General features: G+C 42.8%; 1 protein-coding gene across 1 annotated transcript; it reads right to left on the reverse strand.

Moving 5' to 3' along the window:
• Window positions 1-26640: 26640 nt before the first annotated feature.
• On the reverse strand, window positions 26641-53433 carry LOC145400235 (uncharacterized). The gene is made up of 20 exons (XM_080272749.1): window positions 53251-53433; window positions 52816-53021; window positions 51418-51476; window positions 50636-50712; window positions 49921-50273; window positions 49108-49226; window positions 46959-47085; window positions 46061-46158; window positions 40561-40730; window positions 39835-39956; window positions 38149-38397; window positions 37416-37559; window positions 36178-36292; window positions 35876-36030; window positions 35421-35491; window positions 34961-35109; window positions 33785-33874; window positions 33044-33210; window positions 32603-32843; window positions 26641-26838 (listed from the first exon to the last, which is right to left on the reverse strand). Exons 1-20 carry the CDS (start codon window positions 53431-53433, stop codon window positions 26641-26643), a joined length of 3093 nt encoding a protein of 1030 aa, XP_080128875.1.
• Window positions 53434-72089: the final 18656 nt, after the last annotated feature.

Raw genomic sequence — 72089 nt, forward strand, 5'->3', positions numbered from 1 at the left:
CATGGCATGAAATACGTGGCCATGGCGAGGTGATGCATCTGCGGTGTGAGGGAGGGAGATGTGAGGGAAAGGAGGTGTGAGAGAGGGAGGTATGAGGGAAGGAGGTATGAGGGAAGGAGGTGTGAGAGAGGGAGGTGTGAGGAAGGGAGATGTGAGGAGGGGAGATGTGAGGGAGAGAGGTGTGAGGAGAGGGAGATGTCTGGGAGAGGGACGGGAAGGTGTAAAGTCAGGATACATAAAACCGGATTCATGGTCTTAAATGCTCGTCCATCCCTGGGTTCGGACACGGGCGGTCGTTCTGGCAGTTTTATCGGTCGCAAGCACATTCCCGCGACCCTTTGCTGACTGGCCGCCTCTGACGCATCCCAGACACACACGGAAACTTCGCATAAAACACCCTTTCCTTACTATACTGTCTTTAACCAGGCCTAAAATTGCCATCTATCTTGAATGTCGGATTGTCAAGAGATTAGCGCTACGATATTAGTCACGAAGTAGTGCTATGGACACAATGGAGAGCCGTAGCATTGTCTAATTTTGCTTTCCTTCTTCCTCTGTCTCCTCTTTCTCTCCCTGCTCTTTCATTGTTCCCCCCTTCACCTCCTGCCTTTCACTCCTACTCTCATTTCTCTTTTTTCCACTCCCCTCCTCTCCCCTCCCCTCATTCTCCCCTCTTTCACTATCGACTTCTTCCTCTACCTCCTATTGCACTCCCTCCTCTTTCATTCTTCCCCTTTCACCGCTCCCTCTTCACTCCTACCATCATTTCTCCATATTCCACTCATCTCCCACCCTCTCCCACTCCCGCAACCCTCCTCCCCTCCCCTCATTCTCTCCTTCCTCCACCTCCTCCTGCTCTCCCTCCTCTTTCATTCCTCCTCCCTCACCCCCTCCCCTCCCCTCATCCCTCCCTGCCCCTCCTTATCATGATCCCCTCCCTCCCTTCCCCTCCCTATCATGATCCCCTCCCTTCCACCACCGACAACAGCGACAAATTGATCACGGATTGACTAACACGTTATAATATCGGACGCACCTCGCCAAAGTAGACCACTTCCTACTGAATCTTCCTTCCTTCCTTTCTTCCTTATTTACTTACAGACTTACTCTCTCACTTATTTGCTTACTTCCTCCTTCTCTATCATTGTTCTTTTTCTCGTGATAGACTAATTCTTGCTCTTCTTCTCCTCGTCATCATCATAATTTTTTCTCTGTCCCTTTCTGTAGCTTCTTCTGCTTCACCTTACCTTCCTTCCTTTCTTTCTTCCTTTCTACTCCTTCTCGTTTGTTCTTTGTTTACTGACCTTAAACTTATTCTCCATCTTCTTATTCTCCCTATTTCTTTTTCTCTTTCTCTTTCTGATACATCTTCGTTTATTTCTCTTATTGTTATTATTATTATTCTCCTCCTCCTCTTCCCTTTTCTCTTTCCATATACTACTATTTCTACACGTTTTCTTATTCTCAATCTTCTCCTTTTTCTCTTTCTGTTACTTCTTCCTCGTTTATTCGCTATAGACTTACTCTTATCCTCTCTCTCTCTCTCTCTCTCTCTCCCCTAGTTCCTCGTATCGCCGTATCGGAACTAAGAATCACTATTATGAATCACTTTTAATTGCATAGGGCTTCACCTAATTACCAACAATTAAGTGGCACAGTATATATTGAAAAAATGTGTAACTTAAAAAAAGACACTCACCAGCCAGCCTATTAATTAATTACCGACCTGAACATAACAATCTCTTTATCTCATTTAGCTAATCATTTCCACGTCAGAAGCATTTTTTTTTTTTTTCAGGTAGCGCCAGACCATTGTCTTTTTCCTTCCTGCAAAAAATAACTCTTACATACGATAAGGAAGTCATTGACAATACAGTACAACGTCTCTACATTCTTTCCATAGCTGTTTCTCGTGACTAGCATCATATTTTAATGTTATTCAATTGTTGCACGTCAGCATTCAAGACAGGCAGATAGCAATTTTATGCCTAGCCAAGGGGAACAGATAATAAATCCTCACAGCACAAAACATCCCACTGAATAACACGACAAACCGTAAGAAACATTAAAGCAAAATACAGTTAAGGAAGACTGGAACCTCCTAATCCAAATCACATCTCACTGATTAAGATGATGCGTCGACAGTAACAATAAAACAAAGAGCGATAATAAAAAAAAGACATGTATATACAGAACACTAGGTCTTCACTACACGTCCCACTGAATAAGACGAGGATCTGACAGCAGCAATAAAATAAATGGGAATCTCTCATGCCATAAACCATAGCCATAAAAAAAAAACTCTCTCCTTCCCTTCTCCATTAGATAAGGATCTCTGTAATCTCTTCCATTAACCACCTCACTACAAGCCCGGTGCTAGAGAGGGATGCCTTCAAGTGGTTGCACCTATATGACAGGGCGGTGGAGCTGCCCGGTTATACAAACGTCCCTCAATCCCCTCATCAGCCTATCCTCTGAATGGCTGACGATGGACTGCATAAAAAGGACAGCTTTGGCCTGCAGTCTACTGGGTTCGCATTTCAGTAGAGCCTGGGGATACAGCAGCAACAACAACAACAACAATATACAACAACAACTACTACTATTACTACCAGTAGCGGTAGTTGTAGTAGCAGCAGTATGAGGACGATTCTTCTACTCTTCGGCCGTATTCTATAACTCAGTCCGCGAAACTGTAAGTAGGTCCCCAGTTTTTCTGATGGTCATTTATGAAACACCTGATATTGTTAGGTGTGAATAGCCTGCATCCTATATTACACAGTGCTGTCAGCAAAGGTACAGAAAGGTCAGATCTACTATTATCACATGCTTTAGAAATTATCGAAAAAAAATGGGCTCGTCCACACCTATGGGCTTTCAGTTTTGATCAAACGGTTCTTTATTCTTAATGGTGCCGGAGAGGGGCGCCTTCAAGTGGTGGCCCTAAAATGACTGGATGGCTCCGCTGCCTAGTTATACAAAAGTCCCTTATTTCCCTCCCTATCCCCTAAGAGGAGAATGGTGGACTACAGAAAGGTAATCAGCCAGCAGTACTTTTGGCAGTTTATTTTCCTTAGCACAGTGGCAGAATATGACAACGCTACGGCTTTAAGTCCATTTTTTTGTGACTACCACAATATGTTAATGTTAACATCTTGCTACGGTTCGGCATTCAAAATAGAGAGATGACGATTTTATGACAAGTTAAAGCAGACAGAGTATAATAAAATAAGCTATAAACCATAGCAATAACAAAATTATAGCCCTACCACCAGCATCACCACCACCACCAACAACAACAACACTACCAACAACAACAGAACTACGAACAACAATAACATCAATAATGTTAATGATATGGGCACTTAGTCACACCAATAAATAGAACCCAACCACCACCAAAACAAAAACAACAAAACCAAGGTCTTGAATCAATCAGTGTACGCGGGAACTGCATCAATGTGTGCGTGGAGCAATACAATGTGGTGTTGTGATGGCTGCTAGATTAGGTTAGGTTGGATCAGGTTAGGCTGGGTTAGGTTGGATTACATTACGTTATATTATGCTAGGCTAGGTTATGTTAGCTGGGGCTGGACTGAGTTGGACTAGGCTGGATTGGAATGAGCACAGTTAGGTCAGCTTAGGTTAAATAAGGTTAGGTTAAGTTAAGCTGGGGTGCGTTGCGTCGGGTTTGGCTGGGTTGGGTTAGATTCCAGTGAGCTGAGTTGGGTTAGACTAAGCTGGGTAGGTGGTTTAATTTCCCAAAGCCACTCTCAGAAGATACTGATAAATTATAACACCCAGTGGGTGATATTCGTCCATATAAATTACTTTCCTTTTATATCATTTCCTTCACAAATTGGCTAGAGGTGCCTTATAAACTTGGGGTGGGGGTCTGGGAAGTAAGAGCCCCACATTAGGTGTCATTTAGGATAGAAAAGAATGTCAAAATCAAGGAAATTACACACACACACACACACACACACACACACACACACACACACACACACACGCACACACACACAAATCGAGAAAAACAAATTTGATTTTAAAAACTAGTGAAAGTGGACTTAGAAAATTTTACCTCTGGGTTAGGATCGCCCTACACCAAAATCACCCCGAACCAATCAATGTGTGTGTGTGTGTGTGTGTGTGTGTGTGTGTGTGTGTGTGTGTGTGTGTGTGTGTGTGTGTGTGTGTGTGTGTGTGTGTGTGCATGCGTGAGTGCGCGCGCGCGTGGTGAGTGAGTGAGTGAGTGCGTGCGTGCGTGCGTGCCCTCCCCGTTAACAAGCTCTTTACGGCCCGCGTTTACAGCTTCGCCACCACCGACGCCTCCCTCGGGATTGGCACCTCACGGCGATGGGAGGCAGATTGCGGGGATGGCGGGAGATGGAGTTAATGTGGAAAAACACGAGAAATAATAATGTCTAAAGGCAATAGGGTTTGGAAATAAAGACAGGAAACACAAACATGGGAACACGCGCGCACACACACACACACACACACACACACACACACACACACACACACACACACACACACACACACACACATTAAAAAAAAAGAACCGAAAATACATAATCAGATCACCATTATCACCGTCCTAGACCAGTCCCTCCCCCCCCCTAAAAAAAAAAAAAAAAAAAGGCCGAAGGAAGAGAATCAAGGAACGGGACTTTCATTTCGGGACAAGAATCAGAGGAGAAATACAACCTTAACATTCCAATACTCGTACCAAGGAGCTCTCCACTGCCGCTACGTTAGTCTCTTCACCCTCATAACGCGTTTCTTAATTCCCAAAGACTTTTACTCAGGCTAGGAGAGAAATTTCGAACTGAGATACCCTATACAGCCTTCCCTTATTCCTTTACCACTCGGGTGCTCTTTTTACCTGCATGAAATCGTCTGGTTGTAAGAAAATATATAAAAAAATGCGTCTGGCTGCAAAAAATCGTCTGGGCGCAAGGAATTGCCTAACTATAGGAAAAAATTAAAAAAAAATATATATATCGTTTGGCTGCAAGAACAAAGTCGTTTAGTTGCATGAAAAAATATGAATAAATCGTTTGGTCGCATGAAAATATTGTCTGGAAAGGGTTTTGTGTGTGTGTGTGTGTGTGTGTGTGTGTGTGTGTGTGTGTGTGTGTGTGTGTGTGTGTGTGTGTGTGTGTGTGTGTGTGTGTGTGTGTGTGTGTGTGTGTGTGTGTGTGTGTGTGTGTGTGTGTGTGTGTGTGTGTGCGCTGCCTCTCTGGGATCCCACTCACGCGTCTGGAATGCGTTCAATAAAACACAGGTGTATTGATTACTGGACGCTGATACCCTACGATGCGTCACGACCATAACTATTTACAATTACGCTTTTTACGCAAACCAGTAGAGTGTTCATACGCTCATGCTGAAAGAAATCGGGTTATTTGGTAGGGAAGGCAAGGGCTATGCAACATTTTTTTAAATACAAAAATATATACATGGGTAGGCAGGCAGACAGAGATGAGAGGCTGACATATGTAGACAGATAGACACATAGATATAGATAGATAGACAGACAGACAAATATATAGATAAAGAAACAAGTACACATACAGATAGATGGATAGATAGACAGTCATATCACTCAGACGCACGTGGTTCAAATATAGGCTACGACGCATCAACATAAAATATTTAAAAAAAACCGTGTGGTCATGTCTTCAAGGGAGATGCAGATGCACAAAAACAATCGGAAAGTTTTCGAGCGGTTTTTTTTTTCGTGTGTCCTTCCTGCTTTTGGTTATCAGCAGTACGACAGTTTCTCCTCAAATTAATATATAATCGTTTTCAAAATGACGTCCATGGTTATACAATATTGCCTGGAAAATGTTGGAAAATACAGGCTAAATATTATGGTAAAGTAGATCACAGGTCAAGATAAAACCGTCACTTTATCTGATAACTGATGGGACGCCTTCACGAGGTGGCATCTGTGTACCTCGGTGGCTCCACTACCGTACCCATTTGTACAAACGTCCCTCAGTCCCCTCTCTAGCTCCCAAAAGGAAGAGGATGGACTGAAGGAGCGGAACAACTTCAGCCGGTAGTCCACTGGGTTCACATTTCAGATGATCCTGGGGCTTCGACTAATATCGGCCTACCCTTTTAACTCAAACTTGGCCTAAAACTGTCACCTCTTTGCACTGAACACTAAGTTGTGACAATATATTAACACCAGATTATGATGCTCGTCCTGAATCAGAGCTATGTTAATGAAGAAGGGTCACAGAATTGTCTTTTCCTGCCACTGAGCTACGTCAAATAAACTGCAATAGGACAAAAATTTGGGCCAAGCTAAGGATAAAGAACTACAACTGTTACTACCTGATAACTAACTTAATAGTATTCATATCCTTTACGGTTATTGACTGTCCCTCTTTCGCTTCACCTCCAGGAAGTGAGTCAGGGGCGGGAGGAATGTTGATGAGGCAGGGAGGAATGACGAGGAAGGGGGAGGAATGACGAGGAAGGGGAAGGAAGGGGAGGGGGAGAAGTGGAAGGGAAAGGAGGAAAGGGAGGGAGATAAGAAAGAAAAAGAGGGAGGGGGAAAGGAGTAATGGGGGGAGGGAGGGGAAGAGAAAGTCAGGGGTGGGAGGAACGTTGATAAGGCAGGGAGGAATGAGGGGGGAAAGGGACGGGAAAGGAGAGGGAGGAGGGAGGGAGAAAGAAAAGTGGCAAGGAGAAGGAGGAAGGGGAGGGATATGGGATGAAGGAGAGGGAGGCGGAAGGGGGAAGATGGAGAGGGAGGGGGAGGAAGTGGAAAGGGAGGGAGGTGGCGACGTAGAGGGGGCAGAGGGAGCGAGGAGGGGCAGAAGAGAGAGGGAGGAAGGTGGAAGTTAGAAAAAGATGGGGGAAGGGAAGAAGGAGGGGGTACAAGGAGAAGGGGGATAGTGAGAATCCGTCAATGCATTGTGCCCGACAGGTATGAGTGCCAAAAGAAAAAAATGCCATTAACTTCGATTTCAAACGCAGTCAAAGGTGACATATTTGGTTTCCCCCCCCCCTCTCTCTCTCTCTCTTTTCTTTACTACTTTTCGTTTTCCTCTTTTACACCTACGCCCACGAAAGCGCGGCGGGGTGTACCGTATCGTTGTGTGTGTGTGTGTGTGTGTGTGTGTGTGTGTGTGTGTGTGTGTGTGTGTGTTTAGACTATACGAACAAAATTCTCAAATAGTTTTATCAGATTTGGATCAACCTTTGTACAAAGGCTGAGGGTCTTCCCAGGAGTTGACCTAGTGTTACTGAGAACAATATTATCAAAGGTCAAGCTCACACGGCCAGGTCAAATGAAACAATTTCATCCGATTCATCCAAATTCGATGGAAAGTTGAAGATGATGGATAGATTCAGTTTTGCGAACAATCAGTAAAAATTCACGGTCATCGGTCAAGGTTAAAGGTTTGACCCTATAACGCAAATAATTCTGATTCTATTTTGACCAAACTATGTGGAAGGTGAGGGTTAGTTAAGGATGAAGAGCTTCGACTTTGAGAACAAGTTAAAGGTGACGGCCACCGGGCAAACTCAGATTAGAACACTTTTGATCCAATTTGAACCTAGCTTCGTGAAAGGCTTGCGAGTCAGACAAAGACGGAGTAATTCGATTATGAAGACAATTGGCCTTGTCACTGGCACATGGAAAAGCCAAATATTCGGCCCTTAGGCCACTTGCTGGACGCGGGTGTTGCACTCTGCCTGCACCTTTATTTTCCTCCTTTATAAAGAAAGGTAATACCAAGTCGGCACTGAACTTAGCACAATAATCCATAAATGGCACCCGCCAACTCTTTGATTCATAAAAACAGTCATTGGCTGCATAACCTGCCGCGCCCCCTCCCCCCGCCACTCGCTCTTATTTTTCCTTCTTTCTATGTCCTTAAACGCAGGCAATATCGAACTGTCATTGAGTTTTATAGTCTGATCCATAAAACATATCTGGCACGTTCTCTGGCTTCCATTTCTGCCTTCCTTTACCCCACATCACTTGCTGGAAATAAGCGGGTTTGCAAAACGAGGAAGGAATGTTGCGTCACTGTTTTATATGACTAGTGGGTGCTGGGGAGGGACGCCTTCACGTGGTGGCAATGATGTAGCTGGGAACTCTGCTATCTAGTTATACAAACGTCCATCCGCTCCCTCCCTATTCCCCGAAAGGGAGATGAAGGACTGCCTGAGAACTATAGTCAGTGATGTATGAGTTCACGTTTCAAAAGAACCTGCAACTACTACTACGGTACTACTAATACAACTACCACAAATGACTGGTATGATAGGTGAGATGCAAGGCTAGTTCAGTTCTGTGTTTGTTCTTTCCTGTTCCTGCTGTTAGATCCCCCCCAGTTACGTTTGGGACACTGATGCTGCTCTTGTTGTTGTTGTTGCTGCTGCTGATAATGATAATGATGATGATGATGATGATGATGATGATAACGACGACAACTTGGGAAAAGTACACAAGAGAAGACGACCTCGATAAAGCTGATGATGACGACGACAACAACGACGACACGATTGTTGAAAAGTGCATGAGGGAAGTGTGTGAAAAACTAATGAGTGAAAATAAGCGGTGACAAAGAAGCCTGGAGCCATGTTCGTTGCAGTCACCCTGGAAGAATAATTACAGGGTAAGAGGCGTCTCGCAGTAGTATGGCAGCAGGTACCTAATGGTCGACCTTTTTTACCTGAAGGAAATGGACAACTTCCATTATCTGCATTCTAAATGGTGATTGCATGAAATTCGTTGAACCTTATTCATGAGGCAGGAAATATTCTTGTTTACTAGTCAAATTGACCCTCCAGTCAACCGTACACTTGGCCCTCAACTAAGCAGAAAAGGGGAATTAAAAAGTCTTCGTCAACTTACAAAAATGGCAAAATCATTGCAGTTCAATGTTTCACTATCCCTACTGGATTTTTATCATGCAGTCAATTCAAAACTAGGAGAGGTTAAGTGAATTATGGGATATCGAAGTCAAATCCTCAAATTGTTCCCTGCAATAACAGGGACTGAACCCGCGACAGCCCAGCACCCAGCCCACAGCTCTATCCATTTCGCCACCACCTCCCCTAACGATCCTGTCTTCGTGTCTCTCTTTTCCTTTTCCCGCCTTGTCCTATCTTGCCTGTGATCCTCCTCCTCCTCCTCCTCCTCCTCTCCTTTTCTTATTCCTGTCTATTCTCCGTCTTTCTCTCATTTTCCTTTTTCTACTCTCCTCATTAACTTCCCCATATCTTCGACCCCCCTCTCCCCTTATTCCCCCTCCTACTGCCCTTTTTTCCTCTTCCTCCTGTTCTTCATGCTTGCCATCTTCTTTCTCTTCTCCTCTCCTTCCTGCTGCCAATTCTCCTCCTCTTCCTCTCTCCTGATGCCATCTCCCACGCCTTTCCTTCTTGCATCTTACTGTACTCTTCCTCCCTCTCTTCTCCTTTCTTTCTCTTCATCCTCCTTTCCTTTTTTTGCCTCATCTTTTCCCCTTCGCCTCCGTACCCTGCCTCCTCTGACTCAGGGTACCTACACTGGGCCCATCACTCAGCGCCGTCTGGTCGTCTGACGGCCATGTAAGGAAGCAGACTCTTGTGTCAGCCGCCAGAAAACTTTGTCCCAAGTCTGCAAGCAGCATAATTAATGAAGACGAAAAGTGCGCTGGGAGTCCCCACACCTTTTAAACTGAAAAGCGCTTGATGACATATTAACTACACTACCCAAATACAGCTTGTTCGTAATAAAACTCCAAAACCTGAGAAACGTATTCAGCGAAGCTTTGCATTGTTTAAGTCACTAATCGGGTTCAACAGCTGACACTGGCGTATGGTTCAGCCTGATGCCCTCTGAAGAGGTGCTTTGGCCACTGCCGTCTCCTCCAAAAGATGAAAGTCTATCAACTCTTTGGTCCCACCCTGCCAATGTTCAATCACGGTCGTATTCCAAGTGGTTTGGTAGATTCGTAACACCTCTTCCCCGGTAATTTCTTAAACGCATTACAAATCAGCATCTCACGTATATTGAGCAAAAAAAAATCGCCAATGAGAAGGTGCCTCTGGCTGGGCAAACGCTCTCGCGAGTGCAGTGGAACAGACTCCATCGCGAGCCCAGTGATTTTCAACTGTTGTCAATGGGTACAATGATGAATGAAGATAAGCAATGATTTGGGAATTGAAAATGCCTGGATGTACGACGTTTTCTAATCACTAAGCATAATCCCTTCAGTACCACAACCCGCTATATTTCACTCGTATCACCGCCAGACAATTGTATTCAGCTAAGGGGAGGCTTCTCGTGATGAAATGCTTCCAAGCAACAGGAGGAGGATTTCAGCTTGACCCAGTAAGAGGACAATTTTCTTTAATTAGTCTTGCGATCGGTGGATGATCATATTTAGATTAGGAGAGGCCCTGGTCGGGAAAGGGTTAAGATTGCGAGGGCGAAGACGAGCGCTCGTAAACGGGTGATGGAAGGAAAATGTTAATTGTGAGGGGCCATTCACAGAGGGTCGTCAAAGTAAAAATGAGTTAGGTTTTATTTAGTCCCTTCCCCCCTTCTCTCTCTCTCTCTCTCTCTCTCTCTCTCTCTCTCTCTCTCTCTCTCTCAGCATTTCTTTCAGTTCCCAGAGAAATGGTGAAGCACATAAGAAGTTGCCTTAGTCCTGGCTTGATTCCAACACTCCATACTTTCTGAGACCACCGGGAAAGCAGGAAACAGGGATAAGGAAGAAACAGGGAGGAAACAGGAGAAAAATATGAGAAGGAGAGGAGCCTAGGAGAAGAAACAGACAAGAGAGGAATCCGGGACATGAGAAAAAACACAGAAGAAACGGAGAGGAAACGGGAGATGAAACGGAGAGGTGAGATGCCCCAAAGAAACCTACAGGGGAGGAAATCAAGACAGGAGAAGAAGCTGACAGGAAACAGAAGAAACAGACAGGAGGGGAGGCCAAACCAAGAGAAGGAACTGGCAGGAAAAAACCGAGAACGAAACAAAGAGGAGAGGAAACAGACACGGTAGAGGAGAAGAACTGACAGTGGAGGAAACGAAGAGAGACAGAGAGAACCCAGGAAAGGAATGAAACTGACAGAAGAAATCGGGCATTATATAAAAAGGAGACACACTACGACAGGACAGCAAAAAACAATAAAAAAGTAACAGAAACTGATGATGATGTGCAGTGCAAGAGGCAAAATGATATATAAAAATCATATTAGAAATACTTGATAATGGTCATATAACTGAAGGCTATGAACAAAACAGATACACAGGAAATAGATTAAAAGATAACTGTGGGAAGAAACGAGAATAAGAAGACGTGCAAAAGACAACAAAATGGGAACTGCTCGATGGAGGATAGATTACTGAAGAGCAAGAAGCAGACAGGGAAATGCTAGATGATGTGCAGAGAATAGAGGACGAATGACAAAAAAAAAAAAAAAATGGCAAAGAAAGGAATACAGTATAGAGAAGAAGGCAATGGACAGCACAAAGACAGGCTAGACACAGAGAAAGGGTGTAGAAAGGATAGAGAAAGCAACAACATGTGCAAAAATATACGAGGAAATGTATGGGTAAGAAGAGATGATAAAGAGACGATACAAGATAAGCAACAATGTAAGCTGGTTAAGAAGATCAAGGAGAGCTTCAGGAGTAATGATGAAGGTGGGAAGAGAGAGAGACTAAAATGAAAGAAAGCACCTAGGCTAACCGAGACGGACTGCAGGAAGGAAGGCAATTAGAGAGAATGAAAGGAGGACAGTAAAGAAGAGAGGAATAAAAAGAGAAAGTAGGATTCAAAATTGATGGCAGAAATGATGAAAGGACGCAGGAGTGAAGACAGTCCAGCTGGGAGTGGATTGTTAAGCTTTTTCAACTACAATACGGTATTTTTGGAAGAAACATACTTATATTTGGGGGGAGGTACAACAAATATGGCCCGGCTTGGATCACATTAGGTATGAATAGGAAACATACAATCTCCTGCAAAAGTTCTATTCCTCCCTCTGGCCTACAGTTACCCATAACATAATATCAGGCTGCGTAAAATTGCAGGAAGTCACTATAATCTCCTTGGTTAGTTTAACAGTTACATTAAATACCAGTACTTGTTACTTTTGACTACCAACACTATTATAATGTTGTGAGCTCCTGATGCAAGGGTAACGAAACTTTTGCAGGTAACTGTACATACGATTAGGACAAATATAGATGGGAGGGAGGGAGGGAGGGAGAGGGGAATGGTAGCCTCAGGATTAGGTGTAAGGGGAAAAGACTGGGAGGGGAGGGGGGAGAAGAGGGAATCATATTTTTGCCTCAGGGTGATATCAAAGACATCCCAATGGAAATTAAGATCGACAGTCAAGGCCTATGACAGGGAATTAAGTCAGTACGGGGACATTGGTGCAGGAAGTCACAATGAGGGAGAAATATTGATTGGGAAGAGACGTGTCTGTAGTTATGGTACGTTATTTTCGATGCTAAACTGAGAATATGGGTTTAATCGTTGCCGTAGAAATATCTAATTAATTGGACCAGTACAGTATTTACATAACTGGACCATCGTTAGGTATTGTCAAATTTTGGAACGTGAAGTACGAAAATGTGATAGCTATAACCGCTATTTTTAGTTAATATATTCAGAAGTTAGAATGCAGTCCTTCAAGCTTACATGATTTGACAAAACTGAACGATGTCCCAGCAACTCATCTCCCCAACTAAGTACGCACCAAAAGTTGTTGTCGTCGTCATGACCTTATCTCCCACTAATACCGTATATATGAGGTGGGAGGGGTCCAATAACAGGAACACGAAAACATAAAACACCTGTGCCCTCCCTGTGCTCATGAACACATATAACAGCAAGATAAAGCACAAATACAGGCGTCACATCTCATTTATGCCGTGCGAGGCTTCCATGTTGCCGCCCAGTGCATGTTTGTGTGAGAGGCCAGGCGGGTGTGGCTGCGAGGTGATAATGGAGAGAGAGGAGAGAGCACGGGAGGAAAAAGGGTGACTAGGAGAGAGAGAAGAATAAGGGAGAAGGTGAAAGTAAGGAAGGTAGAGGGAGAGGACGGTAGGGGAGAAGGGAGAACAGGGAAGTTGTAAATGGAGAAGGCGCTGTATGAGAAGTGGGATGGGCAGAATGTGACGGGGTGTGGATTCAGGGAAGAAATGGAAGGCGAGGAGACAGTAAGGGAGGGGGAAGGCAGAAGGAAAGGGAGCGGAGATGAAGAGTTGGGGGTACTTAGATGGAAAGGGAAGGCATGAACTGGACGAAAGTGACAGAGCTGAAGCAGGATGACAAGAGAAAAAATGTCAGGAAATGTTGTTCGAAGTTCGGTGGAAGGGACAACTTGAGAAATGAGTGAAGTGATGCCAGGGAGAGGAACTGGGAAGGGCAGTGTGGAGGAAAAAAATACAGGAGCGTGGAATCAGAGAAGACAGACAAGTAGGTGTGGGGTAATCTGAAGCAAGGTTTGAAAACAAACAAGGAAGTGCTGTTTGAGGTTCGATGAGATGGGGCAGTGTGGGAAAGGATGCAGTGGGATTAAGCAGAGGAAGGAGTGAATGGAGAGAGACAGATGAGCTGAGGTGAGGTTAAGAAGGGATGGGGTGGGGAGGGGCGGGGTGACTAAGTTCAGTGAGATGAAAGAGAATGAGTTCAAGCAGAGGAGAGTGGATAACAGTGTGAGTTCAAGCAGACACTGCGATTAAACAGAGATATGAAGGATGGGGAAAAATGGACAGGGTGTGACATTATGAAAGTGAGGGTGAGGGAAAGGAAAAGAGAGAGGGATAGGGAGAGGGTGAGGGTGAGGGATGAAGGATAAGGGTGAGGGATGAAGGATGAGGGTGTGGGAAAGAGTGAGGGTGAGGTGTGAGTGGGGCGTGGTGAGTGTTAGGGCGGGGGACATGAGAGCTAACAAGACGACACTGACCCTGTAATGGTGTTGTTGCAGGCGAGACCAGGGCGTGGCCGCACCTTTATCCACTCCAGCACACACATACAACACGCACATCACGTCGGTACACACACACACACACACACACACACCAGCAAAATAGCAAAATGCCCTACAGTCATAAACCAACGGACATGATTTTTTTTTTCCGCGTTACTTCACATACGAGTATATTATATAGGGTGCCTCTCTCACCCATCACACCCCCTTCCCTCACACACACTATACCTGCACTACATTCCTCTGGCAGCTACGAGTACATTATTCCGGGTGAGTATTACGTATGTGTGTGTGCATGAGAGTATATGTACACTGACAATAATACCTTGATGTTGTCACTGTGGCCACAAGCTTATCTGAAAAGTGAACCTAATGGAAGGCAGCCTTAAAATGAAGTGGCTGAGGGACGTGTGTATAGCCAGGCAGTGGAGCCGCCAGGTTTTACGGTGGCTCCCCATGAGGACGTCCCTCTACAGCACCTACCACTTCTTACACCACAGACTCCAAAGACAAAATTTTGTATTTCGTATGCCAGATGATGTTACTGATATCAGGACAACCTACAGTAGTGAGAGAGGTAAATAAGGAGATATCTACCCGGTACCCAGTTCGAGAAGACTTTCCACAGATGAATAATATCGTTAGTACTGCAAATGGCAAAGATAAAATGGAGGGCACGTCACTAGAGTCGAGACGCTAACCCTTTAACTGCCGTGGGCTTGACTGTGCTGAATAAAATCGTCTTGTGTCAACTGGAATAAAATACACATCTTTCATTTCCTATCCAGAACATCTTTCCGATCGATTTTAACTTTTTTTTTCTTGCCATCGCGTGTTTTCCTTGAGCTAAATAAAACATCATGAAGTCAATAGCAAAAAAGTGTAAGGTTCGTATATCACAAAGAGTCATGTCTCCAAAAGGTTTCTCCCACAGCACAAATTCTTCCGGTGGCAGCAAGAAAAATATAATAAAAGGGAAGAAAGAGAAAGAGAAAGACGGCATAATAATGAAGGCACTAATTTACCTAAGTCCCCTCCCCATCAACTTCTCTTTACTGTCTTATTCTCACAATCACTTTGTCTCCCCATCAGCATCTTATCTTCCTCGTCCTGCAGTCTCATCTTACTTGGCTATATCAGTCTTGCTCATTATATCTCTCCATCACCACCTCGTTTTCATCATCTTACAGTCTTGTCTTACACTTCTCTTACTCATTTTATTTCGCCATCTTCATCCTACCCTCCTAATCTTACAAATTTATCTTACACAATTAATTTTGCTCATTCTATCTCTCTATCATCATCGAATCTTTACCATATTAGTCCTATCTTCTTAAATCAATCTCCCATCATCTTATCTTCCTAATCTTAGGCTCACCTCAAACATATCAGCCTTGTTCATCATATCTCCCATTCACCTCAGTATCTCCCATCATCATATTACATTCTTAAACTTAGTCTTATCTCACACATCAATTTTATCTCCCCTTCACCTCGCATCTTCTCCTCTAATCCCTCCATTTATCAACGTCTACTCAAATTACGGTACTTTGTCCACCCCAAACGTTTCTGTCATCCTCTTAATCCCATCACCCAGAGAGAAACATACTTTTTCTTACGTGCTTGCTACCTCCAAACAATTTTATTAAGCTCCCACAACACTTTACTTTCCCGATGATGTCTACTAATTATGCTAACAAACTTTCATGGGGTGTGGATGCAGTCAGTGGACACTGACTGCATCCACAACCACACCCAACTCCCCTTACCTAACACACACACACACACACACACACACGGATGGACAAATTGATACACACACACACACACACACACACACACACACACACACACACACACACACACATGGATGGACAGATGGACACACGCACGCTTGCACACGCACATGCAAGCACACATGCATAATATTTTGCTCTGGCGCGGCTCAAATATACATTTTTCTGAGACTAGCATTATTATTATTATTATTATTATTATTTTTAGCGGGGGAAGGGAGAGGGAGACAACTTAGTTTAAGTGGCATAAGTCGAAATATTTACCTACTTATTTTTATAATCCTGTAGGGAATCATCCTTTTCCCATAATATTAGCCTATAAATGGCAAAAGACGATACAGTTACATTTCTTTGTGTGACATCCATGGGTTCGTAATTTTTTTGTCGCCTTGTCCTAACACAAAGCAGAAGTAAACTGTCCAGGCTAATTTAGTGCTAAGTATATAAGTACTGCAGCCACGTATGCAAATGAGATAGTCTTCATGTCCGAGCAGTTACGTGGTGGACCCAGTTGTGTACCATGGTCTCCACAAATGGGGGGAGGGGGCGAAGGTGGAACCAAGACCTCTTTTTTTTTGGGGGGAGGGGGGTTCCACTGCTGCACAGTAGGTACATATTAAATATTACTAAATTTCAGATATAGGGGACCAGTGGGGGCCAGGTGTCTAACTGTGGGGCCGGTACCCCCAAGCCCCCATAGGTGGGCTGAGATACGGGGCCTGAATTCGATTTCCCTCTCTGACTCTGATTAACACATCAATTTTTTGCATCATTTACCACTTATTACACAACAACCTGGCACTGAATAACTATATCACAACCTTCCACTGGTACAGCCAATCTCAATCAAATCCAGTGGTTCTACAAAGCCCCAAAACTGATCAACCAAACCTACTCTTGTACAACATCAGCAATACTGGACGTTTTTCAACCTCTCAGGAACCAGTCCAAACTGTGGCTGTTGTTGATGTTGCTGTGCTGCCCAAGTCTGTCTGATCAAGCAGACCCATCAACCGCTGGAAAACAACCGTCCCTCCAGGGCTCTCCTGTACAGTGAACCAATGTTTCCATACGCCTGACAACGCCTCGGCACAGCATGGAGCAGGGATGTGTGTTTAGGTTCGTTTCCTGGGTGCATCCACATTTGTGACTTTGTACCTAGTTAACAAAGGCACCATAGCAGACTCCACGTCACCCTGTTATATGGCTTTATGGTCCCCAAACAGCACTGTAAATGGTTTCCTGAGTTAAAAGAAACCATTTGGCTTATCACTCTGCGCAGTGCTACCTAAATTGGAAAGAAGAGTAATAAATAGTGACGGAAACGATGGCGGAAGTAGGAAGAGAGAAGGACTGACACACAAAAAGAATGATTGACGTGATAAAGGAAGTAGGCAGCGCTACATCAAGTGAGTGGATGATGGGCGCCCCCACCTACCACCACCTAGCCCAAGTAATCAAGATAAAAGCTTTCCGAATACAACTTAGCCGAATCAAGCCAACAATAAAAACTCCTGAGCCGAACTACCGTGAGCGATGATGTCAATGATACCAGTTCGGATCTGACAACTTCGGACCCGGCTCAGACGCTCTCCGGACACGAATTTTACGAAATGAAGTCGAGCTGGGCTTTTTTTTTTTCCCTCACGCTGGATCAGGGTAACTTAGATTAAGTTAATATTATCCTCGGAAATATTATGTTAACTAGTATTATTTTTAACAGAACTCTGACGATGTCCTCACTCCACATGGTGATAAAACACACACACACACACACACACACACACACACACACACACGGTACAGCTAACTTTGTATTTATCCTGATCTCTTTTCTTTAGTTATCAATACTTAGTAATTCACATATTTTCTTATTCACATTCCTCTCCTGATATTTTCTGCTGTCTTTGCTACTATTATTTTGCTCTCTGCTAATACTTTTATCGCAATCATTACTCCTCACTGTTTAATATTTTGCTGCTGTCATTCCCTTATGGTACACCAGTTCATTGTTTGTATTCCTTTCGCCTACGTTACTTTCCTTTACTAACATTACTTTATGCTGTGTTTCTCTATTCGTTTTTTTCTAATTCAGTATTTCTTTATCAACATTTCCCTTTATTACATTTTTATTTGCACTTTCTTATTTACCTTATTCATTTATTTATTGATCAATTATTTACGGAATTTACTTATAAATCGAAATTACCTATTTCCCCGTTGTCGCCTCCTTGTTTACGTAGGCAAAGGAAAATATAACTCTCTCTCTCTCTCTCTCAGTACCGTGGCTGGCTCTCCAACTCTCTCCCCAACTCACCTTTAGTTACACAGCCTTATAGATCTTACTTCACACTCGTCCCCATCCTTCTCTCAGATTTGCTTCATCTCCTTCTTCTCTCCTGGTCTATCTTTTTTTCCCCTCTCTCTCCTCGCCCATTATTTGAGCTTTCTCCTCCTTTTTCTCGTCCTCCTCCTCTACCTCCTGATTTCTTCCTCCTCCTCCTCCTTCTTCATTTCCTTCATCGTTCTCTCTTTACCCACCATTCTCTCTCTCTCTCTCTCTCTCTCTCTCTCTCTCTCTCTCTCTCCAGCCTCCCAAATTCTTGATAAGAGGATTTAAAGGACCTCGCTTTTTCTTTTCTACGTGTCTCTCAGCTGTCATATTTCTGTGCCACATCTTGGAGGGCTCTCTCTCTCTCTCTCTCTCTCTCTCTCTCTCCCTCTCTCTATCTATCTATTATCTAGCCTTGCACTCTCCCTCTTTTCTCCCTCTTCCTTGTTCATCTTCCCTCCCTCTGCTTCTACTTCTTCGTTTCCCCTTCCTACCCTCTCTTCGTTTACTCTTCCGTCTCTCCTCTTTTCCTTCTCTTCAGTTTCTTCCCGTTCGCCATTTTTCTTGCTCTCTTTCACTCCTTGACTCTCTTTCCTCTCTCATTCGTCCTCTTCCCCCTCTCTCCTCTCTTCTTCTTTCTCCTTATTAAGCTTTCCTTTCCCCGTCGCCCTTCTTTCCTCTCTTCCGTCTCCCCGTGTATCTCTTCTTGAACCTCTTTCCTTTTTCTCCTTGCTCCTCTCTTCACTCTCATTCTCTCTCCTCTCGTTCCTCTTTCTCTCCCCTTTTCCTCCTCTTCTCTTCCTTTCCCTTCTTCTCGGTAACCTTGACTCTCCTTTTCTCTTTTCTCGTTCCTCTTTCTCTCCTCGTTCCTCTTGCTCTTCTCTCTCGTCTTTTCTTCTTCTCTCTTTTTCCTCTTTTTTTTCTTCTCTTCCCTTCACCTCTTCCCGTCAACCTTCCTTTCATCTTACACTTTTACCTCATCAGCTCTCTGCCCCCCCTCCCCCCTTCTCCCAGCCTCACCTGTTGCTGGGGATGGGGTTGGAGGGAGGGGGCTAGGAGCTGGGAGGTGGAGGAGGAGGGGACATGAAGGACTGGGGGAGAGGGGAAGGGATGGGAAGGGATGGAATGGGATAGTCAGGAAGGAAGAGGACGGGGAAAGAAGAGAAAGAGAAGGAGAAGGAAGGGAGAGGAAGGACGGAGAAACAGATGGACCAGGGAAGGGAGGGGACGGGAGGGGTATAGAGGGGCATGGATGGGTGGGGAAGGGAAGGGAGGGAGAAGAATGAAAGGGTGGGAAGGAAAAAGGGGGTGGTGAAGGGAGGAGAGAGGCCGTCAGAGAGAAAGACCGGGGCAAGGTAAGTCTCCTGGGAACTGTTGTTGTGATCTTGAAGATATGGGTCAAGGACAGGTACCGAAAAAATAAAACAAAATAAAAAATAGAAATGACTCCCGCTGTGCTTAAGTCCTTCAATACTATGCCGTCCTTCTCAGCTTAATGTCTACCTTCTTCAGACGATTTTATTCAACTTTGGAAAGGCTTTACGAACCGCAGGGTTGGATATCACTTTAATCACCCCATGCCTTACTGAACATGCTACCCAAGTTGAATTAAAACCGTGCGGTGGTAGAGGCAATAAAATGAAAAAATAGGAAAAAGTTTTAAAGAATTCTACTGTAAGTTAAAAGTCCCTTACCTATGGCATAATATTTTTTGTTACGTTAGTCATTTAAGTAACGTGAATTTGCCATTAACTACGATATACTGTATACCAAAGTTCCTCATAATATGGACGGGATTTACAATAGGGACGGATTATTATTATTATTATTATTATTATTATCGATACTACCACTACCACTAATGCTAATACTAATACTATTGCTGTTGCTACTACTACTACTACTATTACCGTACTACTATCTTTTCACTGCATCGAGTTATTATAATGATAAGAAAGACTGAGACGGGTCGGAGTGATGAAGCGAGAGAAATTAATGAAAGCGATCCAAACGAGAAAAGTTGCTAAAACGTTCTCTCCACATTTACCGAAGGAATCTCTCTCTCTCTCTCTCTCTCTCTCTCTCTCTCTCTCTCCCCTTGGCACAAGTGTGGGTTGCTACAGGTGGTTCTTTTATTGGCTTATGTATGTCCTAACGACTCTCCACCATTCTCTCTCTCTCTCTCTCTCTCTCTCTCTTTCTCTCTCTCTATCACACACACACACACACACACACACACACACACACACACACACACACACACAAACACAGAGTTGAACTAAATGTGGAGGATGAGGCAGTATGAGTCAGGATTAGGCAGACAGTGGTGGTTCTGGTCATACTAAGAGCCCTGGCCACACCGTACATTTACCTCATATGACACGGATGAGAGAGAGAGAGAGAGAGAGAGAGCAGAGATGTCTCTCCTACTTCTCTTGTAATGCCTGGATTAGTCTTGTCTTCTCATATGTCGCAGAGAGAGAGAGAGAGAGAGAGAGAGCAGAGAAAAGAGATGGAGGGGAGGAAAGAAAGAGCAGAGGAAAGAAGATGGGAACGGAAAGGTGCATGCAGGCTGAAAGTTGACGGAGAAGACAGCGTGAGAGAGGAGGAAAGGGAGGAAATGAAGAGATGTGGGCGAAAAACGATAAAGAAGCTACAGCGGAGGGAACAGGAAACGAAGGAAAAGTAAAGAGAGAAAGAAGGAAAGAAGAACGATGGTAGGAAATGGAAGGGATGTGAGGCGAATGAAGAAGAGACAAGGGAAAAGAATTCAGGAGAGAAAAGGATAAAGCCAGTTTAGATGAGCTGTAGTAAAGGAAACTGGAGACGAAGGAGAGATCAAAGAAAAAAAGATGGAAGGAAGAGATATGAGAGAAGTAGAATGCTGAGGTGGATGAGGACGAGGTGGAGTGCAAAAGTGGAGGTAGATAGCAAAGTGGATGAACACAAGATGTGGATGAACACTTCGCCGGGGAACGAAGTTAATTGTCAGCAGGACGTCAGCAGGACATCATCACTGCTGTTCTCACCAAACGATTTCATTCTTGATTAGCTAAGGCCTCACGTAATAAAGAGGTTAAAAGTAATTTACGCTAACTATTTCATCACCATAGGTGCTTTTACATCATATTTGTTCCACCGTCAGGGCTTGCTGGAAATCTCTCTCTCTCTCTCTCTCTCTCTCTCTCTCTCTCTCTCACACACACACACACACACACACACACACACGAACACACATAGTGATGTTCTCTTTCCCTTTTGCATTTCTCTATTTTTTTTTTTTTTTCACCTTTGCTCTTTTCAATTGTTCTCCCTTTTACAATCTCCCTCCGTTTTGTTCTCTCTCTTTTTTCACTCTCTTTGACTCACTTCTCGCTCCTTCTTTCTCTCTTTTTTTGACACTCGGTTTTATATGCATTTCTTCATTTAGTCATTCCTCTTCCTTTTTTCTATTTTTTCTTTCCATATTTTTTTCTTTTCCTTTCCTCTCTATTTGTATTGTCTTCATTTTTCTTCTTTCTCTCCTAATGCTACCCTCATCTTTTCCTTCTCCCTTTTCTTTCGCTCTTTTTAAGTTCTCTCCCCTTTTTCCTTCCCTCATCTTACTCTTTTCGCTCTTTCTTATCTTCGTTTCCTCTTGAGTAGGCTATGCTCTAAGTTGTTTTCCTTGTATTCTCTCTCTCTCTCTCTCTCTCCCCCTTCTTTGACAGAGGCACATTACTTCCTTTAATAATATGGTATTACATGACCGAATAAAATCATCGGTCACCTCTTGTAATCGAATCTACGCAAGGTCATCACCCCGACTGGCGCGTTCTAACCACTAGACCATCACGAGCCTACTAAGTTAAGCAATTTTCAATCTACATTATAAAAAAAAAATATCCACCAAACCTTATAACTGAAATAGTGTTTGGCTTTATGAAACTGGAGAAGTATTTAGCTTATGATCCATTGGTAATCCTATTAAGCCAGTCTAATATCCATCACCATTATCATATTTCCCAAATGAATGGCCAACAAATGATGTTAATTTGTGAGATAAAGATAATGAGGTTTCTTTTTCCTGCGTGGACAATAAATGAATTAACTATATACATCACACATGAAGACTGGCTGCGACACTACACGCAAAATGAAGAACAAACATACAACTCGTGCAAACTGTAATCCTTTGTGTATCTGTCGGACCCTCACTCAAGACCCATTTGTATAGGTGACCAATTTTCTCTACCCTGATGAGTAATCACAATATTATTAAAGATCAGATACTAAAAACATTGTAGAAATCCACTAATTAAGAGAAAACTTATGTAAACTGTAATCCTTTGTGTTTCTGCTGGACCCTCACTTAAAGCCGCTCGTGCAGGTGACCAATTTCCCCTGCTCTGATGAGGACTCCCTTTCACGCCACTGCTAGTCCCCTGTAATGGGTCCGAGGATGAATGGGGCGTCATTAAGCCTTATTGGATGGGGAGGTTTAATGGCGGAGTCTCCTGAAGATGTAAATGTACTTCTCGCCTTGTTCCAAACCTCCGGCAGTCCTCTCGCCTTATGGAGAGATGGGACGGTACTTCGTGGTGTTAAGAATGTCTTCATGTGGTGGTACTGATATAAGCGGGCGGTTTAACTGTCTGGCCATACAAGTGTCCCTCTACTGCTTCCCTATCCCTCGTAGGAAAGGCGGCTGACTACGGGAGAAAAACAATTTAAGGCTGCAGTCCACCGGTTACACGTTCCAGACGAACTTGGGACAACAGCAACAACAACTACAATAAGAACAACAGAGGTACCTCATCCTCTAGCTTGTTCTTGACACCCTGAGACGATTTTATAAGGATCTGAAGTAGCCGTAGTGGTGAAGGGGTTAATAAAGAGGTACAGGCACAGTTAATCCTCCACCTTGAAAATCCACCCTAAATATAATGAAACTGCAAACAAAGAAAATAAAATCACTACTAAAATGACGAAATACACCAACTCAGTGAAGCCGCTACCGCGTCTGGCACACATTACAATCGACAGATTTACAATGGCTTTCTTTTAATACTCAATAGCTGCATCACTGACCTGTAAAATAATCTATACCGGTAATCACAACAATATTAATGTTTCTTTTCAATATGTAAATCGCAAACATGTATGATAAATAACAGCAGGAGAACTATTATTAAATTGGCCTGCGAAATGCGCTTCACGGCCATTTACTCATTCATGTCGTTATCACATTAACTTTTAAACACACACACACACACACACACACACACACACACACACACACACACACACACGATCAGCAGTAGATTCATCTCGCACGTAGGGTATATGCACCTTAAAAGAACTATATTTACTCCCACAAGATTAAACGTGAACTCCATGGCTTCTACACACACACACACACACACAGAAAGAGAGAGAGAGGTGGACACTGGAGAACGAGGCATGGTCGCAAATTTAATCCTCGCTGTTGCATGAGATTTTCCAAGGATCTGAGATTTTAAAGTTACCTCTAGTCTTCAATAAAATCCACTAACACATAAAAAAAACAAAAAAAAAAACGCCCCAGTCAACACCATCACACAACCCTTGAATTATCTCTAAAATTATTCAATATAGACGGTTCGACCCCCAAGTGTAAAGGTGTACTGAGCCATCCTTCGTTGCGTAGGGGGTGGGTGGGGGATGCTGGGACTAAGAGAGTGGTATTCCTATATGATAAGGAAAAGCGGGAGGACTTAGAGAAACAAGTTCACTCACATGCACACACGGACGCACATACATACATACATTCGGACTCACAAGGGCACGTTAATCCTCTCTCTCTCTCTCTCTCTCTCTCTCTCTCTCTCTCTCTCTCTCTCTCTCACACACACACACACACACAGACACACACACACGTTCACGCACCTCCACGTGTGTGCTTCCTCAAGCGGGACTGAGAATGTCAAGGTTGATGCGCATCTTGCCTGATCAATATTGTCTCTTTCTCTTTGCATTATTTTTCTAACCTCGTATGCCCCATGACATTATACATATTTGAAACTGTGAACAAATTCCTCGCTACACACACACACACACACACACACACACACACACACACACACACACACACACAAATACCTTCTTCCTCATCCTTTCACCCTTACATTCCCTTCTACTTCTCCAGTCACCACTGCTCTTCCTCTCCGACAACCTATACACACTCACACACTCTCTCACACTCTTCCCGACACTCCTACACACACACACACACACACACACACACACACACACACACACACACACACACACCACACAATATTTACTCCACTCCCACTTTTGCACTCCTTTCACACACTCGCCCTTTCAGCCTAGATATTAGCTACGGTATATTGTAGGCAGTAATTTCGTATTCTTTCTCTACGATGCTGATACGAACAGTGCCATCATTCAATTTGCAATCCCATTTCCTTGGACTCTATCTCAGCGGAATAAAGTCGTCTGGCTTTACTTTATTTGGAACAGAAATAGGCCTATAGAGTTCTTCCCATAGTCTCGTCGATTAAGGAAGGTCCCTAACACCTCTTCCTTAGCGATTTATTTTGCTTATATCTCCTAATCATCCTTTTCTGTGTCATTTAATTCATTCTAATATCACCATACTCACCGTACATAATATACCGTACAAACTGATGTTAACCAGTCGCAACCATTACTAAATCGCTAAGGAAGAGGTGCTAGGGAGCTTCCTTAACCGACGAGAATAGGGACCTTAATGCTCTCAAGCTCCTATGACTCATTCTCGTCTGACTAAAATTTCTGGCCTGCAGATGAAGCACAACAACAACAATAACCGCTACTAACAATAATAATAATAGCAACAACAACAACAATACTACTACTACTAATAATAATAATTAATAATAATAATAATAATAATAATAATAACAACAACAGCACAAATACTAGCAAAAGAATATTATACCTTGCTTTCAGACAGTTCTTTTTAATTTTCGATATGGTAATTAAACGTACAGTAGCTGTTCAGTATATCCCAAGGACTAAAAACCGTCTGTTGTCCACAAAGCAACAACAGGATCACCGCGGTGAGAGGGTTAAGGGAAACTGGAATTAAAACCTGATATTAAATTTTCTCCTTTCAAGCTGTTCATAATGTTTTCAATACACCGTCTTCGCGGGGTAATGCCACGTCTCAAAGTTTTCTCCCTCCCTAATATTTCATCTCCCTGACGCAATAAATGCCATCTCTGACCCAAGACGTGATATACCGAACCGCATCTCTCTCTCTCTCTCTCTCTCTCTCTCTCTCTCTCTCCTCTTCATCTTCAACTTCCTCTTTTCTACCTCTCCCCTCTGTATGGTTTCGCTCTAACCCGTCCCTTACCTCTACCGCATCTTCATCCCCTTCTTTACCTTCTCTCCTAAACACCTTTCTCTTACTTCTCCATTACCTCCCATCTTTATCCGCCTTCTCTCTTACTTCCCTTGTTCTTCTTCCTCCCTCCCTTCGTACAATCCCCTAAAACCTGAAAGAATTACACGATCGTAACTTCAATTCCACCACGTAATGGTTAGTGGATGCGTAATAGTCTGTGAATCTGAATTTGGTGCTTTGACTTAATCACTACTCCTACTCAAAGCCCTACCTGTACATCATAAAAGCACCTCACCAGACCCTAACACCAGATTTACATGTGATAAATCTAAGTTATCGATCAGATTTAGCCTACATGTGAGACCTTTTACTTTTCAATCAGATCTAACTACATGTGTTATCCTTAACTTATCTGATCTACATGTGATATTCCTAACATTTCCATAATATCTACATGTGATATTCCTAACATTTCCATAATATCTACATGTGATATTCCTAACTTAAGAATCAGATCTACTTGTGATATCCCTAACTTATCAATCAGATGGTAGGTATTAGTGCTAATGTGCCTGATGAGTCTTCCAGATGAGGGTACTATTCTTCTAACCAGATTAAATCCTTCCAATAGTTAAGTTAATCCATATAACCCTCACATTAACACTAATTTTACCAACTGCCAACTAACAGCATAACGGTATAACTCTTCTATGTATAATAATTTCTGTAGAGCATACCGGTATAACTCTTCTATGTATAATAATTTCTGTAGAGCATACCGGTATAACTCTTCTATGTATAATAATTTCTGTAGAGCATACCGGTATAACTCTTCCAGTAAAAACTTCAGGAAGTCACCACGGCAGAGCGTATAACTCTTACATTAATATTACCTCTCCTCTATTGTCAAGTCATAGCGCATTACTCTTCCAATAATAACACTTTATTTCTCCAATTTATTATAACTTTCACATTAATTTTAACTCCTACCAATTGTTAACTCTGGGCCCATCAGCATCAACAAGCACCACGCTCTGCCTGATTCGCAATTACTGACTACTGCACTGACAGTCTCCTGGGGACTCGTCTTTCCCCTCCTCGGCGCCCTCCCATTCCGTTCACTGCTCCAACTAAAGTGCATTAGGCGAGATTGCATGCAGTCACGAGGGTGTTGGTGAGCTGCTGGTCTTGGTGAGGGTGTTGGCGTTGGTGAGGATGTTGGTGAAGTGTTGATGGTAGTGAGGGTGTTGGTGAGGTGCTGGTGTTAGTGAGGGTGGCGGTGAAGGATGCTGGTGCTGGTGAGAGTGTAGGTGAGGGGTGTTGGTGATGTCAAATGGTGAGGGTGGTGTGGATGGGTACTGGTGAGGTTGGGTGCAGTCACGAGGGTGTTGGTGAGGAATTAGTGTTGATGTAGGTCGTTTGTTGGGGGTGTTGGTGGCTATGTTGTTGAGGATGATGGTGGGTGTTCGTGGTAGTATTGGTGGGGGTGTTGGTGGGTGTTGGTGGTGGTGCTGGTGGGGATGATGGTGGGTGTTGGTGAGGCTGGGTGTTGGTGACTATGGATGCACTCACGAAGGGTGGGTTTGATGTTGGTGAAGGTAGGCTGGTTGTTGTGGATGCTAAGGCTGGGTGCTGGTGAGGGTGGTGCTGATGGTGTATGTGCTGGTGGTGATGGTGGTGCTGGTGGTGAGGGTGTTGCTGGTGAGGTGTTATGGATAAATGTCGGAGAGAATGGACGTGTTGTGGGTAAGTGTTGGTGTTGGTGAGGGCTTTGGTGTTGGTAAGAGTTGTCCTGTTGATGAGGGTTGTGGTGTGGGTGAGGGTGGTGATGTTGATGAGGGGCGGAATTAAGGTTAGTGATAGGTATTAGCTTGGCTGATGAGGGTGCTGGTGTTAGTAAGGCTGATGTGGGAGGGTGGAGTAAGGTGCTAGTTAAGGTGGATGCTGATGGTGTGGGTGTTGGTGAGGGTGGATGTTGGTGAGGATAGATGGCAATGGTTAGGTAAAGGCCTGTATTGTGCAACTGCAACGAAGTATAAGGAAAAGATGAGTACCGGTAGCCCCAGAAATTTGCGTGATCAATACAGATGCAGCTTCCCCTTTGTGATAATAGGTCGTATAACATTAACATACCCAACTTAACGGTACTCAACGTAAAGTAATTTGTATATGCAAAGCCTGCTAAATCAGCCACTCACACCTCATAACCCTCTCTGTCTACCCACTCACCACATAACCCTCTCTGTCTATCCACTCACACCACATAATCCATTGTCTAGCCTACCCACTCACACCAAGTAACTCACTGCATCTACTCACTGACACCACATAACTCACTCCATCTACCCACTCACACCACATACCCACTCAGTCTACCCACATAACACTCTCCGTCTACCCACTCACACCACATAACCTACTCCGTCTACTCACTCACACCTTATAACCCTCTCCGTCTAATCACTCACAGAACATAAACCTCCCTGCCTACCTATTCACACCATATAACCCTCCCTGCATACCCACTCACACCATAACCCTCCCTGTCTACCTATACTCACACCACACAACCGCATAAAGATGTCCCTGTCCAGCACCTCAACCCAGCATGCAACATAACATTACAAAAGAGGCTTGAAACTCCCCTAATCCCACAATGACAGGGTCCATGGTCTCCCATTCTACACAGATTTCCAAACATTTGTATAATGAGTCCACGCAGCGCTGTGGCCGCCTGCCCGCTAATGGGTGGCCATGATGAGAGCATCCGTTGGAAATACTGCGCGTTTGACCTTATGAACTAAATAACTCGACATGGAGACAACACATCTTTCCTTTGATCCTTTCTGTGTTTTTGTTGTAGCTCTATGCCTAGCTGAACGTGAAACCAGTGGGCAGCAGACTGACATTGCTTGTTTTGTTGTCCGCCGATCTCCTTTCCGGCAATAGGGAGGGCAATATGTTACGCATGTACAGTATAACCGGACAGTGGACTTGCCCGTATACTTAATGCTAATGTAGGGCCTTTCCCATGCTAAGGCTTTCACAAACCCTATATTTAATTATTCAAAACAAAGTAGCCCTGTACCTGCAAAAAACTAGAAAAATGTAAATAATTTATGTAAATAATATTTTAACATGCTAAAAATACAACGTAAGTATAGGCCAAACTATTGTCTTGAGAGCAGCAGATCTCGGGCACTGCAAACTATATTTTTCTTTTCCTCTTTTTCTAATTCCATTTTTAAATATTTACCAGCAGCATTCTATTCATAATCTTTGGTAATCCTTAAGGAGGCATAGGACCACCTTTTGCAGTCTCCATTTTTCCCTTGCCATAGTTCTTCATGAAACCCTCAAGTATTCTCCAATTGCGTTTTCAAGTTTCAGTACTTTTTTTTATCTGTTTTTTATTTTTCTAGTCAGTTAACAGCGCTTTAAAAAGCGGCGTTTGTTCCCGGACACTATCTTGCGGTGCACGAAGACAGACGGACGCCATCTTGGAACGCCATTTATGAGAGATCCGGTACTATCCTTATCAGTATTTACTTATCCAAACCTAACTCAAATTTCTTAAAAACCCAACTTTATTTATCCTAACCTTACCTGACCTATTTCAGGTTAACCTAATCAATTTTAAGTTTACCTAACCAAACATCCTAACCTGTGCGCGAAGACAAATGGACGCCATCTTAGAACGCAGATTTTGAGCGAAATTACCCTTAATCAGAGCTCATTTACCCAAAGCTAACATATTCGTGATTCAGTCCAACCTTACTGTACTTATTTAACCTACCTAACCTATTTTAGGCTAACCTAACCAAATTCACGCTAACCTAACCTATCCCTTGTCATAATTATCTTTGATTATTAGTGGATCCTCCTCAAACTCGATAACACACTTCAGTACACCTTTATTAAGCCACTAGATCAATTCAAAGGTAGATTTTTTTTTTTTTTTTTTTTTAAGATGTGGTCCAGTATCTCCGGATTGCCTGACTTATACGGTAACTCCAGCACTAGCTATCACACTTACTGCATAAGTATTGATTGAAATGTTTATTGCTGTAAAAGTTTATCAAGTATACGTACAAACAAGTGCTAAAATATATAAAAGAATGATGGGAAATTGTTGTTTTGCTGTTCATGGATATCGTCTCGACAAAGCAGTCACGGCGACTCGGACGGGAACATTTCCGACATACCAACTGAATATGCAGGACTACCAATCGCCCCTTTCCTTTAATGCTCTTTTAATATAACATGTAAAAACAGAAGGCTTGCTTTTGTTTTCCTTAATGTAAAGTACGGACCCGTGCAGGGCCTGTCCAACTGTGTTTAAGCATACGGCAGTAAGAACAACCACTTCCTTCTACAGTAAAGAAGCAGCTTGTTTTGAGTCACGCAACCTAATCAAACAAAGCTAACAAAGCTACATAAGGCCACTGTATTTACCTGTTGTGGATGATGATATGCAATGGCGATCTCTGTGAGCTACCCTTGCTATTCATGGTAAAGTCCAGGTGGCAGTGTATGAAGACAAGCGAGCAATACATTCTTTCATGTTTATCGGAGTTCACAATCCACAACACTTGGGATTACGTATCGTTCCTGCGCTGACAGAGTGCACACTATCTCTTCAGGATCCACTAAGACTTCCGAGCACATTACTTTATATTCTCGTAATCACAAATGATCCGGTAAGCTTCCCACGATCACTGTACACTGTAATATCCGAGAGAACGAACTCTTGACACAGCATCACTAGCTCTCCAGTCAAGCAGACACGCGTTTACTGAGCACTTCTTCTTCTTCTTCTTTATTGAGCCCTTCTCACAAACAGTCATTAGTACCAACATTCATGCCATCTCAGGAGTATATTATGTGGAGAACATACTCTGTCGTATATAAGCGTATCACTGCCAATTCACTACTCTTTCCTCGCAAACTGAATTCAGCTAACAACAAATGTGCCTGATTGCGGTGCAACGATACGCAGCGCTGATAATGGGTATTCCAGCAATGTATACTTGCACAGACTTTCATAGAATATACAGTTTTTCGCTATTTTGTATGTCTTATCTTTGTTTTACATTTGCATTGCAATATTTAAAGTTAAAAAGAACCAAGACGCTGCCACATTGTGGTAAGAGACCTCAGCAACTCCAACTTGCCAATCAAGGAGGCCCATTTAGCGATTTCTTTATTTATTTATTTATTTTTTTTAGCAAGATTTCGATATATTTCTCAAGTATCAAAACTTTACGTATAATGTTTGAAATGTAGATGCACTCCAGACAGCTGATCAGTATTATGAGTCAAGAAGTTTTTAGCTTTGTGTAATGTGTATCTTTCGACGATATTACCTTCCAATTTGGCAACTCTGAGCCCCCCCTCCCCCCAATAACCCTCATCGGCTCCTCTGAGATTATAGAGCTCAGTGCTCACCCCGTACTAAGGTGTTACCTCCGACCCCAGTGCCCTTCTCCCTTTCCTCTTGTCTCCCTCTCTCCGTATCCCCTACCTCACCGCAACCTCCGGTCTCTCCCGGCCCCTAGTGAGCAGAAGAGGGAGAGGAGAATAGAAAGATGCAGGTCATACTGTACAAAAAGATAAAACTCGCGTTACTGACGTCACAAATAATAATGGAAATCAGTCTATTATGCTGAATTATAAACGAAATTCTGCTGTAATACTGTACGACAAAAGATTACAGCAAGTGCAACCACATAGACATAAACGAGTATCCTATGCAGTAAACGTCCACGATCAGAACCAGCAAACTTCAGCCACCCGGTACCATAAAAACTACCACGCACTTCTCACTTCAGTGAGAGATATATCATTTACTGTAGGCTCTCCCAAGACTTATTTTGTGTATGTTTACGGTTGCCACCTTGCGAATGTTCCTTCTGTACTGCATGCAGACAGGTTAAGTAGCCTACTGAACATAGCCTATGACTGCTTCACCTAGCTGATGTAAAACTTTACCTCAGCCAAAAGATAACAGAGAAGTTAACCTTATAATATTAAAAGAAAATGGTACGGCACTCGTTTTCTGTAATATATCTTCTTTGGTAAACTATAATTTTTGGTTCTCGATACGTGTGTATCTACGGTATACCACTTTACTCATCTCCTCTCTCTCTCTCTCTCCCTCTTCTGACCATCGAACAGACGATTTAATGCTTAAGAGAGACCTCAAGTAGTGAAGGGGTTAATGAAGTCTGTGCTTAACCTCTCCAGTTCGAAGTCTCTCCTAAGCTGAATTAAATCGTCTGACGACAGCAGAAAAAATATTTATTTACACACACACACACACACACACACACGAGTTAGGGACACAATTTCCTGTCATCAGACGTTTTTATTTATTTATTTTTTACATTACTCATTCTATGTCCTGTACAATACGTGTAGTCAGAATGTTTTCAAGTAAAGGTCTATGAGCTTTGCCTTTTCAACCAACGAATTTTTTCTAGTTAATTCTTGCTACTTTCCAGATTATTTTATTCGCCTTTGATTTCTGTCGACATTGATGGGTTAGATATAGGACCGTATTCTCGTCGGTTTCCTATGCGATTTAGTTTATTTCATCTTACTGTGATCTTATGTTACATAAATCCTTCCAGTATCGCCATACTGTGCATGAATAACGTCCAGAGGGATATTAACCACCCATGTCCAAAAGAAAAAAATAAATCGCTAAAGATGACGTGTTAAGAAGCCTCCCCAACCGACAAGAATACAGGCCAGTCTCCATCAACCTCTTTAGTACGAGAGACCTTAAGTTAAATAAAACTGTCTGGGGGTTAGGTTCTTTACGGTACAGCTGCTGACATTGTCAATACACTTCATTACAACTGATAGAGAGATAACAAACGATAACTATTGGAACCCACTGTTACTATCTACACAGTCCGGCAAACTTCAGAATATAAGGTCAAGGATTTGTAATGCTTCGACTAAAGCGTAGATTAATTTTTTAAACCAACCACATATACGAATTACCTTCAGGCTCCGGTAAGCCACAGGAGCTTATTGTATTACTAAATTTGGCGCTCTCGTCCCTCTTATATGCACTTCTCCTCGTCATATTTTCCTTTGTATCCACTTTCTTGCATTATTCCTCTCTTCGGCTTGGCGGCGCTGGGCCAGGTAGTTATGGTGAACCCTCTCGAGCAAGAAGGAGAGGCAGGAGAGCGTATACCCCATCAGGAGAATGAAAAAAGCTGCCTGAAGGTGCTTGATGGTGATGGCTCTGGGTACTTCCGTCATCCCGTCGGCTACCATCCTGGAGACCTGGTCCGTCTCATCCTTGGTCCACTTCTTGACCAACCCGGCCCAGGACACACGGTACAGTCTGCAGGGGTCGAGGATATATGTGTGTGTATATGTGTGTTTGTGTGTGTGTGTGTGTATGTGTGTGTCAAAGGGGAAAATATTTTGGGCAAATACACGAGAAGGAGGAAACTCGAAAGTAATGGTCAGAGAGAGAGGTTGGGAGGAGGAAGAGAGAAAGTCGATCTAGAATATCCAAATACTTAACTCTGCGGTACTCACAGCCTCTCAAACACCATCTTCAAGGGCGAGCCACGGGTGCAGGCGATGGCATAGGCCTGAGGGAAGAAGGTCTCCCTGCCGAAGTGGAACCTGTGCCTCCCCATCTTGACGGCGCGAATCTCAGCGCCAAACAGACCATTCAGGAACACGTACTTCCCCGTCAGCACCTGAAGAAAATGAGAGGGTGTGGGTGTGGGTGTGGATGTGTATGTCGGTGTGAGTGTGGGTGTGTGAGTGTGCGTATAGACAGTGAAGAGGTGACGGGTGTGTGAGTGTGGATGTAGGGAGTGAAGGGAAGTTATTAGTTGTTGGATGTGTGTGTGAGTGTGGGTGTGGGTGTCAGTAAGGGTCTAGGAGTAAGTGTAAGTGTGGCTGTAGGTAGTAAACGGAAGTTGCCAGCGTGTGGGTTTGGGTGTGGGTGTGGGAGTGAGAGTGGGTAAGGATGTGAGAGAGAGTGGATGTGGGTGTAAGCGGTGAGGGAGAAAAAGGTGGGTGGGCGAGTCAGTGGTTGTGGGTGTTTGTTAATGAGCACTATATTTAACCTATCCAGTTCGAAATGCCTCCCTACACTAGATAAAAATGTCCTGAAACGAAATAAAATACAACATACGTCACTGAACTGAAAATTAAAAAGTTCAACCCTAAACGTGAGGGTTTAACTTTTTTAAACAAGCGCTAACATCAGCATTATATTAGCTAAAACAAAAAAGAAAATGGGGGACATGAGTGAGAGGGGACTACCTTCTCAACGCCAGCAGTGTAGGTATCCACGAAGCTCTCATCAGGGTCGAATACTTCCCAGATGTTCCTGTAGATGCCAGCCTCCGCCTTCTGTGGGAGGATGTCGTTAGTTCTGATGGGAAAGAAACTGGAGAGTAGGTTGGTTGAGAAAGAGGGAAAGAGAGAGAAAAAGAATTCTATCTTTGATCAGACACTCTTTATATATCAGAGATGTGCTCCACATTATCACAACTTTTGTTTTTTTAATGCAAGCGGCCAAAAGTTTGAGGGAAATAAAGAAGAAAGATTTTGTATCACTAGGTATCAAACTGGAACATATTTCACCCTGAAAGTTTTCATTCAGAAGTTGATATTCACTTATTTTTTATTTTATTTATTTTTAATCCAGTACTCAGCATACAGTTCAAGGATCAGCTTAGTCCTGTATTTACATTTCGGAACAACGCTAAAATCTCTGACTAACAACAACCTCTTTTAAAAACATGAAGAAAACTGTCACTGTCATTCAAAATTTTGTTGTTTACTTGTACCAGTGAATCACTGATGAACACTTTTTTTTACTTGGAAACTGAAATGGGCAGGAATAAGCCAAGAATCTTCCATAACATCCCCTGGAAGAATGGTGCTCCTAGTTTTTTAATTGTTCATTTTATCTTTGCCCTCTCCTGACGATTTTATTCTGCTTAAATCAGATTTTTTTCCCTCTACCTGCAGGGGGTTAGATGTAACCTTAACAAAACCCTTCAGTATAAGAGGCCTTAATTTCAGCTGAAATAAATCGTCTGGGAGGAGCAAGGAGTAATTAAGAATGACGTCGCCAGAAGTCAAAGGGTTAAAGTATAGTACACTGTCCTTTGCGTGCTATCAGCGTGACCATTATCTAATATGACAATTTTTGTCGTCTGAGTTATTCTAAGCTAACTTCTCCCTGACTTGACCTAACTTAATCTGATCTAACCTCACCTATATTTACCCGACTCGACCCACGCCAAACCAACAAAACCATTCCTTCCCTATTTCCTACCTATTCCTTACTTATTCCTAATCTAACCTAACCTAACCCAACCCAACCCAACCAAACGTCATCTAACCCAACCTAACCCAATTCAATCTAACCTAATGCAGCCCAACCTAACTCAACCCAGCTTAACCTAACCCAACCTAATCGCATCTAACCTTAAAGAGCCTCACGATAGCGGTGCCCTTCACGACGACTGGAGTGTAGCTACGGTCGCGGGCTGCGGTCAGGAGGTCGGTCAGCGATTCGATGGGATGGTCATGTGACGGTCGGGCCAGCTCAGCGGTCAGGGTGGCGGCGTACATGGCTGGGGAGTGGAGTCAAGGTACACACACACACACACACACACACACACACACACACACACACACACACACACACACACACACACACACACACACACACACACACACACACACACACACACACACACACGCACGTACATAGAATTCTACAGACACATAAATATATTTACACATACATTAGCAGACACTAATGAAAGGAGTAGCAAGCTGATATAAAACACACACACACACACACACACACACACACACACACACACACACACACACACACACACACACACACACACGTACGCACGATATCAACAAGCCGTACCGTAGAAGGTGATACAGAAAATGAACCAGAAGAAGAAGGCAAGGCGCAGGGCGAAGTCAGTCGGGAGGGACCTGTTGGATTAAACGTTTATAAAGTACTAACCCATGTTTACGATAACCCACTGCAACCCTACTTCAGCAACACCGTTTTATTTTTAGCTGCCTCCACTTTCCTCCCTCCGTTTTACTTTACAGTGTAAGATTAAGCCAGGTTAGGTCAGGTCAGGATACAGGTTAGGTTACGTTAGGTGAGGCTAGACTTGGCAAGATTAGATTCGGTTATATTATGTTAGGCAAAGCTCAAGGAAGTTTGTGAACAGTGTCGTGGTTAAGTCAGTTTAACCTAGATTAATGAAATGTGACGAAACTGGATTTGATGAAAATAGATTAATTTTGATTTTGGAAGATGAAACCAGGTTAAGTAAGGTTGGGCTAGGTTGGGTTAGGCGCCCATACCTGGTGTCCTGGTTGACGATTGCACGGCCCACATTAAAACAGAAGGAGGCCAGAGTGTGTGGAGATGCCTCGTGGAAGAGCTTGGAACGAAGTCGACTCAGCGTGTAGAGGAAAGGACCCATTACCATTAATGCCGCGGCTATGCACACCCACTCCTTCAGGGAAGAAGAAAGGGAAAATGAAGAAGAGGCCTACCATCATATGCTTATTTTTAATCAGTTGCTACAATTCAGCATTCAAAATGGAGAAATGGTAAGTCTAGGTCAAATCAGAGTAAACAGAGTAGAGGCCCCGTAACTCACCTGAAACGTAAAGGGGGAGAGGACGGCGAAAGCTCTGTTCCTCACGGCGGGGGCCTGCGAGACGAGGGCGGTGTTATCCAGGAAATACGGCAGCGTGAAGTCCACCAAAGTCTCTCTGACCTCTAGGGTGGGGAGGGAAGGGGGACAGGAGAGGGAGAAAAAATGATACTGCGGGCAAAATTGGCCAGAGGATGCAAGAAATAAGATAAAATAGCTTCATGGGACTAAGGACAAGCGATACACTCCATGGGCCGAAGGAGAAAGTTAAATTTTAAGTATAAATCGTCTTGAAATACCTAGGGATAATCATGGGACTAGGGAGAAGGTTGAATTGTAAGGAAAAACCGTCTGGAGTTGGCATGATACAATAAGCGTCACTGAACTGAGGAGGATAAATCTTGGCTTCGATTTCCCCACAGCCCAGTGGGATAAAATAAACTATGGATGTCGATAATATAGTTCCCCTATCGCCGTGGTTAGTCAAACTTAGGGTTGTCAAATCTAAAGACACTTTTTTTTTTTTTTTGTCAGGAAGAAGGAACCAAACACAAGAAGTCTGCAAAACTGCTCGCTCCAAGAAAATAAGCAAATAAAATGAAAAATGAAAATAAAAAAATAAAGAGAATCCACGATCAGTTCATCTTGAAATGTCTGGACACATTACGCTTAAAAGACTTGATGTCAGAGGCAAAAGGAAATACAGAGGATGAACTAGCTAGTATGTCGATGAATGCAAAAATCTCTAGAAAATCGCTCTAAATGGACCTACAATCATCGGAACATCGCTAAAACTCTACAGAAATTTTAAGTTTAGATAGATCTTGCGGCCGTAAAAAACTGACGTTAGATGTAGATTATGATGCTAGGCACAAAGAAGATCTATGGAAAGTATGTAGAATGGTGACATGGTCTCCTTCTGCCAGAGAGCTACAGGAAATAAGTCGAAAAAGGATGAAACCCTGGGTCAAGATGGAGTTAAAACAGTATAGTCAGATTTCAAGTTTTGAACAATGTGGCAACGCTGTGAAATTTTATGATTTAACTGGATTAAACTTTTTGTAGGCGGCGTATTCTGGACTCTAGGTAACGATGAAGATCCTAAATTTACAGTTACTTTCTTGAAACTCGAATCCTGCATGTAAACAAGGAACTGAACTGAAAAGCCTGTGGATACATCGTGTAGGAAGAATTAGGAATATCTAAGCCACGATACATCTAGTTAAACGGTCTGAAGTAACCTGGCTGCAAATGTACCCGTGACAGTGATTTCATTGACGGCGATGTCCGCTTCATGCCGTGCCACCAGACCCACCATGCCAGTGCCAGTGCCGTTCTCGAGTACCTCCCCCCACTCACTGTCATTTGCCTTCACCGGAATGTACCTGGGGAAGGAGAAAGGGCCACGCCACATGTCACATACACGTCGCATACCGTTACTTCTATGCGTCATAAAAACGCGCCACACACCGCCACTTCTATACGTCACATAACGTTACTTCTACATGTTACATACCGTCACTTCTACACGTCACATACCGGTACTGCTACATGTTACATATCGTTATTCTTACACGTCACATGCCCTCATTCCTACATGTCACATACAGGCACTTCTACGTCACAAATCGATTGCTCTACACGTTACAACTTTTTTTTTAAACCATCAGTGCCAAACATCGTATACCACAACCATTTCGGATCTATTACACATCACGCACCATCACATCAGATCTGTCATACATTATACACATCACTGATATACACCACCACCATCCAATAAATCACACATCGTAGATTCAGATACCACACATCAAGAAATTACCACCACACACCACTACATCATCACTACCAGGCACCATCACTACCACACACACACACACACACACACACAGTCCCTCCCCTCACACACTACCCCCGCCTCACACACACTACTCCTTCCCTCACCCTCACCCCGCACGCTTTACCACTCACGTAAAGTTCAGCTTCTTCCCCAGTGTATCAAGAAGGTTTATATCTATGCCACCATCGGGGAGCAGCGAGCCGTCAGAGTTATTTTTGACGCTGAAGAAGGGCCAGTTGTCCACCACGGCCGCCCTTAGTTTCCTCCCTCCGAAGTCGCTGTAGAGGTGGAGAAGGGGTGGGTGAAGCTGGGAAGAGGATGGGTGGATTTTTGGTTCCCCATCCTCAGCGCTCCACATCCAGCTCCCGGCCTTCTTGAGTCTGGGTGGATAGGTAGATGGTGGTTGGGACGTCCTCAACTAACTCCAAATATGTCTCTCTCTCTCTCTCTCTCTGGCCCCTAAGACCCACTAAAACCTAAAATAAATCGTCTAATGTTAACTAGAATATAAAACTATAGTTGGCCTGACCATCGGGGCTTAATGGTGACAGTATTAACACTCAGGCTCCTATGACCCACTCTAAGCTGTATAAAGTCGTCAAAGGCCAGCTGGAATATAACTGAATACAGTACTACTTTTACATAAACTTGGCCGAAATTTCCGTCCAATATTTCGGCTCCACGTTGTTTTCTTAGCGATCCTTTGTGACAAGCATCATATTTAGTGTTCATCCCTCTTCACCGCTCAGCATTCTAGATGGTGAAGTGGCAATTTTAGGCCAAGTTAGAGTAAAAGGAGTATAGTGTTGGCTCGAGAGTGTTGATGATGATAATAGTAGCATTCCCAAACCACTCTAGTCGACTCACTCTCGCTTGAACCAAATAGCCTTATGTTAGCTGGTGTGAAATAGTGTACTAGAGTTAACCGTATCATGAGAGAGTTAAAGAGTATGATATATATGAGAAATGCGAACTTAGATTATATCAGAGAATGGTTAACTTGCCGGAATGTGTTGTCCTGTCCCACGTATGTTGAGTATAACTGGTAACTGCCCTCAGTGCCACCCTGACTCACTGCCATCGCCACCTGAAGTGAGAGAGAGAGAGAGAGAGAGAGAGAGAGAGGAGAAGAAGAAGAAGAAGAAGAAGTTAGGATCATTAAGGCAAAGAGTTATTTTTCTAAGTTTCAGTCTTCCCCTAGAATATGACCCACAAGAGTTCCTTTACATACAGGTCCCGAATATATTCCACAGTGAACAGGGATAAGGAATAAACGTGCTTTGTCCACGGGTCTGACCGGCCAAAAATCGATCTCAGGTTCTTTCTGTTGCAGTGTAGACGTGCTAACCAATGCACCACCGGCTCTTCACACACACACACACACACACACACACACACACACACACACACACACACACACACACACACAGCTCTACCTCCATAGCTTGTGGATTTTACTCGTAAATCGAAGTTTTCCACTATATTTCTTTCAGATCTGGTTTTCATATATTTGGCAATTTATCTTAGATTCTTATTTTCATTATCTTAAACAAGTATTCGTTACATGTTGCTATTTTTACCATTCTCTTTTTGCTGTTAAAGTCAAAAGTAATTTACAGAAAACTCGGTTGTTACTTTCATAGCTATTATAAAGATTTCTTATCAGCCTCCCTTTATAAACGGAACCAGTAGTACGGAAAAAATTACGTATAGTGGAACACATCTCTGATAAAATGTATAGCGAGGATTAATTATACTCTTGATGATTTTCTCAACTGCCCCTGCCTGCCAATTGACTTGCTAGCCACCTGCCTCACCTGCCTGCCACCTGCCTCACCTGTGTCCCTTCCCTAAGAATGGACAGCAGTTGGTCTGTGACGTCTTCCTGAAGCACCACGAACCAGCGCAGTGACGTCGACTCCAGCGACCTCTCCAGTACCTGCGCATACAAACGGTTATGGTCTGGTTGCACGCACACACACACACACACACACACACACACACACACACACACACACACACACACTTTTTACATATATGCGTGCGTGTACAGTATACGTACTGTACACGCACGGATAGATAAAGACAGAGAAAGATAGATGGACAGATAGACTGATAGATGGATAAATAGATGGATGGACAGACAGACATGGAAAGATAAGCATTTTATTGACCAGTGTACAGAAGACTTGTGTTAGAGAGAGAAATAACTATGTAGCTGTCGAAACATGTGGAGTGTGTGAGAACAGAATAGTGACCGAGTAGATGAAAGATAATGGAGTGTGTGGAGCGTACAGATGAGTGTGGTGCAAGATGGAGATAGTGCTGGGTGTGTGGATCGTACAGGAGAGTACTGTATGGGGGAAGATGTAGACTGTGTGGAGTGTGTTAGGGAAGGGAAACGACGATGAAAACTGTGGAGTGTACTGTGGAGTGTGTGTGTAAACTGAAGTGGATGAATACCTGTTGGAAGATGTGGAGTGTGTGAAAGATGTGGAATGTGCGAGAGATGAGGAATGTGTGAAAGACAAGTGGATGCATACTTGTTGGAAGATGTTGAGTGTGTGCGAGGTGGAGCAGACAACGACCACCTTCCTGCCGCCCTCCACACCCCGCCCTGTGGATAGGGCCTCCACCCATTTCTCGCTGGTGGAGTTAGAGTAGGGGAACACAGTCACCTCCACTCCCGCCCTGTAGCACCACACACCCGCGTCTGTGGGAAAAGTGCGTGTAATAGTAGTAGTAGCAGTAGTAGTAGTAGTAGTAGTAGTAGTAGTAGTAGTAGTAGTAGCAGCAGCAGTAGTAGCAGTAGTGGTAGTATTGGAGGTGGTGGCTGAATCAGTAGAGAGGTGTACCCAGCTTCGAATCCCGGCTGGGGCAGGAACAGTGTAAGGATTTGAATTCCATAAAAGCAGACTACTGATCTACCAGAAGACCCACCGCTATGTCATATGAATATCTCTGCTAATATCAGCACACCAGTCCTGTATGAGGCAACCCTAGCAAGTATTCAATACGAACATTGGGTGTGAGCGCCGAAGTGGTAACATGTAGAGGTGTATGGTGTGTAGGAGGGACTACTGAGCCTTGGGAACAGGCTGCGAAGCCTATGGTCAGAAGTTGGACACATTAAAAAGATAGATAGATAGATAAACAATCGTCCTGGTAGTGAGATCCACGACGCAGGACAGTTTATGCGGATATACATATTTGATGCTTGACCTGCCGCTTTTGCAAAGTGGGACCGTCTCGCTCTGGGAATCATGGTATCGCCGGCATAGCAAACTTCATGTACTAATTAGGTTTGCATATCTTAAGACTCCGTGGCTCTTGTGACGCACTTATAGCTAAACAAAGTGGCCACAGTCTGCATGCATAGAATACAAGAGTTGTCCCAAGAATTAGAGAGTTACTAACTGCACCAGCTGTGTAAACCAACAACAAGGAGCGCCCAGATTCAATGGCGCGGCGATATTTATTTTGCTTGATAGTACTTCTTGAGAACTCAGACAGTAATCAAACGCCTCCGTAATACCAGCTTCAGCAGAAAAATACCACCAACGATCTCTAAACTGCCAGGAAAGTAGTCTAAATTAGTCTTGAGTGGAGGGAAGGCAGAGAACTTCGAATGCTTCTCTTGGGATGATGAAAGTAGTGTTGTGTAGAAGGAGAAACGAAGTCCATGTTCTCTTGGATTTCTTTAAGTAGACAGTTGATAGCGAATTCCATGTGTTCTTGGATTTCTTTAAGTAGACAGTTGATAACGAATTTCATGTGCATTTCTTGGATTTTTAAAAGTGGTGTAGAGAGGAGACAAGGAATTACATGTGCTTCTCCTGGACTGTTGAACCTACAGCGAAATAACGTGTGCATCTCTCGGCTATTCTCAGTACCAGAGGGAATCATCAGTTCTGTTTCAATGATGTATGAGCTTTGAATATGTACCGTGGATTCCAACGTCAATCCGTCTCCCGAGATTTCGTTTCACAACTTTCTCAGCGACTTATTCTGAACATCATACCTTAATAATATTCTTGTATGTTACTGACGCAGGGTGTGTCGATATTAAACAGAAAATAACATACAAGAGAAAGTATGGTCTAAATTGTAAATGAATCACTAAGGGAAAGGCATTACGAGGTCTCCTATGCCAAAGAAATGCGGTCATCATCTGTTCGTCTGCAAGAAGAGGAGTTTTATTTATTTATTTATTTTTTTTTAATGCAAGAAAGAAACAACCAAAGGCTAGAAGCAGTGCCGGTCGTAAGGCATCTGCTGACCTAGGCGAATGTAGTGGTGTCGAGTTCCTCCCCCAACCCCTTCGAATTTAAACACGCAAACTGAACCGTCCCCACAACACACAAGAACTCGCCAGTAAGGGATGCGAAATACATGGACCGCCCAATATTCCAGCACTGAGCGTTTTCCTGTCTGCTCATGAATATCTGATCCTGAGCCGATCCAGAACGACAGCCATCGCGGTGAATTATAAAACGCAGGAAAAACCGAGTGGGGAGAAGCTGCATTGAGGGCATGTAATATTGAAAAACAGAGGCATATAATATTAATACAGCATTTGTTTCGCGTCGGACACTGGCCGCCCCCCCATCTGAAGAACAGGGTATAAAGGGAGTCAATAATAATGCTAGGTTGAGAGAGAGAGAGAGAGAGAGAGAGACAGACAGACAGACAGACAGAGGAGAAAGAGACAGCGAGAGAACACTCAGATCAATAAAAATACTAGGTTAAGAAAATAAAATGTCTCTTTCTTTGCAAACTCAAAAAGAAGCTACCATTATATAGCATTTTGACTGAGCTGAAAGACTACCTACTTTGTGATTATTGGGTTTTATGCGTCAGGGGCCTCCACCAGGAACACGGCGTGGGAGGTATGGACTCTTTGAGATATCATGTCCTTTTTGTTGCTACGGGTCTTATTATTGCTGGCGAGGGAGGATTAGTAACACCTATATATCAGTGAGTTACTTTGTCAAATATATAAATTTATCATTGGTGGATGAAGAGTTTGGGAGGAATCTGAGTGTGAAATGGAGGGAGAGTAAGAAATTGTTTTGGAAGGAGGTAAAGAAAGTAAGGATGTGTGAAAGGGGAAATAGTAGGGGAGTGAAAGATAGGAATAATAGATTGTTGGTAGAGAAGAGAGAGAAATTGAGGAGATGGAAGGAGCACTTTGAGGATTTGTTGAATGTAGAGAGTGAGAGCAGTGTGAGTATAAGTGGTTGGGGAATGGCTGGGAGAAGAAGAGATGAGAGGAGGGAGGAAGAGATCAGTAGGTCGGAAGTAGTGGAAGCGATGAAGAAGATTAAGCTGGGAAAGGCCCCAGGAATTGATGGAGTATGTGGTGAAATGCTTAGGTATGGGGGTGAGATTGTTGTGGAGTGGATATGGAAGTTGTGTAGATTGGCTTGGGAAGAGGGAAGGGTTCCAGAGGACTGGAAATCAGGTATAATTGTTCCTCTGTACAAAGGAAAAGGGGAGAGAGAAGTATGTGGTAACCATAGGGGTATTTGCCTTCTTAGTGTGACTGGTAAAATATATGGTAGAATACTCATTGATAGGGTTAGGCATATGACAGAGGAGCTAGTTGGAGAAGAACAAGGGGGATTTAGGAAGGGAAAAGGGTGTGTAGATCAGATATTTGTTCTAAGATGTTTAGTGGAGAAGTATCTAGAGAAGGGAAGGAAAGTGTACGCTGCCTTCATGGACTTGGAGAAAGCTTATGACAGAATAGATAGGAAAGGTATGTGGAAGGTATTAAGAATATATGGAGTGGAGGGGAAATTGTTGAGTGCTGTGAAGAGTATGTACGAGGGAGCTAGGGCTACGGTGCGAGTGGATGGTGAGCTGAGTGAGTTCTTTGATCTCAATGTGGGACTGAAACAGGGGTGTGTAATGTCTCCATGGCTGTTTAATATATATATGGATGGGGTCGTAAAGGAGGTACAAGGTAGGGCAGTGGATGTGGGGGTGGCCCTAACGAATGAGGGTGAGATTTGGAAGCTTCCGGTGTTGCTGTTTGCTGATGATACAGTATTGTTGAGTGAAGATGAATGGGAGTTGCAAGGTTTGGTGAATGAATTTGGGACAGTGTGTAGGAGGAGGAAGCTGAAAGTTAATGTAAACAAAAGTAAAGTTATGGTGTTTGAGAGGAATGAAGTCACAGAGTGTGCAGTGAGGTTGGATGGTGAGGATATGGAGAATGTGAGTGCATTCAAGTACTTGGGTAGTGTGATGAGTAAGGATGGAACTTTGGGGGATGAAGTGCGTGAAAGGGTACAGCAGGGAAGGAAGGTTGTAGGCATGCTGAAAGCAGTGATGAGAAATAGGGAAGTGAGTATGGAAGTTAAGAAGTCTCTGCATGATGGTATTGTGATCCCTACCCTGACGTATGGAAGCGAGGCGTGGACCTTGCAAGAGGGGAACAAGTCAAGAGTGAGAGCAGTGGAAATGAGTTACTTGAGAGGAGCATGTGGAGTGACATGGAGGGACAGGTTGACGAATGAAGAAGTGAAGGAACGTTGTGAGGTAGATGTGGATGTGGTTGAAAAGATTAGGAGAAATACACTGAGGTGGTTTGGACATGTGGAGAGGATGGAGAGTGAAAGACTGACTAAGAGGGTGTATGGGGGTGAGGTGGAGGGAGGGAGAGGGAGGGGTAGACCGAGGATGAGGTGGAGGGATGGAGTTGAGAGGTATATGAGGGAGGGGGGGGTGAGTTGGGGGGAGGGGAGTCAAATGGTGGGTGACAGAGTGACTTGGAGGCGTTTTGTCTGCGGCCACCCTTTGCGGGATTAGGGCGTCGGGCTATAGATAGATAGATAGATAGATTATTTATATCGTCTTTATATCGAAGTATTTTGTATCAGTGAAGACAGGATATTAAAGTGGAAGAGGCAAAATAAATCGACAGTTAGACAGACAGACAGAAAGAAAGAAAGAAAGACAGAGACATAAAGACTCCAGGGAAAAAAAAAAAAAAGTAAAGCGACTTCCGGGAACTTGCATGCATAATTAACCCTTCATCCACCTGTAAGAAATTACTCTGCGTTAATTACACCTGCCCTCTCTATCCCACGTTCCATAAAGACCCTGTTAATGATGATGATAGTGACGATAAAGATGATAACAGCGTCGATAATGATGATGAAGACTGGTATCTTCTGACGCAGCCCATTGCCTATTGTTTCTTGGCTAGATAATTCTTCCTAGTCATGAAGTTAAAATTATTACTTCTAGATAAATGCAGTGTTCGATTGTACAGTACCTTTGTCGCTGCTTCGATGCATTAAACGGACTCGAAAATCTTACCAGTTAGCTTATTCTCTCATCTGTTTTGGTTATCATCAGTGTTGGCATCTACTGTGACTTTAGAGATACGTGGGTATATACGGACTCTAAATTCACACAGTTCGCTTATTTTCTTATCTATACAGCTTATCTTCTTTGCTATACCAGTTTATGTATTACGCAAACAATATACAGGCAGGCTGATGGGAATATAAACAGATGCAAGAAGGTGGGACTTTGTAAAATATGATGAGCGCCTTTTTAGGTTTAGGTTTCTCTGATGCTAGTAGCAATGAGTCTTATCAGCACAATAAGACAATCAGGAAGGTAGAGAAATTCATCAAATTAAAAAATGCAATACAGATTCAGTACTGCATATCTGAATTTGCGTAAACCATATGATTCTAAATTACCACCACCCTCCCTTCCTCACTTCCCCTTCCCTCTCTTTCTCACTTCATCTCTTTCTCTCTTGTCTCCCTTCCTGTCTCCGTCTCTTCTTTCTCTTCCTTCCGACCTCTCTTCTCTTCATCTCTCCCTACCTACCTCCCTTCCTCTCTTTCTCTTTCCCTCTATTCCTGACTGCCTCCCTCCTTTCCTTCCTTCTCTTCCTGACTGCCTCCCTCCTTTCCTTCCTTCTCTTCCCCATTCCCTCCCTACCTCCCTTCCTCTCTCCTTCCCTCTCCATTCCATCTCTTCCTCCCTTTCTCTCTCTCCCTGACTCTCCCTTAGTACCTGGCATGGTGTGGTCGTGGAGGAGTAGCACCTGCCTTCCGCCTGAGGTCGCCACCAGGAAATCAAGCAGAGTCCCCATCATCCGCCCAGCCTCGCGTCTGACAGGGTGAAGTTAAGTAGCTTTGGTTAGGTCATGCTGAGTTAGATTAATATAGGTTTGTTTAGATTAGATCAGGTTAGATTTGAAGGTGATTTAGGTTTGGTTAGATCAGGTCACGTTGGAGTAACAGGTTAGGTTAGATTAGGTCAGGTTAGATTTTAAGGTGGGTTAGATTAGGTTAGGTTAGATGAGGTCAAGTTACGTTAGATTAACGTAGGTTGCGTTGGATTAAGTCAGGTTAGATTTCTAGGCGAGTTAGGTTAAGGTGAATTAGAATAGGTTAGATCAAGTTACGCTCCGTTCAGTTAGGTTACATTAAAGTAAAAACTGACCACTGCTACAGAAAGAGTTATTAACCTTTTGAGAGCATAATGGCCACTTTCTTGCTGCCAGACGATTTTCTTCTAATTATAAATGTCCACTACTACTATGCTCTATGCACCTTACCTTGGCCAAAAATTGCCACCCCTCCATCCCGAATGCTAAGTTATAACAACAGATTAATACTAGAGTGTGATGCTAGTCACGAAGAAGAGCCACAGAAAGGATGCAGAGCCAAGCACTGTAATTATCTGTCACTGAGCCATGTGAAAAAGCTGCGAAAGGAAGAATGTAGAGCCATGCTACTGTCTTATTCTGCCACTGAGCTACGTGATATATGCTACAAGAGGAAGGATGTATAGCCGTCGTACTCTCTTGTTCTGTCACTGAGGTACGTGCAGTAAGCAGGAAAAGGAAGAAAATCTGGGTCAAGGAAGAAAATCTAGCCAGTGAACTATACCTGCCTTACTAACTCACCTCTCAATTAAGGCGGCAGCGAGGGCGACTCTGCCTGTGCGAGAAGTGGAGAAGGAGTCATTGTACGAGTAAGAGGGTTGAACCATTGTACTCTTCTCCCTCAAGCTCACTCCTGTTCCCTCTCCACCTGTGACAAAAGAAGTGAGCTTTTACGTTAGCCTTTCAATCATACAACCTATTCTGTATTTTTGTTTCCACCACCAAGAAAGTTTTTAAGATAGAGGTGTTATGTAAAGCTCTCATTAACTCCTTCGCGAATGCTCTCCTGAGCTTTATAAAATTGTCTGGATAAAGGAAGGTTATTATCAGAAATACGTCCTCGGATGGACGTATCTATTCATCCATCTGTCTATCTATCCTTCTATCTGTCTATCTATTTATCTGTCCATTCATCTATCAATCAGTCTATCTGTATCAGTCTATTATTTGGACATTGGTATACACACACACACACAAACACACACACACACACAAGCTCAAGTAACAATACAGCCATAATAAAGGAGAGCCTACCCCTGAGGAGCATGGGGCAGAGGAGAAGTGTGGTGCGAAGAGCAGACCTCCACATCCCCCTGTGTTGTTGATGACAGACTCCCGCCATCCTCAGCAAGAACAGTCACACCTGTAATGGAGATAAGTGGGTTCAGCTCGGGCCGGAATTGTTTTATCTTCCCAATTAACAACATCCAGCTGCTTCCTTACCTCCTTTCTCCCTCTTCACCCTTCCTTACCACCGTCTCCCTCTCTTTATATTACTCCCCCAGTTATATCAAGCTTGCCAGCCTGAAAATGGAAAAGATCAGAGTTCGATTCTTAGGTTGGTCAGATTCTTGGACTAAGCTTGTTTCCCCAATGTCGTTAATCACCCACCAGTACAAATAGGGCCCAGGATGCGCCTTTGATTGTTGTGTGTCGTATTCTATGAGAAGACTTTAAGGGTAACCCTTGGGCATTAGACACACGTTAATCCCAAATCTTCTCTTCCTCATTCTCTTCTTCCTCGTCCCTCTGCTCCTCCTCCTTTTCCTCCTCTTCTTACCGATTCCTCCCCTAGGAAGACCCTCTCGTAGTTGTTACTGTTGTTTTCGTGGTCACAGGTTGATCTAGTCGTAAACCCAATGGACTGCAGGCTGAAATTGCCCTCATCTTGGAGTCCATCATCTCTTTTCCGTGGAAAGAAAACTGGGAAACTTTTTCTGTGTGTGTGTGTGTGTGTGTGTGTGTGTGTGTGTGTGTGTGAGAGAGAGAGAGAGAGAGAGAGAGAGAGAGAGAGAGAATTTAATTCGCTTCATAACGCCTCAATCACACTGGAGAAACAATTTAGTATGTGTGAGGTGTGAAGAAAATAATGTTACTTAGTTACATTAGTACTAGAGAAGAAAATACACAGGATATGTGATCATCAGGAGAACGAGAGAGTGATACAGATCTTTACAACAGTAGCTACAAATTGAGGAAGACTGATAAAGATCGAAATAGTTACAATTACGTAACTACGAGGAGAGTTATGTGAGTGAGGTGGAGTGGGGGATAGGGAGGGGGAGGCCAAGGCTGAGATGGAGGGATGGAGTGGAGAGGTATATGAGAGAGAATTTTTCGCAGGTCAAGGAAAGCTTCTTGTAGTGAAGAGGTTAACCACTTCAGTACTGTGACATCTTTAACACTCGCACTTCATCCTTGGTACCTATTGACGGTTTTATGTTAGGAAATACGTCTAGAAATGAAGTGGCTTGAAACAATCGCCTTTAACCCCTACAATTAGAAAAAAACAATCGTCTTACGGAAAGGTTAGTGGATGCTGTATAATTACCCAGAACTTCTCCCATTCGAAAAGTCTCCTTCTTAAGGCTATATCATAACCATGCTATTTCAATCGTCTTCCAAGCTGAATAAAATCGTCTGGTAATGGCAGGAATAACATATACGTCAGTCAGATTAAAAGGCTAAGAATGTAGAGAACAGAAAAGGTAAGAGTAAGAAAGTGAAAGTGAGAGGAACTGAGTAAGGAGTGAGGGTGAGGAATGGAAAGAGAGGTGAAGAGGTTTGAGTGGAGAAAGGATAGGACAAGACATGAAAGTGAAAAAAATAGTGGAGAGAGAGAGAGAGAGAGAGAGAGAGAGAGAGAGAGAGAGAGAGAGAGAGAGGTTACCTTGCGCGGAGTGAGGTCGAGAAGTGTGTGTTTGCTCCCGTGTCTGGATAGGAATGACTGACACCAGTTCAGGGATGCCCGGAATTCGGATGTTCTGCGAATCTGCCCAGAGACCCAAACTATCGTACGGGAGAGTACAAATCATCGTATCTAACCCTAAAAATATCGTACAGGTAATTTTATAAATTGAAATCAGTGTTTAAACTGCGTAATGTTTATTTTTATTTCTAATCTACATGCAGCGTACATTTATAAATAGTAAAAAACTATGTGAAAGAAGTGATAAAAATGAGCTGAAGTACCTGTAACACTGAGTTCTTTGTCCATTGGCAGACGGGTCTTTTGTACAGACTCATTGGTCAAGTGAGATTACACCCTTCAGACCCAGGACGTATTTTGTATTTAATTCTCCCTTACGCCAGATGACTTTTTTTTTTTAGGAGAAGTCCCTCGGGGTGAAGAGGTCCAATAATTAATGTACCACTTTGCTAATCCTGATTCAAGGAGAGTGGAATGTTGACACGTTTGAGATCCGAGTGTCAGTCCTCGGAGGTATGGTGAACCTCCACCTTAAGGGATCCCTTAATACAACCCTGACCTGAAATTGACCCTGATCTTGACCCAAACCTTGACTCGGACTCTGATCCTGATCCTGATCCTGACCCTAACTCTGGCTTTGCCCCTGTCTTTGAACCTGCCCCTGCCTCTGTCCCTGCCCCTGCCCCTTCCCCAACCCCTGAACCCCCTGATCCTGTCCCTGTCCCTGCCCCTTCCCCAACTCCTGAACCCCTTGATCCTGTCCCTGTCCCTGACCCCGAATCTGATTCTACCCTTTCCCCTGCCTCTGCCCCTGCCCCTACCCCTGCCCCTGTTCCTGCCCCTCCTGATCCTGCCACGGACCCCGATCCCGCCTCTGACTCTACCCGATTCTCTGACCCTAACCCCATCACTGTATGATAATCCGGTGGGAGGTCACTGGCGGGGTGTTGGCTGGGGTTCGCTGGGGCCGAGTCACGTACTGAAACTGAATCTCTTATTGAAGTAGAATCTTGTCTGGAAACAGAATCTTGTCCGGAGGCAGGGTCTTGGTTGGAGGCAGGTTCATCAGGAGACTCATTGATGATGGAGGGGTTGTCATGTCCAATCTCCTCCGTCATCTCCGTCCCCTGATATGTAAAACAATAATTATCTTCTTCAGTCACATGACCTTGTTGTGTATTTTGCTTTACATAACGTCAGACACTTTTTAAGCCTATTATCATCTACGTCCCCTGCCATGTGAGTTGTGATACAAAAAAAAAAGTTCTGATGCATGAGACAATGAGACGCTAACGACTCGCGAAGTGGAATGGAGGGTGGAGGCTCTGGTATTTGGTTGCCCTCCCTCCAACTCACGCCCCCTTCCCTCAAATATCTCTTCACTCCATCCTTCCATCTCATCCTTAACCCCTCCAGTTTCTGAAGTCTCTCCTGTGCTGAATACAATTGTCTGTCGCTTGTAATAATTTAACATAGCCGTGAATCATACCTGCTCTACTGAACCCATCTCAGGAATTACGCGCCCATGTCGTCTCATCCCTCTGGGTAGGCGGTTCCTTAGTCCCTCTGTAGATAGAAAATGCAAGATAGGTAAATACAGGATAATACACGATGGATCGATAAAATATAATGCAAAATGGATAAGAGGTAAATACAAAATGGACAGATAAAAGTCTGATGTAAGATAACACAAAGCAATACAAGAAAATGCAAGACATTCGAGATAATTCAAGAAAGATTCAGGACAACATTAGGGTTACAAGAAAATACAAGATACAGTACCTTAGATACAAGATAATGCTGGATAAATACAAATTAGTACGAAATAATACAAAATAAATGATAGGTAAATACAAGACCGAAACAAGATGGATACGTTTAGAAGATAGATATGTTTAGCACTGAAGATTATTTGGGAGTGAGAAAGCACAATGGCCCATACTCTTGAAACTCCCCAACACCTTCCCCTAAGCGATTTATTCTGCTTACTGCACTTTATTTGTCCTCCTCTGTGTTACGTAAATCATTCTAATATTGCTCACTTTACACACATAGCGTAAATCACTAAGGAAAAGGTGGTTAACCGATGAGAATACTGACCAATGGCGTATTTTTACATTTATTCATGTTAACGTCATGCAAGCTAGATCTAATCCCTGAGAGAGAGAGAGAGAGAGAGAGAGAGAGAGAGAGAGAGATAATAGTTTTAAGCACAGGGCCATAAGTAGTAGGGTATAATTGTTCCCGACACTGTGAGAATTGCATATTTACCAGGCAAGAGATTAGCTGAAGGTCTGAAGCTTCTCCTTCCTTCAGCAGACTTCAGTGATCTGAGAAGAGAAACACAATGAAAACTTTGGGTCATTTGAATTTCTATTTATATTTTTATTATTATTTTTTTTTCTGCTTAATTTTTCATCATCTATTTTTCTTTTCTGTTTTTCTATAAGTTATCAGTTGTGCTTAAATTACGGTATGATTTTGAAAATAAAAATCGAATGTGTTGCTACAGTGTTCGTCCATGTTGCCTTGACGGATGTAGTGGGATAGATATTACCTTGGCCTTACATCCTCTCCAGAACACTTCCCATAACTAGCACCATATTCTAATGTTAATCCCCAGCATTGAAGATGGAGAGATGGCAGTTTCAGGCCAGGTTAAAGGAACAAAGTATAGTTTGTGTGAGTGGAGGGAGAGAGAGAGAGAGAAAGAGAGTGGAGAGGGGGTAGGGAGGGAAATACACACTACTATAAGATAACACTGGTTTCCGGACACCTACGCTATACACCTGTAAACAGTGAAATCAGCCTTAGTTTCTACACACGTAAATTACCAAGAAAAAAAATCTGTACGGTAAATTATCTGGTTATTTATCATTATTATTTATGTTGGTTTCTCTATCTTCACTGTTCAAACATCGGTAGACATTAATCGTTAAAATACCGGTATAGGCCTATTACTTTTTTTTTAGGACTGAATAATGTGCACATAAATATGGTGGCTTTGTACCTAAACTCTTATTTTGTAATCAAGAAGGAAAATAAAAAATCTTGAAGCACACACGCACATGATAATAATAATAATAATAATAATAATAATAATAATAATAAAATAATAATTTGGTTTTATGCCAGGTATCCCCAAAGGGCTAAGGCGTTGCCCCTGAGTAGAGGTCTTTTGGACTGGAGCTTGTAGCATTTTATGACCGGATGCCCTTCCTGATGACTATAATAATAACATGATATGGAGAGGCAGCAGGATGACAACTGGGTTGGTGGGTGAGAGGTGTGAACACTGAAGGTAGAGTTGTACTCGTAAGAGGCAGACCCAAAATGACCTGGAACGAGGTCACAGAGTGTGTGAACTCAGGGTAAGGTACTGAATAGAGAGGCTGCTGGAAATCGAGCAGCGCAGAGAGCAGCCATTAGGTGACCATGGTTGACGCATGCAACCATGGTTGAACCTTTTATAAATGAACGATGATGAACAAGAACAATAACAATAACAGTAATAGTAATGATGGTGACGAAGGCGATGATGATAATAATAATAATAATAATAATAGTAGTAGCTATAGTAGTAGTAGCATTAGCAGTATTAGTATTGGTACAAGTATTAGTAGTACTAGCAGCACCTACATTATACCCAGACACTACCCCTTAACTTACTTAATGAACTCCTTCAGAGTATCATAGTTGGCACAGATGCAGGCGATAAGGAGGAACAAGCTGAAGCACAGGAAAAGTATGACTGTAGGAGAAATGCCCGCTGGAGGGGTGGTGACGATGGCGGTGAAGGGCTGGCTGCATTGTGTCTCCAAGTGACACTCGAAAACCGTCACGGTGTAGGGGGTTCTTGGCGTTAACTCCCATAGCTGTAGGTGAAAAGAGGTTAGATATCATCATCATCATCATCATCATCATCATCAACATCATCTTGGATATTCATTGGGACTGTTTACAATGCAACTATCATCACTGTCCCCAAGATCGTAAATATGTCTCTAATTCCCACATGAGATAGATAGATAGATAGATAGATAGATAGATAGATAGATAGAGAGAGAGAGAGAGACAGACAGACAGACAGACAGACAGACATACCAGGCACGTATTCGGCTTGTCCTCAAGGAAGAAGCAATCTAGTTTCTTTTTCGGTCCCTCTATGGCCGCCGCAGCTATTTTAAATGTATCTCTGGCGGGGTCGTAATTTTGGTCCGGGTACCAGGTCACGCTGATGGAGGTGCTGGAGGTCACATTTACTTGTACTTTAGGGGCAGGCTTCATGGTGCTGGCCGTGGGTACCTGAAGGAGGGGTGAAGTTAAGAGATGAATTGAGTGAAGTGGAGAAGGCGTGAAGTAGAGAGGTGAAGTTTAGGGATGCATTGAGGAGTGAGGTGGAGGAGGGGTGAGAGTTGGGGTGAAGAGGTGGAGAGGTGAACTGAGAAAAAAAGCAATGAAGTATTTTCGCACATAATGAATGGAAATTATCTATCTATCCATCTACCTATCTATCTGTCTATCTATCTGTCTACTTATCTGTGCATCTACACCTGGCTTTGCTAGTGAGAGCAAGAACTTTACACAACAGTGAAAGATGTCTTTCCGCATAAGTAGGTTATACTTATACGTGTATCAGGAGAGCTGAAGGAGCGGCTGAGTAGACGAAATGGTGCAGAGGAGGAGGGGGAGGGGGCTCAGTGGTGGAGAAAGAGATAGAAGGGGTTGATGGGGGACAACAGGAATGGTGGAGGGGTAGTGGAGAAGCTGCAGGGGGACAAAGGGAGTAGTAAAAGGGATGTGGATTGGTGAAGGTACAGTGATGGAGACTGAGAGTGATGGAAAAATAAAATGTTGTTGACGGGTTCTGTATGAAAGCAAACGCAATACCATAATACCACAATACCAAAAATGTGTCTTACCTTCAACGCAGTGGCTTGTCGAACGAGGAGGTTGAGCCGTGGAGGTGTAGAAAGGGAGGTGAAGGGTGTGGGCAGGAGGAGTGGAGGGTTTCAAAGAGCTAGTACACACACACACACACACACACACACACACACACACACACACACACACACACACACACACACACACACACACACACACACACACACACACACACAGTTCCTCCTCCGTCCTCTCTCTCTCTCTCTCTCTCATTCAACCCCTGACCACAAAACCACTTCTACCTCACTTTCGGTATTGACGTCTTCAGTACTCACGCCTGGAACGATGTTGGTGCTGGAGCGTGATGTTCGTGATGTCGCCCCGCGCTTCTGCAGGTGACACTGGTCTTTCTACAGGTGGCAGTGGCCTTTCTACAGGTAACAGTGGCCCTTCTACAGGTGACAGTGGTGGAGAGGGACTCAGACTGCACACTGTCATGACCCAGAATCCCACTCTCTCACCACATTAGAGACTGACACAGGATACGCTTCCTTTGTGTGCATGTATATGTGTATGGCTGGTGTATGTTTGTATGTGTGTGGGTGCATGTGTGTATGTTTATAATATGTGTATACAATATGTACAGATTTTATGCATCCGTGTATATTTGTGAGAGTGTGTGTGTGTCTGTGTGTGTGTGTGTGAGTGTGTGTGTGTGTGTATGAGTGTACAGGTACCTGTATGCATATATATGTACGTGTGTTTGTGCATATTCATTGTGAAGATTCAGAGATTTACTGAGGACAATCCTGACTGAACCCTTTCAAAGTAGGCGAGGTGTACCCACAAGCAAATTTTCGCGGACACTTCTCTGCCGGCTGAGGAAATGGAACGAGTTGCCTGAACTATCACTGTGTTATAGCAATATGAAACACACAACAAAAGAGTATGAGATGAAAGGAGAGTCTCTGGCTTGGAAAGGAATGAGATGGAAAGCTGTATCCAAAGCAGGAAGAGAACTGTTGGCTAACCTTTGCACATGGCTGTACGTTATACAGAAATTGCAGGCAATAGTAATATTATAATATCTTGCAAAGCCCCCTCATACATACTTATGCACACCAATCTTTGTCGTAGGGTGCCAGCCAGAAATGAACTTCACCACATTCTCTATGGACAACGCTACTCCACAGAAAACTACAATTTAGGTAAGAAAGAGCGTTCTTCCTGATGTCTACTAACTGAAACAGGCAAGATAATTGTTGCGCATGTATGAGCCAGTGTAACTTTATCATTTTCCTTTCATTCCGCATTACTGCTTGGCCTTTCTGCGACAACATTCCTTAGACTGTTGGGGTTTGTACCGAATAATAACAGTAATAATAATAATAATAATAAAATGTGTTATTACATCGAGAAGAACACCAGAGTTGTACCCCCTGTATATGGGCTACTCTCATATACTCTTCATTCCCCCACAGCGCCCGTCTATCTGCTCTTTCGTTTAGCTGTTTTATCTATCATCAAGTCTTTTATTGCCCCATCTGGAGTGTAGGGGCCCGAGGCAAGGCTACTTAATCTAGACTTTCAAGGCGATAAAGGCTAATTAAATCGCTCGCCTCTCAGTTGCATTATGTGATCAACAAACGTCAACTCCTCCATCAGACATAAACCCTAAAGAGGCATATCGGGTTTGAGCACCTCTACCCACTAGGCCACCAGATGTCCTTTTAGTTATATGGTTATCAGCCTGAATAGTAAAATATTTCCTGAGTTACAAGCTCACTTCATTCGCTATTATGAATTTCCACGCCACTCACGAAAACTATTCTGCAAACAGAGATCAATTCATCCTTTCCACTCAGATTACAGCAGTGAAACGGTTAACCTTTCAGTAATATCGCGTCTTCATTACTTTTTTCTTGCTACTTATATACATTTTTGAAATATGGGAACACTTCTATATTTTTTACTCTTTCTTTCATTTCTTTTTAACTGTTGGAGCACTTCTTCTACTGATGGAATTAATGAAAGCCATCTATACTCTATCCAGTCTAGAAAGACTTGTCAGGTCTTAAAAAAAATAATTAAGTCATCTGGTAACTGGAATAATAAAGAAGGAAAAATATGTCACAGTTCGGAAGTTGTGACATAGTTATGGTCGATGATTGTTTCTTTGTGTATAATTAATAGTCCACATACTACTTGAAACATGACACCATATGCCGTATTACATAAAAAAAAAGAAACTATTTCATGGGATATTTTTCAAGAATTGTCAGGCAAGGTTTATAATGACGTGGATGTGGATCTTGTGTGATATCAGCAAATTCTGGTTTAACGAAACTGAGATAATCCCACTGTCTCATCTCCTAAAATCAAACTTGCGTCCTCTCCAGCAGCAGAGTGATTTTCTAACAACATGACTACCTCGTCCCCTGAAAATAAGCTAATACATCTGTTTCGTTTCGTATTTAAAACCCAGAAACAGTGAGACAATGAGGTGATGGCTAAGAGAGGAGAGAAAGAGGGAGAGGGCGGGGCAGCCGGCTGATTATTTTTGTGCCAGCGTGTTTTGCGTGGCCCGGGTGCGTCTGCTGCCAACACACACACACACACACACACACACACACACGCTTGCATCTTTACACTTAGCTTCTCTAGTCTTCCCGAACATTTAAACTCTCTTACTGTTGTTACGGTAATGACATGCATGTTCGATCTGAAAGTGCTAATGATGAGATTCCTGTCAATTGCATCCTCACACCTCCCTAGTCTTCCTGCACAAGAGCCGTATCGTTAGTGGCAGAGTTTCTAAGCGATTTATTTTGCGTATTACAAGTTACTATTCCTTGCCCTGTTAATTTCATCGTTTTAATGTCAACACACTTTGTATGAATAACATACAAGAGGATATACAGGTGTAATGAACATACTAATTTGTTCAGGAACAGGTGTTACGAAATTTCCTGATCCGTTTACAGTACGAACGACAACTCAGCTGCTACTGTAATGACACATATAATCGCCATCATAAGTCCTGTCGGCTTTCCTGCTTCTCTCTTTATGGGCTTTGACAATCAGTGTGGCAGATCCGCAGAAACTGACTGATGAAACGGAATAAAAAAAACAATAAATAAATAATAACAATAAAAAAAAAAAAGATTATCAGTGTCAGTTGCTAAGGATGCGCTACTCTAATTTTCAAAGTCCAAAGAGAGAATAATAGGACACACGACTTTCGATGTCGATTGTACCCTCGATGCAGAGGCGCCTGTAATGGGATTTCCGCCGCTTGCGTTCTTATACATCGTCGTCCTTTACGTACAATATAATCTTTAATTCAGTGACCCTACTTCATTCTTGGTATTCGCAGGCTACTTTACGTAGCCTAGGGGAGATTTTTGGCAACAGAGGGGTCAGAAATAGCCCCCAGCAACCTTGACTACGAGATTCCCCAAGACAGAATAAAATCGTCTGGAGACAGCAAGAATAAACTAAAAATATGTCACTGGGCAAGACTTAAGCTTTACCGGTACTCTTATTTCATTGACCATGACGCCCTATTTAAAAGGGCATGGAGTAGAATTTCTTCCACTTGCATAACTGCACCTTGTTTCTCTACTGTCACTCCAAATACCAGTATAACTTCCTCTCTTACTGTATTGACATGAACGTTCGATTTAGAAATGCTTGTGATGGGATTCCTGTTCACTGTATAAAAAAGAAAGAAAATTAAAAATCCGATAAAAAACTACGGTCATAGACGTTGTTGGGAGATAAGTTGTGCCAGAGCGTGAAAGCTTACTGTGGGTCCCGCTGTACAATCACCAGAAGTTCGCTGACATTCCCCTACCAGCATTGTGTCCTGCCTTCCATGATTTTGATATTTCAGGTAAAGCCTTTCATCACCACAACCGGCAGAGTAGTGAAACCGAACTTCTGAACCGTCATGAAGGCACTACATAGTACACCTCGGATGAACTTTGGTAAGAGGGAAAACACAAGAGGGAAGCTACACCTCACTTCCCTGTAAGTGTTTGCACGATAGAACGAAAAATCTTACACTAAAACGAGGAATGAAACCCTCCAGAGTTATGCACGGACCAGAATGTAGATATTTAAAGAAATGAAATGTGAGAGAAACTAAGGGCAAGCTTGGCACAGGCACAGCCAAATATTTTCTCTGAGTAACTTCAACGTATACACAACCAACACCTTAAGTAAAGTGATCTGAACAGGAAAATCTAATGCAGTCGTAACACTCCTAAGCTCTAAGGACTCTCTCGCACCTTAGTAAAATCGTCTGGCATTACACCAAATATGATACATGAGTTTTCTCAATCATAAAAAAGTTAACAGCGACTATTTTCAGACCCCTGTACTTTACTCTTAGACCAATAAAGCATTCTATCTTTAACTGAAATAAAGTACTAGGCTTCTCTTCACCATGAAAGGGGTTAATGGAAGTAGTATTAACACTCAGGCTCTATGACTCAGTCTCAGTTGAATAAAATCGTCTGGCTCAAGCTGGGTTATAATAAATTTGTGCCGACAGTGAGAGGGTTAGAGATACAATTGAGGCGTTTATCACGGAGGGAAATCTGTGCATGTGGTGATCCCTTGTTTACATTGCTTTGAATGAGAGAGAGAGAGAGAGAGAGAGAGAGACTGTGTGTGTGTGTGTGTGTGTGTGTGTGTGTGTGTGTGTGTGTGTGTGTGTGTGTGTGTGTGTGTGTGTGTGTGTGTGTGTGTGTGTGTCATTCTGGTAATCCCAGTCACGTTCTGGATGCTGTCGTCATCATCATCTTCATCGTCATCATCAATGAGTAATCAAAAAGCATCTTACCTTACCTTCACCACTTCACTACTACGACGTATTTCATTGACATATTCACCCATATTATTACTACATATATGGGCAGGGTTAAGTTGAGCTAATATGAGTTGAGCTAAGTTGAGTTGGATTGGGTTGGATTGGATTGGGTAGGTTTGAATTGTGATGAGTTAAATTTAGTTTACTAGTTTAGTAGAAGCTATTCGAACACAAGCTAAATTTTCTTGACTAAACGAATTCGTCTGGACATGATAAGAATAAAAACTGCAGAGATGTCATCGTAGTGAGAGGATTACGACGATCCTTCCGCAGCGTGAAGTGTTGTCGTAGTCGGGTAATTATGAACGACATGGGTAGTATCCTTCGTGTCTTCACATACAGTATATTCATTAACAGTAACGCAGTAAATGACGTTAATACAGAAATATTGCTGTATTTGTAAAAAGTCTTGCATTTAGTGTACTTCCGTTATACGATCGTTAAAACGAGCGGATATTTCCCCTACAGGTCATATCCTCAGGTATTTTATATTTCTGAACAACATGTGATATATAATCCTCTAATATTTAATTCCAGCTAACACTAGACCATTTTATTCAGCTGACAGCGAGTCATAGGAGCCTGACAGTGTTAATACCCCCACACATACTGGCTACGTGACAGACAGTAGTTCCATTTATACCTGGACGTCATAGTCAGTGAACACCTGGCTGTGTTGGCTGGGCAGTGGTGGGCTGTAACGTGTGTGGGTCTGGGATAGGACAGGCCATCACCCACCATCGCCGGCATCAATAAGAACAAGGATGACGAAGTGAGAGCTATTTTATTGATGGCTTTGGAAATTGCGTGATAACTACTCCTTTGCGAATTATCCTGCACATCTCATCCTCTCGTATTGTACTGATGCAAACAATGTGGATATTAAAAATCGACATAGAAATCACACAAGAGAATATAAGGGTATAACATGCAAAATAATTCGCTTAGGAAGATGTGCTACGAAGCCTCCAACGCCGCCTCGAATACAGCCGAAGATTTACGGGCATTTGCTGAAGATTTACGGGGCTATGGGTAAAGCAGGTCCCTAATATTTGACAGCTATTTGTAGAATGACTATGGTTATTGGATTGGATTAGCCTGCATCCCACATTACAGAGTGCGGTTAGCAATTATATTGGTTGGTCGGTCCCAATATATCTTCGTTACGTGTTTTTTTTTTTGTTTTTAATCCTGAATCCTTGAATTCCCTGTGTGTGTGTGTGTGTGTGTGTGTGTGTGTGTGTGTGTGTGTGTGTGTGTGTGTGTGTGTGTGTGTGTGTGTGTGTGTGTGTGTGTGTGTGTGGGTGGGTGTGGGTGTGGGTGTGGGTGTGCTTATGGAGTATTTTTCTTTTTTACAGGTAATTTTATTCAGTTTGAAAAGTAACGAAGGCTTTTACAGGTACCTGCCCCCTTCCCAAAAATCTATCCACTTCTTGTTAATGAAGGCGTAAGTAAAGGCCATATCTAACTCAATTGTCTGAAAAGTCTGTCCTAGTGCGAATGAACTCATCAAGTGGTTGGAAGAACATAACACAAACTACGCCACTGGACTGGTCGATTTAGCGTCTATGAATACAAGTGACGCCATTATCCTCAACGCAAGGGATTTACGTCACTTCTGTTATAAACGGTAAAGCCTGTCAGCTGGTGGGGACGTTCTTGAGCCCCGTCCCTGCTGTGTGACGCTGTGTGACGCTGAGATACTGCAGACTTCATTCGGCTTGTTCTTTAGTGATTTATTTTGCATATTGCAGGGTAGCATTCTCTTGTATGCTATCAGTATCATTTCAATATCGACATAGGTTGCCTCAATAACATACAAGCGGATACTAAGGTGTAATACGCAGACTAAATTGCTGAGGAAGAGGTACAACGGAGCCTCTCATACCACTTTCAGTACCATCCTGTACTTGTCGCCACGTTCTCGTCCGCCTAGAAGACTCACCAGCACATCTCCCTTACCAGTATATTCACGTCACTCGTTCCCTAAGGCCCAGCAGTTCTTTCACGTGCCACACTCCTTTACATATCACCACTCCTTCACTAATATTCATTTTCCCTATTGGCTGTCTCATTCGGGCTTGGAGAGACGACAACAGTGTGCGAAGTAAAAGTCAGATCCACTCCTCACTTACGCTTATCGGGTCCCGTGCCAAGCTTTTAGAAAAATGAGACACTGAGAATAAGATGGAAAAATGCAACCACAGGAATATAGATGAAAACACAGAGAGGGCGTCACAGGGCACTGACTGTTGGCTCATGATGTCAATGCAGAATAAGCGTGGAATTCCTAGAAGACGAACACAAACTCCGCTTCAGTCGTCATAGATTTATACCCTACAAAATAGTGACTTCACAAAACCAGGAGAAACATTTCTAACCATCTGAAACATAAGCTGTGTATAGAAGTACTTATTTCCCTCGTGCAGCTACCGAACACTTCACAGTTAAAGTTAACGTGGACACAATACGAAAAAACAAAACTTCCTGTGATAATACTTAAATATTATGCAGATTTCGTTTTGTAAACTGGTTAGGATCCTTTATAAATACAACCCAGAGAAGTAAATAGCGAATTACAAGATGAAGGCGGGAAAAATCATATGTACTAGATAGGGAAAAAAAAAAACAGGAAATACGAGCGATACACATATGATACAAATGTGTGGCTGTAGTGTAACAATGGTGAAGGAAGGTGAAGGGTGGTGGTGGGTGAGTGGGAGTGACTGGGGTAGAGAAGAGGTGATGCGGGTGGGGAGGGGGATAACCTGGGGGTAGTGAGGGTGGTGGGGGTGAGATGGTGATGGGGTGATGTAAAGAGGAGAGTGAAGTAAGTGAAAAGTTGTGGTGGCGTGACAGGAGGAGGAAGCTGAGGTAATGTGGTGGTAAAGGGGTGAGGTGTGATGGTCGTATGATGTACTGAAGGAGTGGTAATGAGATGTGTAGTGAGGGTGGTGGGGAAGGTGAGGGAGAGGTGGTAGGGTGAGGTGAGGGAGAGGTGGTGGAGTGTTGTGAGGTTCATATTCTCGACTTATGTGAGCAGAATGCAAGAATAAGCTAAAAATATACGCCCTGGGACTGAAAGGGTTACGTTTTAGGCCAGTAATCTCGTCGGTTAAGAAAGCTCCCAAGCACCTCTTCCTAAGCTATTTATCTGGCTTATTACATCTTGCCGTTCTCTTCTGTTATATAAATCCTTTCCGTAAAAAACATACGAATGGATATTAACCAACAATATTAGAAAATGAATCTCTAAGACAGAGACGTTAGGAAACTTTCTTAACCGACTCACTTCCCTTTGATCCTTTCTTGGGCAAGCATTGGCAGACCAGTAAGTTAGACAGGGAGGCTGCAGGCACGAATAAACATTTTCAGACAAGATATTAAAAGGACGTAGAATATATGCAAGCAGGCTCTTTAGGATTACGTGGTCAGACAAGTGAAGACATGGCAAGTAAGCCAAGATGCAGGTTGCCAGAGAGAGAGAGAGAGAGAGAGAGAGAGAGAGAGACAGACAGACAGACAGACAGAGACAGAGAGAGTCTAACTCAAACGTCATCTAGCGCATCGTAACGTAAACTGACAGTTGCATAATGATGGATAATAACTCAGAGGAACTCTTAGATCTCATGAACATGTCCTCTTAGCTGTCTGCTAACTTGACACACCATCTCAAACCACGACAGAAAAAATTAATAGCCTCAGTAAACACGTCATAACATCAAGAAGAAGACCCACTAACAAAAAACGAAATGAAAGAACGTGATAGTAAGACGGTGATGTGACGACTGACACGGAGGATGACAGACTGACAATCGACGTACACTCAGACGACATGACTCTTCTGTAATATTGAAACTTGGATATTTCGTTCACATTGATTGCAGGAAACATTATTCAACAGGGAGAAACCTTACGTAGTTAAAGGAAAGTCTAACATGGGAGTTTTATTTATTTATTTATTTTTTTGGGGGGGAGGGGGAAGAAGCGTGATGTAATTGAAATGTGGACAACAGTCTCTTTAACCTCATCATTTCGAACACTTATCGTCTCCTCTGGTTCCAGTTACCTCAAGATGTATATGTTAAGATGAGGAGTGACTCTTCGAACTGGAAGGTTTGTTATAGCGTCCCCGCTTCCTTTACTAGGGGAACCTCCAAGTTGAATGACATCGGCCGGTGTGCAACAATAAGGTAAAAACACGTCCCTAGACTGAAAGGTTAAAAATGCAGAATACTCTCACCAACTACAACGCAAATGCAGTTTTTCTAACCTTATACAACTCCAGCATAATGCATATACGCCATCATCATCATACATAGGGACTGACTAGCCATGAACCAAGGAAAAACTCTTATTCATCTCTCTGCGTTCAAGAAAATCTCTGTTCAAGTATAACTGGTTTACGAGCTGTGAGATTTGCTGCAACTCAGACACGCTACCTTTTATCGCTGAAGCAAATGATTCGGAAGATCCAGAGATAGGTCATGTAGACTAAACGGTGTATGTATTCTAAGACAATAATGCTGGTAAAACTGTTCACGGAATATATTACAAGAGGGAGGCATGTGTGATGGTAGTTTAGGGTTGGCAAAGGTGGTGTTAATAGTCATGTGGGTTAGAACTGGCTAGAAATTATGTGTGTAAACTACCATACAGAGAGAGAGAGAATGTGTGTGTGTGTGTGTGTGTGTGTGTGTGTGTGTGTGTGTGTGTGTGTGTGTGTGTGTGTGTGTGTGTGTGTGTGTGTGTGTGTGTGTGTGTGTGTGTGTGTGTGTACAACGCCAAGTCATTGCGTAAACATCCTCTTATTCTTCCACGCTCCAACCTCAAAATGGCTATATACAATCCGTGTTCAGGGCTTTTCTGATTGGCTCCCGACACAGTGTTTGCCGTGTGTTAATAGTGATAAAAGTTCCTTAAGCTACAGTATATCTGAATGTACGAAAGGTATTAGTCTGGAAACCTCGTAAAGGGCCAATCGCATCATCTTAACACCTCCATGAATCCCTTCGAGACAATTAACATGATGGGAAAAGCAAATTAACATAGTTTTGGAATTCGAGAGAATCAAAAGGACATCTCAGTATGGTTTTTATATTTATCATATTGTATCATTATTATTATTATTATTATTATTATTATTATTATTAGTAGTAGTAGTAGTAGTAGTAGTAGTAGCAGCAGCAGCAGCAGCAGCAGCAGCAGCAGCAGTAGCAGTAGTAGTAGTGGTATACCTGTACTATTATTATTATTATTATTATTATTATTATACATACGTACATACTACGTACGTATGTATGTATGGACAATGTCTTTCTCTTTTCTTTACATTTCTTCCCTGTGCCCTTCTCCCCAACTCAGCATCTTCCCTCGACTATAATTTTCACCTTTAATCCATAATCTGCCTCACCTCACGAGTTCACTACCGCATTCCAACATATTTTTGTACATCCCTACCACTGCTGCCACCACCTCTACCACCATCGCCAACACCAACCTTATCAACATCACCACAACTGCAGCCACTAGTACTTTCATTACCAACATTATTGCCTCCACTATCACCACCACTACCACCACCACCATCACCACTGCCACCACCCCTACCACATCACCACTACCAACAACCTTACCAACATCGTCACCATCGTTATTACCACTTCTACTTCCAGTACTACCATTATCACCTCCATCATCACCACCACCAATACCACCATCACAACCACAGATCTACCATACCTGTCTGTTCAAACCAACAAATGTCAGTTTCACCACATCATGCATCTTCATTACAAATCCCACCATCATTCTTCATTACCAGCCACTCCACCCCACCCCCTCTCTCTCTCCATCACCACCCATCTCTTTTTTCTAACATTATCTATCTTTTATCCCTCCCTCCACCACCATCTCCATTCCTCTTGCTCCATCACCCTCTCATCCCTCGACATTCATCCTCCCCCACCCCTCCTGCTCGAACTTTAAATCGCTACTTTATAAGAGTAACTCACATTTCTACTCTGCTCTCTTCTACTTACAGACATACCCATTTTTCTCTTTTTTTTTTTCACCACACCCAAATTCCTCCTTATCCTACCTACTCTCAAATTTTTTTTTTTTTCCTGATTCTTCTCGTCCCTTTCAACTCTCTTTCTTTCTTTTCTCATAATTTAATCAGTCTTCCCTTCCACTGCTCTCACTCTATTTCTCACAAAATCTCCCTCCTCTTGTCACCCTCATCTGCTACCCCCATCCACCCTCTCACCCACCCACCCAAACACCCACCTACCCCCCCCCCATCCATCCATACACTCATCTATCCACCACCACCACTACCACCACGACCCACTTACCCACCTAACCCTTCAACTCCCCCTTTCACTCAACTACACCTCAAGCTCCATTTCCTGCCCATCACCACCACCCAAATACCCCTCCCTTTACCTTCCCTTCCCATCTACCCAACCACCCATCCACCCACACATACAGCTGTTTACCGTCTGACACATCATTGGAGGCTGCGGCATGTAGCACAGCTTATTACGGCTTATATGTACGTCAAGACAAAATGCTTTTACCATAAATTTATGAACAAGGCAGCAAAAAAATGATATAGGGTAGGATTTTGCAACTCGCGTTTGATTCCTTTAATCCTATTACGAATACTTTTAAATATTACTTAGCAAGTCATGGCTAACCCCTTCACTTCGATGGCCTATTTGTTATATTATTCTTCCTACCTATGAACGAATTTATTTACCTATGAAGAGACATTTTGAACTGAATGAGTTAAATATAGCCTTAATGAGCCCTTTCATGATAGGGGAGGCGGTGGCTCAATCGGTAGAGAGGTGGCCTGCAGTCCTAGCGGACCCAGGTTCGAATCCCGGCTGGGGCAGGGAACAGTTTAAGGATTTGAATTTCATTAAATCAGGCTTTACTGATCTACCAGAAGACCCGCCGACATGTCGTAAAAATACCCCCGCTAATACCAATACACCAGTTCTGTATGAGACAGCCCTAGCATGTATTCAATATGGACGGTGGGTGTTAGCGCCGAAGTGGTGACATGTAGAGGTGTATGGTATGTAGGAGGACTGTTGGGCCTTGATAGCAGGCTGTGAAGCCTATGCCCAGAGTCGGACACATAAAAAAAAAAAAAAGAACTGAATATGAATTTTAATTTGAGCTGTCTGATGTTACTGTACTAAAGATGAAAATTACGTCACCGTATGAAAAAGGCTGAGGCAAAGGTCTGTGAAATGGAATGGAGGACTGCGTGAGGAAGCGCTGACAGGTGAGAGAAAGCGACAAGAGGCAGTTTTGGTGACTTGGAGGCTTAGGTGGTGCTTGGCTAGGTTAGTTTACGTTAGGTTAATAGATATGGTTAGCTTTGGTTAGGTTAAGTTAGGTTAGATTAGGTGATATGTGAGGAAAAAGTTAGCTTAGCTTTGGTTACTGTTGGTTAGGTAAAGTTAAGTTACATTAGGTGATATTTGAGAAAAGACTGTTAGTTAAGGTCATGCTAAGTTCGATGCGGCTACATAATGAGAAAGGTGATAAGGAACAGAGTCGGTAACTTGGTTGATATTGTGGTATCTGGTTAAGCTTGATTAGGTTATGTTAGATTAGGTTAAGTAAGGTTAGGTTAATTTAGATTAGGCTAGGTTATATTGTGCCTAGTTAAATTAGCATACGGTTAGTTCGGTTAGAATAGGTTAGGCCAGGCAATTAGAGGCTGCTGTGGTGTCTGATGTGGCAGTGGTGGCTGCTGCTTGAGCTTAGGCGTGGGCAGAGAAGGGTATATCGGTGTGGCAGAGTTCCAGCTGTGGAGAGAGAGAGAGAGAGAGAGAGAGAGAGAGAGAGAGAGAGAAATCAAGTTTATACGGAGTGGAAAAGATGTAGAGCCAAGGCGATAAACTGAGAGAATATCATATAAGTGAGGTAATTCAAGATGCATAAAGTGACAAAGATAATACAGTGATCCGTCATATATGTGTCTATCTCTCCACGCAACTCCACATACTCCTCTCAGATGTCCCATTTCCACCGCCATCGATGTGTGTCCTCCCCACAGTGAGAATGTGACAGCAAATCATGTCAATATGCAAATAATATTAAAAAGACACAAGAGGATAAAGAAATCAAAACAAGTCGCTAAGGAAGAGATGCTGGAAAACCTCTTAGGTCCGTATCCTCGTCAGGTAAAGAGGCTCCCTAACACCCTTCCCTTAGCTATTTGTTTTTGAATATGGCTGATTAATATCATTTTGTACATTATTTATGCAGAGTATGGCGATACTGGAAGGATTTATGTAACACAGAAGAGGACAGTCAGGTGTAATAAACAAAGTAAATCGCTCAGGAAAAGGTGTTAGAGAGCTTCCTTAACCGACGAAAATACGGATCTTAGTCAAAGAAAGCAAGGTAAAGAGAGTTTACCATGGATGAAAGCATGACCCTGAACCCTCTTGTACAAATACTTTCTCCTTTACCAGCCTGTCCTAAACCAAAGTATCACTTACCCCTCTAAAAAGGTTTAGTCTTGATATTTCCAGTCATTTTCTGATGTGTAATAGGTATGATATGTATTATTCTGGCGGCCGTCTTCCTACACCTTTATAATATCAAAGCTCCATAGCAAAAATCATTTCCCATTTGCATGATGCCCAACTGACGCACTGAAGTATCTATTCTGGCTGGATATATTGTTTAAAATACTAGAGCAAATGTGAGCATCTATTACCATGCATTCACATTTAGAAAGAAATTACTGGTGTCCCATTCCAAAATATATGACTGTTCTCTTCTTAAATTTTGTAAGACGCAGTCACATAGTCAAAGTTGTCAAATAAAGGTTTTCTTTATTTATTTTCTCGTTAATTTATTTATTTATTTACTTACCTACCGTATCTATTTATCTACCTACTTATCTATCTATCAATCAATCTATCTATCTATTTTTCTATCTATTTGTTATTTGAACTTACGCATTTTCCTTCTCACCACGTTCTTCAACGTGTCCACAGTGCGTAACGCTAAGACATTGAGTTTAACCCTGAAAATTCTGTTCTGCAGAGTGACCATGACGAACTGAATGTGTGTATCAACCTCCACGTGCACCATTAATTCATCTTTGTCCCTGCTACAGGATTTTATTTAGGTTTGGAGACCGCACAAGTGAGAGGGTTAATGGAGGCTGTGCCCAACCCTTACAGGTCGAAAAGTTTCTCCTGGACTGAATCAAATCGTCTGAGATGGCAAGAATAAAGAAAAAAAATCACCTGAATGGGTTAAGTCCACGTACACCGTCTTATCCTTCAAGGTACCATTCTCTCACAAAGCATTCTAGGCCTACACGACCACACATCAGGCTTAATTCTCACACAACACTATCCCACTTACTCACACACACACACACACACACACACACACACACACACACACACACACACACACACACACATTTACCTTTCCCCCACACATAAACAACGCACACACACACACAAACACACACACACACACACACACACACACACACACACACACACACACACACACACACACACATACACCCCCACACTTCTTCTCATGGCCTTATGTTCAAAAATATAACCCCTGTGAGCTAACAATCTTGGCAAGAGGAGAGAGAGAACTGCGAGGGAGGCAAAGTGGGGCAGAGAAATTGTGGAAGAAAGTAGGGAACTGAAGTCAGAAAAAGACTGCAAGGGAAAAGAGAAAGAAACTGATGAAAAAACATATGTTCAAGGAAGCGGAAGTAACTGAAGGAAGAGCAGGAAGGAAAAGAAAGAGAAAATAGCGAAGAAAATATGGAAGAAATTGGTACACCGAGGAAAGGCGAAAAATTGAGGGGAAAGAAGAAGCAAGAACTGTCGTGAATGATATACATACATATATCTATCTATCTATCTATCTATCTATATTATATATTTATATATATATGCAAGCTCCAAGGAAACTTTAAAATATCGTATTAACCCATTTGTGCCCAGTGTCCTCAATATAGGAAAGAGGTGGGCATTTTCAAAATTTAATAAAGAAGGGAACCCCGGGGTAGGGACCTCTGAGCTTCGCGATCATGAGCCGATAGGCGGAGGGAGGTACGCTTAGTACCCCTCCAGCGAAATCCCTAGCACAGGAACCCTGGAAGCTAATGGGTTAAAGAGAAAGAAAAGGATGAGTGAAATATAGAAGTGGAGAACAGATGAAAGAAACAGAAACACCGAAACAGAAAGAAGAAATAAAGGCATGAGTATATGGACAAGAAAGGAAGGAAACAGATGAAAAAATGAATAGAAGAGGATAATAAGGTACACTAGGAGAAAAAAAAACGAAAGCTGTTAAAAGAGGACGTGGATAAAGATTAAGGAAGTCTATGAAGAAAGATGCAATTTAGACTTTAAAATAGGCAAGGAAAAGAAGAAGAAGAAGAAGAAGACGAAGAAAAGCTACGCATATATAAGGAAAGGCAGGCTATTTCTGACGGAAAATTAATGCATACAAATAGGGGGAGGGGGATTTTAACATGGCCCCTATTTTAAGATATGTAGGAAAAACTGTGCCACATGTTGAGACGAGTGTGAAAATTGGGATGGCATGACATGGCGAGAGAAGGCAGGCCTGGTGGCGGTTTTGTGTGTGTGTGTGTGTGTGTGTGTGTGTGTGTGTGTGATATTTTTTTAATTCTATCACTGCTATGCTCGAATCTGAGTATTCTATTTTCACTGTCTACAGAAGATTCTTACTTAACAGGGAGGAACTCTAGAAAGTCAAAGAGTTCAAAGTATCTTCTATATACAGTACACTCCAGTAGGTAATTTCCTGTTATTAACTACAAGCTGTTTTACGTAGCAGTGAGACGCTTCACACTGAGGAGGTTAAAACGGTTTTCTACTACTATTTCTTGACTGCTCTCCCTCCTACTGATACCTACCAAGCTATGAGTTCGGATCACTGAGGTTAACCAAGAGTCACTTCAGGTGCGGATAGCTCAAAACAGACACATTCAGGTCCATCTATACCCAGTCAGGCAGCGTCACGTCAGGTTTGGTCCAGTCATGTCCTAATTACACCAGTTTGGGTATCTCCAGGCCACATCTGGTTCATTCAGACCCTTCATGCCCATTTCAGCGCTATAATGTCAACTGTGGTCCATCCAGATTATTAAACCCCATTCAGATTACTTCAAGTCCTTTCACATCTATGAAAGCCACTCAGAATCACCGAAGGCCACTTACATCTATTCACCCACTCCAGTTACTTCAGGTTCTTTCACATGCATTCAGAGCCAACCTGAAATCCATTTACTCCCATTCAGGCTTCGTCAGGTCCAGTTAAGTCGATGTGGCTTCAGTTTGATCAATTTCCGTCTTGTGGCGTAGCGTAAATAAGAGCCCGTAATTAGGTGTTTGGCCGCACTGGTTAGTTTGCAGGTATCATAATCAGATATATTTCAACAGTGGTGAGTCCAGTCTTCCATATTCTAGGTGGCTATTTATTGTGCATATAACACCCTAATATTGTACTGCATTTTGTATATATCGTTTTAATGTCTATATGGTTTGGTATCTAGTATAAAAGAGAGTAATGAGGCATGGTGTCCGGAATAAATCGCTCAAGAAGAGGTGCTACGAAAGCACTAGATCCATTTACAATAACACACGGCCCTTAGTTACCGTAAGTATATATGCGGTTGTGGCGTCACACGCTGGTCAGTGTCTTCTTTTTTTCATTATTTCAAAGTGTAATCGAAGAGTTTTACAACATCGTGGAAGCTTAACATCAATTACGTAATATGACAATTATCTTGTGTTTTTCATATATAGTATAATACCACAAGGAATCACCTGAAAGTATCGCTGAATGTGTCAGAGTGTACTGACTTGACAAAGCTTGTGATCGTATGCTGTTCTTTTATAAGTAATAATAATAAGTATACATTTTCTGACTGGACTGCTGTTTCAGTATAAATTATTATAAACTTCTTTTATAATAATAATAATAATAATACCTACTACATAGCAAAGGACATTGAAAGGTTTTTATAATGTTCTCTATTTAGCTGAAAAGATATTGATATGTTATACTATAATGGCATGAAGTTTGCACAGCTCAGTATTGGAGGTAAGCGAAAAGAAAGGATATTTTTAAACAAAATTTAATGGGGATATACTTCTGAGTTTAAATGACTTTCTTATTGCTTTAATAAGGGCGACATCCCGACATAAGCCTGTTGTGGGTTTATCACAGTGAAGAGCAAACAAGTAAACAGAAATGTTGGCAGCAGCGCCACACAACGGTTCGTGTGACAGTGAGTGTTCCTATTTGTGCGTACTGCTGATAGTCACCTACACCAAAACTCCATACTGTAACAAAATTGCGGCAAAGTTTATGTGCTTTCCGATATTTCTCAAACTGTCCTTGCTTATGAAGGGTAGGGAGGTGGGGGTTGAAGGATTCCCCATCCTCTGATTTTCAGTCCATATTGGTTATCTGTTGTCATGGCCCTTGTGCAGTCCACAGCCATAAATCTATTTTAATTAACTGAAATGCTTATGAACTGGGGTAGGTGATAACGCTCTCCGGATAGACTCGGCCTAGAAGTAATTGTTCTTGCTGGTATCTAAAACAACAAAAAGAACAACTATCTCCGATTAGCGCTGTGTCTTGTCTCGGTGGTAAACTGGCAAATTTTCTTATATATTCGTATGCCCGGAAAGTGTGTAGTCTGTACCAGGATCCGTGGATCCTGGTCTGTCTGTACCTAGCAACGAACTTAGTATACACTTATGGACCCAAATTCACAAAGAAATTTACAATCAACTCCTTTCGTAACTTAGATTATGAGATGCAGGATGAGCAAAGGGCATGAGTGGTTTCTGCATTCTCTATTCCTTGTTTCTTCTATAAAAGAAAATCATATATAGCTCTTGATGAATGTTGAGCGATATATTTATTTTTTGCGTATCATATATTCGTTCAAACGTTTTCCTGCTGTGCAAGTATTCGTTCTGACTTTTTTTGTTTCGTCTGTTTTCGTCCAAACCTGTTTCCACTTTGTATGTAATCTATGGGGCTCTTCTCTGACTTTTAACGGGTATTTATGCGGGCTACATGACCTGTTTAGGGTGTGTGTGCATGTTACAAGGCCCCTTTTTCG

This window comes from Coenobita brevimanus, chromosome 51 (assembly GCF_032717465.1).
Source record: "Coenobita brevimanus isolate Jiangsu-jjx chromosome 51, ASM3271746v2, whole genome shotgun sequence".
In the NCBI taxonomy this organism is placed as follows: domain Eukaryota; kingdom Metazoa; phylum Arthropoda; class Malacostraca; order Decapoda; family Coenobitidae; genus Coenobita; species Coenobita brevimanus.

What these genes read in the sequence shown, in the direction of transcription:
- LOC145400235 (XM_080272749.1), bottom strand. Translation starts at nt 53,433, where the DNA reads ATGAAGCCTGCCCCTAAAGTACAAGTAAATGTGACCTCCAGCACCTCC. An exon ending in TCGACCTCACTCCGCGCAAG is followed by an intron (nt 47,086 to 49,107) that starts GTAACCTCTCTC and finishes CTTTTGTCACAG; the next exon opens with GTGGAGAGGGAACAGGAGTG. An exon ending in CACTCAACATCTTCCAACAA is followed by an intron (nt 39,957 to 40,560) that starts GTATGCATCCAC and finishes TTGTATGCGCAG; the next exon opens with GTACTGGAGAGGTCGCTGGA.